This window comes from Bombina bombina, chromosome 1 (assembly GCF_027579735.1).
Source record: "Bombina bombina isolate aBomBom1 chromosome 1, aBomBom1.pri, whole genome shotgun sequence".
In the NCBI taxonomy this organism is placed as follows: Eukaryota; Metazoa; Chordata; class Amphibia; order Anura; family Bombinatoridae; genus Bombina; species Bombina bombina.
Window position 1 is genome coordinate 929123409 of NC_069499.1, and position 72089 is coordinate 929195497.

Here is a 72089-nt window from a genome sequence, read left to right on the forward strand (position 1 = left end):
TTTTTTTAAACACCTGTGTGAACCTTGAATGCACTTATCTTGCACATGTTACACATAATGTTGTCTACCCAAGGCAACCAGTGGACAGCCTGGAATCAAAATAGCCTGCCAGGAAGATCTACAACAAACCCCAGTTCTGAAAGCCTCTTGCCTCGGCCAGGTATAAAAGAGGGACTTCATTCTGTCACAGTATAGACACAACTAAAGAATGAGGGGTAAGACCCTAGAAAGCAGGGGTTCTCACTAGTGAGAATTAGCTTGGTGAGCCAAGATAAAATTAATTTGGTACCTTGTACGAAACAGACATGGCTTGCATGCTTGTTTTGTTGTTTCGGTAAGGCAACATTTTAATAAATTGTTTCAGATTAGCAAGATGTTCTGGTCAGTATTTACAGTTCAATATAATAAGCTAGTTTCTCTTAAGAGAACAGAGGTAAAGGGGCAATGAAAAAGGGCAAATTAAAACCAAAAAGAAAGCATTCACATCCAGTACACAGTTGAAATACAGAATTTTTTTTATTTAGAAATGGCTTAAAGTAGAAAAAAAGTTGAGAACATGAAAAACAAGTCTAAGTAAAATTGAAGATTTAAAGGGAAAAATGAAAAGTTTTAAAAAGGCCACAAGAGAATTAGGAAATGTGCCAATGTAACTTCGATTGTAGCTGGGTTTTTTAAGAAACTGGCAGACACATACTGAATGTTCTCTGTATTTCACACATTCATGCATTACATAGTTCTTAAACCAGCTATTGTGTTTGGGACTGAATAACCCAAAATTCTAGGAGTACAGAGCACAAAAACCTTATATAAAATAAAAAATAATAAATTCTTAAATAATACATGTTGGCAAAATGACTAAAAGGATGTAGATGGGAATATGCTGAACATCCAGGTGTTTGTCACTATGCCTCAGTAATTTCATCTCATTTTAGTATGGCCAAATGAATCTGCCAGGAGTAGCTGCAGGGACCTGAGCGGATTAGATCTGCATACAAAAGTAACAGCTTGCAGACAGCAGAGGTAGGAGGCAGCAGAAACCAACATTTCCTGACATAGATCCTCAACTTCAATATAGAAGTTAAAAAACTTGCAAGTACCAAAATATCACTTACTAGAATACTCCTCTTGACCCAAGTTACAAGCTTCGATATGAAAGCATATTTAAACTCCTTAAGGCATCTGTATAATCTGTACATTTTTTTCCATTTGATGTTACATTCTAACAATTTAAGTCCTATATCCTTTTACAAATTTCATTTTGTAACATCTCATTTATGGTTTCTTGCACACCAATAACTAGCCGTTATCCAGAATTCATATTCAGACAGGTGTTTAAAATAGTTCTCTGCTACAAAATGATTAACATTTCCATTGTTAAACCATTGTAAAATGAGTGAAACTTTGGCAAAGTATACTTTCATAGGAGGGGTACTATGCCCTCTGTGCAGACACAGCCCTCTAAGAATAACAGGGAATATTTTACACTTAAGCACATGATTTGGGCAAAAATTCTTGATTGTTTGGCCAGTGCCATTAATATTCTTCTTGGTCTTCTGGGGGAGCTCCTTCATCAGGTATGACAAACCCTTCCTAAAAAACAAACATGAAAGAACAATTAATCCTCAGCAACAGAATATATTACCTAAGCACTATATAATATTTTTTAAATAAAAATGCAAGAACAAAAAAAAAAAAAAAAAAAAAAAAAAAAAAGCCTTAAAGCAGGACGTAATAGAGATCAGCAATTGTATTACACACGATCCATTTACCTGCTGGAGTATCACTTTTTTTACAAAACTTTTTTACCCTCATCCTTTGAAAAGCTGATTTTGCTTATTAAACTACCACCTATACTGAAAATATGAATACTTTAGTATCTTCTGAAGAAAAGCTATGCAAACAAGAATCTGCAGCAGCAACTGAAAATTATCAGCTTTTCTTTACAGGCAAAAGGTGTAAGGAGGCATGTGTATTTTACTATATATTTTATACTCTGCAGCGGTTATAACAAGTCATTGGAAACAGACACTAAATACATTTGTTTCCCCTTAAAGGGCCTTTGTAAAAATCAAAATGCCCCTCCTAATTGGTGCTGTCATTTTTAAACTTAAATGACACTTCAGGTATATGTAGGAGAGTTGCTGCACGTTTGCAAAACAGGTCAGCTCTGGAATGCAGTAAACGTTGGATTTCATCATGTTGCAGCCATGAGATGTGGGAGGCAGGGGATAACTTGAACTATTCTTATAAAATGTATTTAAGACTTTAATGTCCCTTTAACAGGTTACTAGACAGAATCACTAGCTGCAGTGGCCCTAATGTTAAAATCCAGTTTGTAATGTGCCAAGTAGTTCAGTAACTATACTGGGAATTCTAAAAAAACATTAAACGTTTAAAATTGTATCATTTGTAAAAGTAAATCTTAAATCACCAAGTCACTTTCTTGTTAAAAGCAATAATAATAAAAAAATAATAATAAGTCTTACATCTGTGGCATACAGAATTTCCACAATCCTTTGCAAAACTGGGTCGGTATCCCCTTCATTTTCCTGGCAGATCAGCTCAATATTTCTTAGCTTACCGAAGTAAAAGTCTCTTTCTTTCTCTAAATCTTCAACTGTGATCTTCAGCACATTTATCTAAAAACATAAAACTGTTAAAACCAAATAGATTGATGCATATAACCTGCAAGTTTTAAAATATTTGTTGAATTATAAAATATCAGGGCGTTTAAAATACAGGGTCAACAAGATTACAAGAAAGCATTAAGTTAAAAATTTTGGCTTATGATATATACTCTCCTTGGCAATACACAAATCACAAGTCTGATATGTTTCAGAACTTAAAGGGACAGTCAAGTCCAAAAACAAAACAAAAAAACTCATGATTCAAATAGGGCATGTAATTTTAAAAAAACTTTCCAATTTACTTTTATCACCAATTTGCTTTGATCTCTTGGTATTCTAAGTTGAAAGGTAAAACCTAGAAAGTTCATATGTTAATTTCTTAGACCTTGAAGACTGCCTCTAATCTGAATGCATTTTGATAGTTTTTCACCACTAGAGGGCATTAGTTTGAATTTACCATGGAGACAGCTCTGACTGGCTAAAATGCAAGTCTGTCAAAAGAACTGAAATAAGGGGGCAGTCTGCCGAGGCTTAGATACAAGGTAATCACAGAGGTAAAATGTGTATAATTATAACTGTTTATGCAAAAACTGGGGAATTGGTAATTAAAGTGTCAGTAAACCATAAAAATAATGTTATATAATTCTGCACATATTGCAGAATTATTTAACATTATATTAGCGCAAACGTTTTAAAACAAAATTTCCCCTTTGAATTTTAAAAAAACCCTGCTGTTTTACAGACCCGCTCTGATCTTCTGAGCGGGTCTGTTTTTTTCAAACAGCGCATCGGGCTAGCTGTATAGTCACAGCCTCGGCCCGACCGCGCCATAGCACTAAGTGCAGCTCGCTCCTGCTCTGTCAGAAAGCAGGAGCGAGCTGCACTTAGTGCTATGGCGCGGTCGGGCCGGGCTGTGACTATACAGCTGGCCCGATGCGCTGTTTGTTTTTTTTTTTTTTTCAGACACGCTCAGAAGATCAGAGAGCGGGTCTGTAAAACAGCAGGTTTTTTTATAACGTTTGCGCCAATATAATGCTGCACTATGTGCAGAATTATATAACATTATTTTTAAGGTTTACTGTCCCTTTAAGGGTTAAAAAACAAAAATTCTGGTGTTGACTGTCCCTTTAATGAAGATTAGAAGGACAGTATATGCAAGTAGGAAAAATTGTCATGATTGAGGGTTGATATTTTTCACACATTTGACTCTTTTCACATATCCCTTGACATCAAACTCAAAATCCACTTTAAAACAACCACCAAAACAATAGTGTAAGGATCGTTAAGTTACTTTTCAACATTCAACTGAGTGGTCAGAAAATACATTAACACCTTAATGACAACCGACACTCCCTGTATGTCGGCGGTCGTACAGATGCACACATGTGCCGGATATAGCGCAGGTCTTGCCAATGTCGAAGCTGTGCTAGAACTGCATGCCTCACTTCCAGAGGCATACAGTTGTAGCACAGCTTCACCACTGTTACCAAAGCTGCACTAGTTAAACCTTTAATGACCACAGACGTACATCAATTGTTATGGGGTTAAAAAAAAATAAGTTTTAAAAAAAAAATTTTTTTAAAAAAATCTGTGCTTGAATGGTCTAATTTTTTTCATCACTCTGATCAACTTTCTCACAAGTATTTACAAATATATAAGTCCCCCTTGGTTTCAGACATGGATTACCAGTAAATCTTCTTGTTTCTGCCCTTCAGTTTTGCATTGAACTTTTCACAAAGTAGTATAAGCACCCGTTTTGGTGGAAAATGTTCTTGCTAGTAGGTATTTAGCACTATTTGTCATGAAGTAAAATAGCTTTAGGCAAGGTTTAGATTTAATTTAAGAAGGGTTGTTTAGTAGCCATACCAAAGGGTCTAATGAGAGTTAAGTACTTAAAAAAGGGACAGTAAACACCACTATCTAATGTAAAAATCCATAACCATTCAATCATTATTCAAATACCCTCAATAGTGAACAACAGCAGCAGCAATATTCCTAATGTAATCATTAATTTCTATGTCTCCAAAATGGCCCCCAAACTTCTCCCTCTACCATCCTTCAATATTTTTTTCAATGCCTCGGCTCGTTCCAGAGGCTTTCAACTAGGTCACCATGCAGTGCAGATGACATAGTAACGCTACTCGCACAGCAATATGTTTCCCTGTCTTCATTACCACTAGACATGGCGCATGCGCAAATTCGGTGAGTCACATGACAGACTATCCGATCACGCAAGCTGACAGAATAACCTATTTGCGAGTCGCTTACTAGAGGGGAATATTGAATCGATGTAAAAACGTATATCCCTAGGGGCTGAGTTTAGGGGCCATTTTTAACGGTCTGGATGTACTGTTTAAAGATATAATGCAACATAATGCAATGTGCAGTAGAATATTTGGCAGGTTGCAGATGCATCAGGACTAAATCTTGATTGAGGTAAGTAAATGAGCGTTTACTGTCCCTTTAATATTGATTCTATTTCTGTGTTATTTCTCCAGAAGTTTTGAATTTTATTGCACCACATGTGCCATGTTGCCACATCTCCAATAGTGGTTATATTTGCTATGTAAAAGGCGATGGAGCTTGGTTGGGGGAAATACCATCTGTGTAGGAGTTCAAAATTAACTTCTTGTAATAAAGTGGTGAATGCGGTTGTATGTGAACCAGTTATGAAAGCATTCATATCCCTCATCAATTAAGTCCGATTGTATTAAGGTTTCATTGGTCACTGAGTGGATTGGGATGTCACGATAAAAAGTGACACGAGCATCAGTTGTCACAAATGACCCTATCATGAACTGTTAGTTTTCTATTAGCAAAGTTAAGGGAGATGGTTTAGACGAGATATTAGGGTGTGTACGTAGGATGTTTTCCCACGTTTCAAAAGTTTCTTCTATTAAAAAGGGATTTATGTACCGATGGGTTATTTAGTTTCTCAATGTTCCAACATAGCCTCCCTAGATAAGGTGTGTGAGATCAAGTGTTCTAATTGCTGCCACCGTTTTAAAGAATTGTTGATTGGTGCATAAAATAATCTCAAAGAAAATAGCGTGACGTTATGTTAGGTATCCCTAGTCCTCAGTGTTTAGGAGTTTTCATGTTTTTTTTCTGGGTGTTTTTTTTTTATTCCAGGCAAAATCACTGAAAGCATTTTTTATACTTGGGATATAGTTCTTTGATAGTGGTATCGGTAAGGATTGGAGTACATATAAAAGCCTGGAGAATATGTTCATCTTAAGCATGTTTATTTTGCCTAGCCATGATTGTTTTTTGGACAGCCATGAAGACAAATTTATGTATTTTTTAAATAGGGATATAGTTTGCTGTGTAGGTATTTTCTATTGTGGTCCTTAGTTCAATTCATAGGAGTGTAATGTATGGGAGCACCATGTAAATGGGGTTATTTTTTTTTAAACTTTATTTAAAGCGTGGTCGTCTAGTTTAATATTTAGGACTTCGGACTTAGATTTATAGCAAAATTGGAGAGTATTTTAAAAGTTTGGAATTCTTGCAGTGACTATTGACAATTCTGGGTCTGTGATGGAGAATAGAATATCATCTGCAAATAGGGACATATTGTAGGTTTGAGAGACAATTTTTATTCCTTTGATAAGTGGGTTTTGTCTCTTTTTTGCTAGAGTTTCTATGAAACCGGCAAATAAGAGGCGAGAGGGGACACCCTTGGCGTGTGCCGTTGGAGATGGTAAAAGGTTTTGAAAGGCTTCCATTTATTATTAATTTAGCGTTAAGATGGGAGTATAATGAAATAATGCTAGTCAATATCTTAGGACCGAACCCATGTGAATTAAGAGTGGAATGCAAAAAAATCCCAGTCAAAGGCCTTTTCTGCATCAATAGAAAGAATGATTTCTGGGACAACATCTTGAGCAAATTGAATTAGGTTTTACGGCCCTGACCGTGTGGTCTTTAGCCCCTCTTTTTGGGACAAAGCCCACCTGATCTAGATGGATAAGATCTGGGAGCATGAGATTTATTCTGTTTGCCAAAATTTACGCATAAAGTTTCATGTCTGAATTTACAGTTGTGCTCATAAGTGTACATACCCTGGCAGAATTTATGATTTCTTGGCCATTTTTCAGAGAATATGAATAACACAAAAACTTTTTTCACTCAGTGTGTGGCTGAAGCAATTTATTATAAAATCGACTGAAACCACCCAAAATGACCCTGATCAAAAGTTCACATACCCCAGTTCTTAATACCATGTATTGCCCCCTTTAACATCAATGACAGCTTGAAGTCTTTTGTGGTATTTGTGGATGAGCCTCTATCTTCTCAGATGGTAAAGCTGCACATTCTTCCTTGCAAAAAGCCTCCAGATCCTGTAAATTCTTGGGCTGTCTTGCATGAACTGCACATTTGAGATCTCCCCAGAGTGGCTCAATGATATTGAGGTCAGGAGACTGAGATGGCCACTTCAGTACCTTCACTTTATTCTGTTGTAGCCAATGACAGGTCGACTTGGACATTCCAACATGACAATGATCCTAAACACAAGGCCAAGAACGTCCCATGCACAGCTTCCGGGCTGATGAATGCAAATTTTTCTCCAGTACTTTTTTGATAACATACTACGTTCATCTTGCCATCAATTCAGACAAAAATTTCCTGTGTCTTTGTAAATCACACATCAACAAAACATCAGCAATCCACCTCAGTGTTTCACAGTAGAAATGGTGTACCTTTCATCATAGGCCTTGTTGACTCCTCTCCAAAAGTAGCGTTTATGGTTGTGGCTAAAAAGCTCAATTTCAGCTTTATCACTCCAAATGACTTTGTGCCAGAACGTTTGAGGCTTGTCTCTGTGCTGTTTGGTGTATTGTAAGCAGGATACTTTGTGGCATTTGCGTAGTAATGGCTTTCTTCTGTCGACTCGACCATGCAGCCCATCTTTCTTCAAGTGCCTCCTTATTGTGCATCTTGAAACAGCCACACCATATGTTTTCAGAGAGTCCTGTATTTCACCTGAAGTTATTTGTGGGTTTTTCTTTGCATCCCGAACAATTTTCCTGGCAGTTGTTGCTGAAATTTTAGTTGGTCTACCCAACCATGGTTTGGTTTCAACAGAACCCCTCATTTTCCACTTCATGATTTGAGTTTGAACACTGCTGATTGGCAGTCTCAATTCCTTGGATATCTTTCTATATCCCTTTCCTGTTTTATACAGTTCAACTACCTTTTCCCGCAGATCCTTTGACAATTCTTTTGCTTTCTCCATGACTCAGAATCCAGAAATGTCAGTGCAGCACTGGATGAAAGATGCAAGGGTCTGTCAGGCGTCCAAAAACTCATTGACCTTTAATACACACACCAATTACAAGCAAACAGATCACAGGTGAGGATGGTTACCTTTAATAGCCATTCAAACCCCTGTGCGTCAACTTGTGTGCATGTTATCAGGCCAAAATTACCAGTGTATGCAACCTTTTGATCAGGGTCATATGGATAGTTTTTGTTGTCATTATGATTTAAAAAGAGTAAACACTGTTGATTGATAATAAATGGCATCAGCCAAACACTAACCATGAGTGAAAGAAAAGTTTGTGCGTTATTCATATTCTCTGAAAAATGTCTGCAGACCCTTGAAGTTCTACAAGCATGTAAACATATTCACAAGCATAAAAAAAGCCTGTTGACTATAACAAATGCTAAGGAACAGTGCAAATGGGGGGGAAAATGTAAGCATCAGTGGTGCAAAACAGCCATGGTCAGAAGAGTTTCCATTTTTTTTTTTATTATATATAATAAACAAACCGCTTATTAAATTACAAAATTCACATAAAATTTTGTAAAGTCTTCAATACCAAAAGCTGTGTGGTATTGATGTCTAGGTTTTTGTTTTTAATTTATTTGATACAGTATTTTTTTCTATGTTATATGTGTGCATTTGCTACTCAATGTGTAAACCAGAGCATTCTAGCAATATTATTTGTAACCATATTTTTGGCATAAAAAAAAAAAAAAAAAAAAAAAAAAAAAAAAAAAGAAAAAAAAAAAAGACCCGAAACACAAAATACAGATCATGCTCCTCCCTCTAACCATAGACTATGAGGGAGGCAGGGAATAACCCCAATACAATGTATATAAAATGTATTTAGCATTTAAAGGGATAGTCTAGTCAAAATTAAACTCATGATTCAGATAGAGCATGCAATTTTAAGCAACTTTCTAATTTACTCCTAATAATTTATTTGTTCTCTTGCTATCTTTGTTTGAATGTAAGCTTAGGAGCCAGCCCATTTTTGGTTCAGATCCTGGATAGCGTTTGGTGGCAAGATTTAGACGTCATGCAAGCGCTACCCAGGTTCAGAACCAAAAATGGGCCGGCTCCTATGCTTGCATTCATGCTTTTTTCAAATAAAGATAGCAAGAGAACGAAGACCAAAAAAAAGGGAGTAAATTATAAAGTTGCATACTCTCTGAATCATGAAAGGTTAATTTTGACTAGACTATTCTTTAATGTTCCTTTAAACTATATGAAACCCACATTTTTTGCTTTCAAGATTCAGATAGGGCAAACTATTTTAAGCTTTCCAATTTACTTCTATTGTCAACTTTGCTTTGTTCTCTTCATATCCTTTGTTTAAGGAGAAACAACCTTGGGGGGGGGGGGGGGGAAATTTCACACACATTTAGTACACAACACAGCTATGTCCGCATGAAAAATTAAATAAGGCGGGTCACAAAGAAGAGCAGATATCCTCTGCTCGTAGAGTTAGAAAAAAAACAAAAAACCAACAAAAAAAAAAAAAAAAAAAAAAACTTTCCAAGATAAAACGTCAACAGAATGCATAGGCTCAAAGCGAGCCTGATTAACTCTAACAACAAGATTAAAGGGACAGTCTATACCAGAATTGTTATTGTTTTATAAGATAGATCATCCTTTTATTACCCATTCCCCAGTTTTGCATAACCAACAGTTATATTTATATACTTTTTACCTCTGTGATTATCTTGTATCTAAGCCTCTGCAAACTGCCCCTTTATTTCAGTTCTTTTGACAGACTTGCAGTTTAGCCAATCAGTGTCTGCTCCCAGATAACTTCACGAGCATGAGCACAGTGTTATCTATATAAATACATGAACACCCTCTAGTGGTGAAAAACTGTTAAAATGCATTCTGAAAAGGAGGTGGCCTTCAAGGTCTAAGAAATTAGCATATGAACCTCCTAGGTTAAGCTTTCAACTAAGAATACCAAAAGAACAAAGCAAAATTGGTGATAAAAGTAAATTGGAAAATTGTTTAAAATTACATGCTCTATCTGAATCATGAAAGTTTATTTTGGCCTAGACTGTCCCTTTAAGGCTCCAAGGAGCAACAAGTTTGAAAACAGGACTAATTCGGGGCAAAAGCCTAAACAAAAGCCTAAACATCTGTCAACTGAGCTAACTTATTGCTAAAGAACCGAAATCTGACATTTAAAGTGGTCAATTTTTACTAGATGCACACCACCTATGTAAACAGTATAATCTAACTAGAAGGGGTCTGCGTACCCCGAAACGTCACCTTAATAAAAAATTTTATTTTATATACCAAATCCAGTGAGTGCAGTCCTCTTCTATAATGGATTATTGATATACCTGACTTGGCACCCTGGTTGATGTCCCTATTGCATTGTGAGTGCAGACACACATGGAAGAATATATATATATATATATATATATATATATATATATATATATATATATATATATATATACATATATATACATATATATACACACATACACACATACACCCTTCATTTGGTCTTTTTACTCCTCCCCCGATCCACTTTTTTTGTCACTAGTGACGTAGCAAGCGTTTCAACAAGCCCGCCGCGCCACTTCCAAGCTCGTGCACAAGACTGGTTTCAAAATGCGCATGCGTATTGTAACAGCATTCGCGCATGCGTGGCAATTTTCAAGAACATTGATATGATATTTACCCCTTTCGATGATTACAAACGGCAAAAGTTATTTCAGTTCCTTTCTTCTCTTGTGCGCAATAAGACTGATTGAGTCAATGTATTGAAGGCAAGCATACAGCGTAATACCCATGCGCATATCATGCACGAGCATAAAGTAGATGACAAGAGCCGCATTTACACGCATGCGCAATTGTTACAGATGACGTGGGTAGAAAGGGGCAGGACGCCACGGGGGAAGTAAAGGAATTGGATATAACTACAAAAAAAAAAAAAATGTTAATCAAACGAGGGAAGATGTTGGGCGGACATTTGCGGTGAAACGGAGGGTAATTGTAAAATAAAAATGACAAATATTTTTGAAGTTTTTGATCAATGAACATGATGCTTATTTTAAATGTAAATTATAATACTAGAATCGAGTGAGGCAGACTTGACCTTCACTTTAAGAGAGCTAGTCGACAAGCCCTGCATTCACAAAAAAGTTTTAAAGAAAATGGCAGAATCTGCGGGATCCTCACCTTGTGCCAAGGAAAATCCCTTTCTGCACACCAAGATAAGATAAGTTATCCAGACCTTGTGATAGATGCGCCTAGTGACAGGGTTTCTGGCCTGTACCAAAAACTCTCTGCCTTGCTCCATGATGTGAGGCAAAAGAACCACAGAGGGTAAGGGATAATTGCTTGTTTGGGGTGTCTGCCTCCTGGTGGCCAGGTGAAGCATTTCCTATAAGTAATGAATGAATCATGGACTCTGACTGCCATTAGAAAGAAACTGTGGGTTTCACGCCCCTTTAAGCTTTAATATTCTCTCTCTATGGTATGAAATTGGAAAAAAAAATAAAAAAAAATTAGGAAGATGTTTATACCGCTAAATATTTGTAGTTTTAGTAATAGAGGGCTTAGCTACCAGGGGGTGATTAAATGCACCTTTCTGAAAACATTTTAATGACAACCTATATAATCAGAAACTGTAAATGGTATAAAAAAATAAACTGACTTACAAGTATAACATTATTATTTCTAATAAAGGATAAAGGAAAAATGCAAGCTTCTGTTCTGAGACTAGAATATATATATAAAAAAAAAACAAAACTAAAATTTATGCTTACCGGATTAATTTCTTTCCGGATATGGAGAGTTCACAACATCATTCAATTACTAGTGGGAATAGCACTCCTGGCCAGCAGGAGGCAAAGAGCACCACAGCAAAGCTGTTAAGTGCCACTCCGCTAGCCATAATCCCCTGTCATTCGACAGAAGGGAAATGGAAAAAGAATAACACAAAGGTGTAGGGGTGTCTGAGGTTAAGTTAAAAAAAAAAAAAAAAAAAAATTGTCTTAATAAAAGGGTGGGGTCGTGGACTCTCCATATCTTAAGAAAACAATTCATGTTTACCTGATAAAATTACTTTATATCTGGATATGGAGAGTCCACGACATCATTCAATTACTAGCGGGAATTAATACCCAAGTTGAGGACACAGAATGAACAGGGAGGGAGAACAAGACAGGCAAACCTAAACAGAAGGCACAACCGCTTGAAGAACCTTTCTCCCAAAAAAAGCCTCAGCTGAGGCAAAAAGTATCAAATTTGTAAAATTTTGAAAACGTTTGCAGAGAGGACCAAGTTGCAGCCTTGCAAATCTGTTGCACAGAAAATACATTTTTAAAAGCCAAAGAAGGAGACAGCCCTAGTGGAAAGAGCTGTAATTCTCTCAGGTGGCTGCTGTCCAGCAGTCTCATAAGCAAAACGAATCATACTTCTTAACCAGAGGGAAAGAGAAGTAGCGGTAGCCTTCTGACCCTTACGCTTCCCTAAGACACAAACAGGGTAGAAGACTGGTTAAAATCCTTAGTCGCCTGTGGGTACAATTTTATAGCACGCACAACATCCAAGTTGTGCAACAGACAACAAATTTCCTGATTAATATTTCTATCCAAAACCCCTTAAAGGGACACTCAATCAAAATTAAACTTCCATTATTCAGATAGAGCATGCCATTTTAACCAACTTTCCAATTTACTTCCATTAAAAAAAAAGTGCACAGTATTTTTATATTTAAAATTTGAGTCACCAGGTCCTACTGAGCATGTGCAAGAATGTGTGTATGCATTTGTGAATGGCTGATGGCTGTCACATGGTACAGGGGGAGTGGAAAGAGACATAACTTAAATTTGTCAGAAAAAAAAAAATAATAAAAAAAAAAATCTACTCCTCATTTGAAGTTCAGACTAAGTGCTATTGTATTGTCTTGCATTTGTTGATTATGCAACTTTGTGTTGACTGGTCCTTTAAGAAAGAAACCCCAATTTAGTATGAAGAACAGCTTTATCCGCATGAAATATGAGGAAAGTCGAATCACACTGCAAAGCCGAGAGTTCCAAAACTCTCCGAGCAGAAGGAGAGATAGCAATAAGAAACAAAACCTTCCAAGATAGCAACTTAATATCTATGGAATGCATTGCTCAAAACTGAGCCTGCTGAAAAAAAAAAACTTTAAGAACAAGGTTAAAGTGAATGTAAATTTTGATGCTAAAGTGCCCGGTTTTTAAAAATGTGATTAAAAACAGGGGCACTTTAATTCATCAAAAAAATTACATTTCACTCCTGTTGTGAAGAAAAAATAAAAATAAACTTACCTTTTAAGCTTGACAGCAGCTCCAGCTTCCTCTGGTCGTCACAAGCCATTTCTGATGTCAGAAGTGATGGATAGGTCATCTTCCAATCAAAGCTTTCCCCCAGGGGGGAATCGGTATCTGATTCAAAGCCGTGATTGGAGGAAGCCTGTTCCTCATTTTAGACCCAGGAAGAGGCTTTGCGACGACCAGAGGAAGCTGGAGCTGCTGTCAAGTTTAAAAAAAAAAGGTAACTTTTTTCACAACAGGAGTGAAATGTAAATTGATTAATTAAAGTGCCCCTGTTATTTATTGAATTTTTAAAAACCGGGCACTTTAGCATCAAAATTTACATTCCCTTTAAGGCTCCAAGGAGGAGCAACAGGTTTAAAAACACAGGCCTGACAAAAAGATTGAACATCTGGCACATCCGCCAGACGCTTGTGTAACAAAATAGATAATGCAGAAATCCAACCTTTCAGAGAACTGACTGACAACCCTTTCGCCAGAACTTCCTGAAGAAGAGACAAAAATTATAGGAATCCTGACCCTACTCCAAGAGTAGCCCTTAGATTCACACCTGGATCATTGTCTCAATGACTGACTCAGAAAATCCACGATTAAACAGAACTAAGCATTCAATCTCCAAGCAGTCAGCTTCAGAGAAACGAGATTTGGATGGAGAAAGGGACCCTGAATTAGAAGGTCCTTCCTCAGAGGAAACCTCCAAGGCGGCAGTGAAGACATCTTCACTAGATCTGCATACCAGATCCTGCAAGACCTATTAGAATTACTGATGCTCTCCCATGTTTGATACGAGCAATAACTCTTGGAAGGAGCACAAACGGAGGAACCGGTATGCTAGACCAAAATCCCAAGAAACCGCCAGAACATCTATCAGAGTGGCCTGAGGATCTCAACCTTGAACCGTACCTTGGCGTTCTGCCAAGACACCATCCGATCCAACTCCGGCACTCTCCATTTGAGGTTTAACCTTGAAAAACACCTACGGATGGAGAGCCCACTCCCCGGGATGAAATGTCTGTCTGCTCAGGAAATCCGCTTCACAGTTGTCCACTCCAGGAGTGTTGATGGCAGATAAACAATTGTGAACTTCCGCCCACTGCATAATACGTGCCACCTCCTTCATGGCTAAGGAACGAGTTCCTCCCTGGTGGTTGATGTAAGCCACTGAGGTGATGTCCATATCCCGATTTATTAGGTTTCAGTCGGACAATTGAGGCCAAGCCATCAGAGCATTGTAAAAATAACAGCAGTCCCAGACTTCTCCCCAGTCTAGCAGGCTGGTGTCCGTGGGTACATTCACCCAGGGAAAAAAAAAAATTAAAAATTAGATGTATGAGAATTTGCTTGTTGAAATGATGGCGCCTGAAAGAATGACGTCCAGGTATGGCGCCACTGCAATTCCGAGACCTGGTCACTGCCAAGAGAGCCCCCAGAACTTGAGGAAAATCTGGGAGCTGTGGCAAGACCAAAAACGTAAGAGCCACAAACAAAGGGTTTGTCTAGAAAGGCGAATCTCAGGAATTTGTGATGATCCCTGTGGATGGGAACATGAAGATATGCGTCCTTCAGGTCTATGGGCGTCATGAACTGACCCTCTTGGACCAAAGGAAGAATGGAACGAATGGTTTCCATTTTGAAGGACGGTACACTGAGAAACTTGTAGAGACACTTTAAAATGGGTCAAAAAGTTCCCTCTTTTTTGGGAACCATGAACAGATTTGAATAGAATCCTAGACCCTATTCTCTTACAGAAACAATCACTCCCAGGGAGGAAAGGTATTGTCTGCAGATAATCTTGAGAGGTGGAATCTGTCCCTGGGAGGGAAAGTTTTGAATTCTATTTTGTAACCCTGAGATACTATGTCCACAGCCCAAGGATCTGGGACATCTCGTCTCCACGCTTGACAAAACAGGCAAAGTCTGCCCCCCACTTGATCCGGACCGACCCTTCATGCTGACTTAAGACTCTGAATAAGGGGAAGCAATCAAAGAAACCCTCAGCTAAGACTGATTGGGCTTCCAAGAAGACTTGGATTGCTCCTGCTTGGAAGAGGAAGACTTTTGAAGTTACGAAAGGAATGAAAATTACTTTGTCTGTTCTTGTCTTGCGGTAGAAGACAGCCTTTTCAACCCGTAATATCAGAAATTATTTCTGCCAGACCAGGTGCAAACATGGTCTTCCCCTTGTAAGGAAGCGCCAGAAGCTTGGATTTAGAGGTAACATCAGCTGACCAAGATTTTAGCCACAATGCCCTGCGAGCTAGGACAGTGAAGCCAGACATCTTGGCTCCCAGTCTAATAACTTGCATGTTAGCATGAGAAATAAAGGAATTGGTTGGTTTGAGAGCCTTAATCCTATCTTGCATCTCTTCCAACATAGTCTCTACTAAAATTGATTCAGACAAGGCGTTGCACCAATAAGATGCCACACTTTATAGCTTTTTGTCCATGGGATCCTTAAAGGAGCAGCTATCCTCTATAGGGATCGTAGTTCTCTTAGCCAGAGTAGAAATAGCCCCTTCTACTTTAGGCACCATGCGCCAAGAATAATGGAGTCAGCAACAGGAAACATCTTTTTAAATACAGGAGACAGGAATCCCTGGATTCTCCCATTCCTGTGAAATAATCTGTCACACAGTTTGGGACAGGAAAAACTTCCACAGAGGAACAAACATAGTATTTATTAAGTTTACTAGACTTAATAGGGTTGACAATGACAGAAGTATCAGTCTCGTCCTAAGTAGCCAATACCTCCTTTAACAGTACACAAAAAGGTGTTCAAGCTTAAATCTGAAGTTAACGTCTTCAGTATTAGATGAAGGAATAATACTGTCCGAATCTGAGATTTCACCCTAGCAGGCTACCGGTGTATCCTTCTGAGACTTATGAGGGAGGGCAACCTGCGTAGCAGTAGGTGGAACAGAAACCTTACTAACTAAATGTCTAATTTTCCTCTTGCGTTTTCCCAGCATAGGAAAAGCGGATAATGCCACAGAAGATACCTGTGCAGCAAAATCTGCAGGCAAATAAACTCCTTCAGGAGGCTGAGAGGAACTGCAGGGCACTGTGACACCAAAGAGACTTGGGACGTTTGAGGAGAAAGCTGTGTAATTGCCTTAACAGCATCATCCTGAGAGACATTGGGCTCAGAGTCCAACAATTTATCTTTAAAATTGAAGTGTTCTAGCTAAACATGTAGCACAGAATTGCATAGGCAAAACCATTTGCGCCTCAAAGCATAACAAGCATTTGTTAAAAAACACAGAGTCTTGGTCCATGTCCATAATACTAAATTAAAAAATTCCCCAAATTGTAAAAACTTGACACTTTAAGAATTTTTAAACACACAATTTGGCTGCCAGAAGTCTCAAATGATCATATAGTAGATCGACACAGAAGAGACTGAAATTCAATGACGCTGCTCCATGAATATATCCGGAAAGCAGATAGAAGTCACATGACCGGCAGAGAGGAAACTATACAGCAAGTATAAGGCACACGTTTCCCTCTGCCTACAACATAAGATGCAAGCAGCTGGTTTCAAACTCAAGTAGTTTGTCAGTTAGCCTGTTCTAGCTAAGCAAGAAAAGAAAACCAACTGCCAAATTTTAAGTTTATACATAAATCCCTGTATAAAATATAAGCCACACACTTACTATAAAGTATTTCAACAAAATTAGCCCAAAGAGGAAAAATGTCCCAATAAAGTGAAGATTAACCCCTAGTCTCAACGTACATAATGTGCTTGGCCACTGCCAAAGAAAAGCCTGTATAAAGGATATTAAAAATGTCCCCATCTACTGCATATGACATTCTTCTGAAGTGCAAGTCTCCAAGACCTAGAAGACAAAAGCACTTACCTGCAGTTTAGCAGGAAGACCGCTCACAAGGCGTGAAAGGACACATACTCCTTACAAAGACCTGTAGAAAATAAAAAAAAATACCCAACAGAGTAGCCACCACTAGACTACTTAAGAGATTGACGTGGACTCAGCTAAACCCAAATCCTTGCTTGCAGGGAAAATTACCCGAAAAAGGAATTCATTTCTTCAGACACCAAACTTCACCTCCTCCATTGACAGAGGCAAAGAGAATGACTGGATATTATTAGGTAGGGGAGTGACACTTAAAGGGACATTAAACCCAAGATTTTTCTTTCATGATTCAGATAGAGAAAAAAAATTTAAGCTACATTCCAATTTACTTCTATTATCTAATTTGCTTTATTCTTTAGATATCCGTTGTTGACGAAATAGCAAAGCACATGGGTGAGCCAATCATACAAGGCTTCTCTGTGCAGCCAATCAGCAGCTACTGAGCATATCTAGATATGCTTTTCAGCAAAGGATAAAGAGAATGAAGCAAATTAAATAGAAGTAAATTAGAAAGTTGTTTGAAAGAAAAAAAATACGGGTTTCATTTACCTTTAAGAGCTTTGCTGTGGTGTTCTTTGCCTCCTCCTGCTGGCCAGGAGTGATATTCCCACTGGTAACTGAATGACGTCGTGGACTCTCCATATCTTAGGAAAGAAAACCTCATTGCTTGAGGTAGAAGGAATTTCTTACAGCCTCGATAGCATGTGCCAATATGAATAAATCAATGTACATGGCTCATAAAAAGCACCAAAAAAAAAAATTAAAATAAATATATATATGTTCGAGCATTTTATGGTTACACTTTTGACAGTATATAAATTTTGTTTAACCCCTGCAAACAGTAGCAATGCACTACTGGGAGTAAATGAACATGTATGGTGAGTTAACGGCAAGAGATAAAATGGCTACCAAAAACCAGCTAACTCCCAGTAATTTAGGCTATGTACATAGTCTTTCAACAAAGATAACCAAAAGAACCACACAAATTTGATATAAGTGAATTTAGAAGTTTTAAAATATGCAAGTTTAGTCTTCATTTTCCTATCCACATTAACATTCAGATAACAATATTCTCAGGATCACAATATGGATTTTTATAGAGACAGGCTGAGCATGGTGCAAATTTATGCCAAACAAGATTTCAATTCAAGAGCTGAAGAAACCTCTCTCTCGCCAAGTTTTATTAGATAATGAGCATTTTGGCAAAGAAACAATTTTGCGAGAGAGCGAGAGCGCGAGCGCGAGACAAAAAGCCTTTTGAAGTACCCCTAAGCCAAGTAAGGGGAAGTCATATAGATAAGATATTCAAAAATATTAGGTTTTAATAGTTAAATTATTCAACATCTCTATTTAAATCCATAAAAATGAAGAAAATCTGCTTACAGAACAGTGTGTGTGTATGACAAAAAAACACCAATACTTAGTCTTATGTTTGTGCACCACTTAGAAAATTAATTTCTGAATAAAATCTTGCCAGGAGCAACAGGGTCAAGAGACCAGACTACCCCATTCCCACTTTAGTTATGGGTATATGATTATAGTCTGTGAAAGGGACACGATACACAAATGTTAAAGCACATTAAAGTGAAGGTAAACTCAACCTAATTTCGATCTAGTATAACATTCTTTTTTTAAAATAAGTAGGAGTTTCATTCATCAATTGTTATATATGTGTGTGTATATATTAAGTTCTCGCCGTTATAAAACTATGCCAAAACTATCCACTAATTCAGCAGTCTTTTTTTTCTGTGTATGTCACGTTTTTTCCCCAACCAATTGAAACGCTGGCCGTTAGGCGGCCGTCACTCGATATCATCCGCCCCTTGTTTAATATGCGCATGCGTAATTTATTTATATTCAGAATTAATGCCAAGAGCGCACCCGTTTGATTTTGCGCATGCGCAGTAGAAAATATTGCCCGGCGATTATGCGCATTGAAAAGCAGTATCGCGATTTGCGCATGCACATTGCAATCTGAGATTGTGAACGCGCCTTTGTGATATATAGAGAGCGGGTGGGACCGCTGACAACGTCACACAACGAAGAAGGAGGAAGTAGGGATGGGGAGGAGTCGGGTTCCAAACGGTAGGGAATTAGTAATGTATTTTTTATTAAAACTATGGCAGCAATATTTAAACAAAGTTAGCGACTACATGCATGAGAAAATGATAAATGGGAGGTTGTATTCAAGAAAGAAAAAAACTTAATCTTCACTTTAACCTTTTAACTCAGTTATGTCACTCTATTCCGACATAATTACTCTGGGCTTTAAAGCTGTTATGACGGAATAGAACATCATAGCCAACGGCTGTCCTGAAGCCTACTGTGCTTCTCAGATTTGATTGCGGTCTGGAGGACGTTCCTAGGGTTATAGGGACGCCCCCCCCAGACCTGATCCAATAATTGAAATCTCACGACCGTGTGCACGATCGCGTGATTTCAATTTGTCTACATCGGAACAGTTGTTCCGATGTAGACACTTTAACCCTGTCAGGAAAGGGTTAAAGTGATGCAGCATAACAAAAAAAAACACAACACTAGAATTTATCACCTGAATATCTCTATTGTACCTCAAAATTTCCCAAGTACACCACACTGTAAAGAGACTTTAAGCAGCCACTCCGTATGCTTGTCCCAGGACAAGCTATGGGAGTGTGCATCTGTCATGTGCAGGAACAGTTATGTTATTTTCATATTCAGTTTAAAGGGACATGAAACCCAAAATTTTTCTTCCATGATTAAGATAGAGAATACAATTTTAAACAACTTTTCAATTTACTTCTATTATTTAATTTCCTTCTCTTGTTATCCTTTGCTGAAAGGTTTATCTAGGAAAGTTGAGCAAAAAAGAACCTAGGTTCTAACTGCTGATTGGTGGCTGCATATATACACTGATTTTCATTGGCTCACCTATGTGTTCATTCAGCAACCAGTAGTGAATTACTGCTCATTCAACAAAGCATACCAAAAGAACGAAGAAAATTGATAATAGGAGTAAATTAGTTGCTTCAAATTGATGCTCTATATGAAAAATGAAAGAAAAAAAAATATTGGGTTTCATATCCCTTTAAGTTCTATTAATATCTCATGCACTGCAGTTACCTTGGCACTGCTGATTGGCTATTTTTTCCAGCTGGACAGCAGCTCAAGTATAAAGGTTTACAAAGTACTTGCTCTGATGAGCTTTTGAAATTGAGGTAAAATCCTTTACATAGAGATGCTCAGGTGATATTTTACTTTCAAATGATTTAGGAGTCTTATGTCCCTTTAAGTATTATTAAAAGCTTTAAACAGTATGTACAATTGTGTGCTTTTTTAAATTTTTTGCTTGAAGACTTTTTACTGGTAGCACTTTTGTTCCTATAATTATTTAATTAGAAACCTGACATTATCCTATTTTGAATGAGATGTAAAACACATTTTGATCTTAGGAATAGACTTCTCAAGAAGGTTAGTGACCGGTTAAGATTATGCAGTTGATAGAGGTTTAATACTGAGGATTGTTCAGAGGACTTAAGACATAAACCAAAATCTATACTTATTTGCATCACATGTATTAGAACACGTACCTGTTGGATTAGCTCTGCTGATTCATCGTCTCCGTTCCCTACAGCCACTTTCTTGCCCATGCTTGGGGCAGGTCTTGAAGGTACCACAGTCCTTTGCGCTGGCACAGTCCTTTGTGGAGCTATGAAATTCAAGTAAGAGTTATGCCAAGATAAAAAAAAAAAATTCACACACACACCGTGGCCACCAAATGTGTTTAAAGGGACAGTCAAGTCCAAAAAAAACCAAAACAAAAAAAAAACAAAAAAAAAAAACTTCACAATTTAAATAGGAAATGTAATTTTAAAACAACTTTCTAATTTACTTTTATCACCAATTTTGCTTTGTTCCCTTAGTATTCTTAGTTGAAAGATAAACCTAGGAGGTTCATATGCTAGTTTCTTAGACCTTGAAGGCTGCCTCTAATCTGAATGCATTTGACAGTTTTTCACCACTAGAGGGCATTAGGTCACATGTGTCATATAGAGCTCATGCATGTGAAGTTACCCTGCAGTGAGCACTGATTGGCTAAAATGCAAGTCTGCCAAAATAACTGAAATAAGGGGGCAGTCTGCAGAGGCTTAGATACAAGGTAATTTGAGGTAAAAGGTGTAATTCTATAACAGTGTTGGTTACACAAAGCTGGGGAATGGGTAATAAAGGGATTATCTTTCTTTTTAAAAAACAAATTCTGGTGTTGACTGTCCCTTTATGTCTGAGAAAAGTGAAATTCACAGAAACCCAGATTCCTTTGTGGCACCATACCCAAAACAAGACAACTCCTTTATAGTACCAATTTTTGCCATTTTCTTTAAACCTGTAGCTGGGTCTGCTCGATGATTCTTTGATTCAGTTACTCCACTAATACTGTCATCTGGAAGAGGCACATTATTTCCCAACGTTACACAGAACAGGCAAATGAAAGGAGCAGAAACACAGGCACGCATGTATGCCTGCCTAAGTGTCCTATTACATAAAAATATGTAAAATTCTTAAAGGGACATAAAGCTGCAACAACAAGCAATACTACTGTCAAGTCAGAGCAGCAAATGTGCATAAATGCCAAATACCGACCATGTTTATATCAGGACTGAAAGTGCATGACTGCTCTGCAGTTTAAGTCAACCAAGTGTTTAATCCTTTTGCACTATTACTTGTGTATAATTTTGTTTGCTTCCAGCAAAAGGAATTAAATACAGAGTTAAAGTCAGCTCCAGAGCAGTAATCTACTACTGGGAGCTAGCTGGGCACCTCTGGTGAGCCAATGACAAGAGAATGTGTGTAGCCAGCAGTCACCAGCTAGCTCCCAGTAGTGCATTGCTGCTACTGAGGATCTGTGCGTATGCTTTTAAACAAAAGGATACCAACAGAACAAGGACATTTTTATAAACAAGTGCATTTAAAATGCTCTTTGAATCATAAACGGTATAATTTTAAACTTTCATGACACTAAGGCTTTCACTAGTAAGCATTTCAGGTTCCGATACAGGACCCGCACGCACTATGAAGTAATTTATTACAAAATCATTCAGATTATCAAGGTTTTACAAAAAAAGGGACAGTAAATGCAAACTTTCACAATTGAGACAAAGCATGCAAATTTAATAATATTCATTGCGACTGCCATGCCATGTACACAGTATGCCCATATCACTTTGGGGGCTGTAAGAAGATGGGTCTCACCAACAGTGGCAAGACTGCTATTTTAGCACACTTCAGCAGCGGTATGGCAGCCATCACAAAGAGTTAGCAAATTTGATAATAGAAGTAAATTGGAAAGTTGTTTTTGTTCTCTTGACGTTCTTTATGGAAGAATATACCTAGGTAGGCTCATAGGAGCTCAAGAGTGTGAGTACAGAACGGTTTGAAACCCATAGTGTGCACACTCCTGAGCTCTTAGGGCCTACCTAGGTTTATTCTTTCTTAGCAGCAAAATGGTAAATAGTTAAAAACATGCTCTATCTAAACAAAAAATATAAGTATTCTTAACCGATACATTCCTTTCTTTCTAGGTGGTTATAGTCCACAAACATCTTTCCTTGTGGGAATTCATCTTGTGGCAACCAGGAGGCAGACACACCCCACAACAAAGTTTTAAAGTGTCAGTAAACCTCAAAAATAATGTTATATAATTCTGCACATAGTGCAGAATTATATAACATTATATTAGTGCAAATTTTATAAAACATAATATTCCCTTTCAATTTTTTTAAACGGCTGTTTTAGACCCGCTCTCTGTGCTCTTCTGAGCGGGTCTGTTTTTTTTCACACAGCGCATCGGGCCAGCTGTATAGTCACAGCCCAGCCCGACCGCGCCATAACACTAAGTGCAGCTCGCTCCTGCTCTGACAGCAGGAGCGAGCTGCACTGTGTATAATGGCGCAGTCGGGCCGGGCTGTGACTATACAGCTGGCCCGATGCGCTGTGTGAAAAAAAACAGACCCGCTCAGAAGAGCAGAGAGCGGGTCTGTAAAACAGCCGTTTTAAAAAATTGAAAGGGAATATTATGTTTTATAAAGTTTGCGCTAATATAATTCTGCACATAATGCAGAATTATATAACATTATTTTTGAGGTTTACTGTCCCTTTAAGTATCCCTCCTACTTTATTCTCTCCCTTTAGTAGTCATAGCCAATAAAAGGAATAAGAAAGATAGTAGGGTAAAGGAGTTGCAAACTAGAACAGTCGACAACTAGTAAAATAAATGGGCGAGGTTGTGGACTATCACTACTAAGAAAGAAAGGAATTTATCAGGTAAGAATAAAATTATGGTTTTCTTTCTAAGGTGACTATTATTACTTTTGGGACCGTCTACAAAAGTTGTGAAGTCTACAAAAGGAAAACAGGAGGGATAAAAGGAACGGCAGGAACCTATTTACCAGGAACCACAGCCTGAAGGACCTTCCTTCCAAAAGCTAGCTCTGCCAAGGCTCACACATCAAGATTATATGGAAAGCATGCAAATAACACCAATCTGAAACCTTGCAATTGTGCTCTACCAATAGCTCAAGCTTGAAAACCAAAGAAAGACAATGATCGAGTTCAAAGAACTTAATACGCGTTTCGCCTTCAATAAAAGCTACAAGAATCAAACAGATACTAAACCCAATTTTTTTTAATTTTATGATTCGGAAAGAGCAACTTTCTAATTTACTCCTATTATGAATTTCTTTATTCTCTTGGTATCTTTATTTGAAAAAGAGGAATGAACGCTTAAGAGCCGGCCCATTTTCGGTTTAGCACCTGGGTAGTGCTTGCTGATTGGTGGCTATCATATCTATCAAACTCCCAGTTAAGGATTTTGGGATAGGACGCAAGGACAGACCCTCACTTTTCTAGATAATTTACAATTAGAAAACACTTTAGGTAGGAAATCAGAAAATGTTTGAAAACTGTATTGTGTCAATGAAACACCAGACACTGGAGAATGCAGGAGAGAGTCAAAAGGTTCAAAAAAAAAAAAAAAAAAAAAAAAAAAACCCAACGAAAATTGCTAACAAGGCAAACCTTCAGAGACAGACTGAATAATTAATGAGCGTATAGCATTAAAAAGGAAGACACTGTAAGCCTCTTAGAAACAGATTCAAACTCCATGGTTGAGAGATAGGTATCGCAGGTCTGAGACATACCAGAGCCTGAATAAACACCTGGCCATCAGGAAGACTAGCAAGCAAACTTCCTGCATGACAAAACAGAACGCTGGATTAGACCCTTTAGATGGCTTTAAAAAAAAAAAAAAAAAAATCCTAGCATGCTTCTATGAGCAAAATACTAGGAAAGATGAAGATGGGGGGAGGGGCGGAACCTTTTAAAAAAAAAAAACACACACTACTAAATGTTCATCCCTAAGCGCATGCAGCAAATCTGCAAACCACCACCTGCAGCCAGGCAGGATTAATTAGATTGAAACATGCAAATACCCTAAGTAAAAACAAAACAAAACTGAAAACAAACCACCAACCTCAAGAGACTGCAGTCACGTCTAACTTCCGCCTGTGGATCAAATCGATCTTATAAACTTGCTTCCCAGATAAACCTAGGAACGAGATTTTCTGAGAAGTAACTCTGAAGAATCTCTGCCCAACTTAGAATACAAGTAAACCCATCCATCGCCAGATCACTGCGGGTACCAGCGTGATTAAAGGGACACTGAACCCAAATTTTTTCTTTCGTGATTCAGATAGAGCATGCAATTTTAAGCAACTTTCTAATTTACTCATTAAAAAAATTTTCTTCATTCTCTTGCTATCTTTATTTAAAAAAGGCATCTAAGCTTTTTTGGGTTCAGAAGACTGGACAGCACTTTTTTTATTGGTGGATGAATGTATCCACCAATCAGCAAGAACAACCCAGGTTGTTCACTCAAAATGGGCCGGCATCTAAAATTGCATTTCAAATAAAGATACCAAGAGAATGAAGAAACTTTGATAATAGGAGTAAATTAGAAAGTTGCTTAAAATGTCATGCTCTATCTGAATCACGAAATAAAATGTGGGTTCAGTGCCCCTTTAATTAAAAAATAAAAGTAACTGCAAATAAGGTCTGACTAAAAGAGAAAAAAATAAAGATTTGAGAAGAGGCCAAGCCTGAAGGGAACTGTACACCCAAATAAAGATTTTTAAATTTTTAGAAAACCTTATCCTCAGCAGAATTGCTAAGGTCAACAAACTTCCTTAAGAATGGAACCTGCTCACTCCAACCAAAGTAAGATAAATCCCCCTCAGAAGGTGAAGAATTGATAGAACCAGATATCTGAACTGGGTTAATAGCTGCAGAAAGTAGGAACCTCATCAGGAACTGAAGAGCATGTCTACGTGTACACTTACATGAAGGCAGCATAACCACCAGAGACTCAAAATAATTTAGAAAATCTAAAGTGAAAGCCTTAGTGCCATCTGAGTAGTATACAATGGTTAGACAAAATAGTCGAAAATTTAGCAGAATGACATTAACCAGTATGCAAATTGTATTACTACGTTTAACAGCAACAGGAAGAATACTGTAGTAATGTCTCCCAAGTAAACATACCAATGCGCAGCAATGTATAACAGGAGTACAAAATATGGGATACTGTAGAATTATTTCACAAGGAAAAAAAATACCATTGCACAGAAATAAACAGTAGTACAAGATTTAGAAAATACTGTAGTATCCTCACAAATAAAAGGTGTACAATTGCACAGCAAAAAATAGCAGTACAAGATATGTAAAATACTGACGCATTCACTCACAAGTAGACTTTTGCACAGAAACAAATAACAGCGCTACCATATAAGGAAATACTGTAGTATCCTTTCACAGTAAGGAAATACCGCAACATATAATAGCAGTACAGAATATGGAATACACTGTAGTATCCTCTCACAGTAAGAGTATAATCGTCCAAATCTGAGAAATATACACTGATTGGTAACAAACTGGTAAAACAGAGGTAGTCACAGACCTTTGATACTGTAAAACAGAGCTTAGACAAAGACTACCAAGTTGAGAGGAAGGACATTAAACAAAATATACAATTATTTGTTGGAAAAAAAAAAATCTGTTTATCCATGCGCTAAAAGATCTGTCGGTATGGACAGTCCAAGTCTGCTCCATAATAAGAATGTCTGATACAGTTCAAATATGGAACACAAAGATTATCCAGCTATTAAAAAAAAAAAAAAAAAATAAGTATTACAGGAGGTGTGAATACACTTGTAATGCCCTGCAGTAATATACTATAAAGAATACATTAAGCAAATGCATTTATTTTATGTTGCACAACATGACATAGAACACTGAACACAGAGCAGTGAAGTCATTTAGACAAACAGAAATTAATCTAGCTAAACTGCCTCATACTGTATAGTATCAGTGTGGTCTCAAAAGAGTTAATAAGATGCAGTTATACGACGCAAAGCATCACAATGCAGGAGACAGATATGAACACAGCATTATTGGTGGTCACCGACGCTGGGGATTATTCATTACCCAATACCGAGGGTCACCATGCAGAGGGCAGATAATTCTCTGTGGGAAAAAAAAAGCCAAGCCATTATAGGGGTCTAAACATTTGATAAATACACAGTAGACAGCACATGTCCTGTGTAGCCGTATAGAAACAGGTTTTACAGCAATAAACATTCTTAATAAAAAGATTCCAAAATGGTCTGAAGAAAAATTAAATAAATGCCTAACACAAACCCCCTCTGCTCCGGGTATAGGGGGAAATCACAATGAAATATAAGCATACCCCCTCCGGCAAAAATAAAATTGCATAGAAGAAATCCTTAGCAAGATGGCCGCCGACAAAAAAGGGGAAGGGGATGAGGAAAGCTCGAGCAAATGCTAGCAAATTGCTGAAGTAGTTATTTACCCCCGTAAGCAATGCACTGTGATTAAATTAGAGTGCTCCATCTGACTCCCAGCTAAGTGAAAACAGTGACCGTGCCATGACCCACACAAATAACTGGTACTAGTAAGAAAATTAAATGGTCTCACTCCGGCTCCCAGCTATGTGAGGCACTCGCCACGCTTACAACTGACCAATTAACTGTGACTGGGTAAGAATTAAAGCAAAATGTGCTCCCTCCGGTTCCTACAACTCACTGCTAAGTGAGATACCCTTAAGAGGGAAGTATTTTAAGTGGCAGATTGGAAACAAATATTGCCCATAAAACATTAAAATAAATGGAAATGGCTTAACATTATTAACAGGCTCTTATCTGAAATCTGCAGCTGTAAGCCCAAGATATGACACGGATTTGACTGGTGTTAGCTATGCTGTACACTACTTAGTAGCCTAATAACAGCTTATGGGATATGTAAGGTAGCTGCCCACTCCACTGATATTAGCATGTTGCAGAATGAGCATTCAGTAGAAAGTCTATCCATTACTGTAACTAACAGTAGAAAGATACTGAGGGAGTACATCTAGCTAGTCAAGCAGGAGGAGGTTAAAGGAACTATCCCAGCAACACGTGTAACCAAAACTCCATAGGAGAGTACTAACTGCAGTGTAAATCTTCTCTATGTCCCTCTCATCCAGAAACTATCCATTGAGGGAAATTTGGGATTAATGTTCCTGGGAGAGTGAGTGAAGGAGGAGGGATACTTAAAGCTTAGCTGTGGGGTGTCTTTACCTCCTCCTGTTGGCCAGGAGATTAATACCAACAAGTAAGGATTTTCTTGGACGATCACCACCTTAGAAAGTTTAATTTTAAAATGTACTGTCCCTTTAAAAAGTGTTGAACTTAGTGGCTTAAAGTGATGGTAAATTTTACAAACTACTATATTTTATATACATACCTTTAGCGCATCTGAAAATAAGCTATAATATAAACTTTCATTAGTCTAATAGGATTGTAGTTTGTTCAATTTACCATAACCTTAAAGTGAATGTGATGATAAAGTGCCCGGTTAAAAAAAAAAAAACCCAGGGACACTTTCATTCATGAAAGTTTACATTGCACCAGATTTTACAAATACTTAACTTCTCCTGAAACACCGGATCGCCAATCCCACGCCTGCAGCTCCTCTGTAATTAGTCAGCAATGACGAAACCAGCTCTTCAATCACGGTTTCCCCCCCGAGGAGCGTTCATCTGGTGAGGCCACGCCTTCATTGGAGGAAGCCGGTGTTATCATTGCTGTGTTAGTACAGAAGGAAAAAGCAGGCGGGCCGATCTGGCTTTGCAGGTGGAGGCATTTGTAAAATCCGGTGCAATGTAAACTTTCATGAATGAAAGTGCCCCCTGTTTTAATCTGTTTTAAAAAAAAAAAAAAAAAAAAATATGGCACTTTAAAGTGAATGTCAACTTTCATGATAAAGATAAAAATTGGTTTCCTGTAAAAAAAAAAAAAAAAAAAAAAAAACACGACATTACAGAAAAAGCACAGAACTCCCTCCACTGGCTGTTGAAATACATTAAAAGAATATCAATGAGAGTGGTATATTTATACACAAGTTAACTAGTTAAAAACTACATTGCAAAAAGGACTACTTGCAAAATATAGGGTTTTAAAACTCTTAACCCTTTAAATGTTGAGCCATTTCTACCCTTGTGGTAAGCGGTTTGGCAGTTTTCAAATGCGTTTAGGCCCTACTTTAGGCTATTAGACATTTATTTATTGGACACCTACACCTAGCAGATTCAGACTATACCATTTATGTATATAATGACGTGAGAAAATGCATTTTTAATCAAAATTTCAATAAACACGGGGTGTTTCCCCCCCCCCTAACCTCTAGAGTAAAAAGGAGTTATCCTCATATGGAGGGTTTTGCGGTATAGTTATGCAACTTTGATCTGCACATATGGGCTCCCATAAGATGCTACTCAAATAAATGGACATTTATTTATTCACACCCGTGATCACCTAGATAGGGGCTTTATTTTAAACATGGATTTAAACATGGATTTCTAGACTTTAAATCAAGGGGTCTTGGGGGTTTCATACACACTTATAACAGGCCATTAAAAAGGCTTTATGTTTAGTGTATTTCAAAGTGTTTATTTTTATTAAAAAATTGTGCATAAAATGTATACTCCAAAGACAGACACCACGTGAGAGAGCAGGTGACTAAACTCAAACCGTGGGTCGTGAAGGTTATACAGCTCCCTTAAGCTCTGTGTGTCTGCCAGCACTTCTGAATTTCTGTTGCCAGATTAGACCACCAGGTATGCGGGGGTAAGACAAGGTGGTCGCCCACACCTAAATACATTGTGCGGATGATGATCATGTGCTGTCATTTGCTCTAAAGGGGTAAAAAAGACTTTTTTTTTTTTATTACAATTAGACATGAGCACTGAGGCCAGTTAGAGTCAGATATAAAATGAGCTACTACAATGATCATATAATTGCTGAATAGCAGAGTTAGGACTGAAACTAAACGTTGAAATTTTAAGATTACTGGTTAATAACAGAAAGCATATTTCAGCGTTTCATGTCCCTTAAAACAAGTTTCTACAGGTTTTTTTTGTTGTAAAAATGGAAATTATACAATGTACAGCAAATAAATTAAGTCAGGCGAACATTTTCTAAATGAATGGCAGCAGTTGCTGCTAAGAAAATCAGTCAGATCAGTTGTCAACAGCGCTACAGAAGCAGGGACACAGAAGAGCACTCTGCTCTATCAATAGGGTTAATCATACAGCATCTGATTGGCTGTACCAACTGATGATATTGCTAAGGGGGGGGGGTTCTCTGGCTGGGAACTGTCAACTGGCTAAGTACCCACAGGGTATCTGAATAGGGAGCCACAGAGACACACACACACTACGCATGTACTCCAAGTGCTGACCTCATGGTTGCACTCAAAACAAATACACACAAGTAATTTAAACTCACCTGAGTTAGTGGAGCCCAGAGCTTTCTTAGGCTTGTTCATCACTGGAGCAGCGAGCATTGGTGTGGGTGCTGACTCTTGACCTTGTCGAGCTGCAACAGGATCATATTCCTTCCCATCATAATTTGCATCAAAAAACTTTTTAAACCACTGCACAAATTCAAAGTTGTCCTGGAATTTTCCTTTTACCAATTTATCCACTGGAATGATCTACAAAAGGAGAAAAATTGAATCACTATTGAGACATATTCAAAAGCGTAATTCACCACAAATTAAATAATGTAATTAAAAGACAATTAAACATTATAATATACATTCATTTCACCTGATCTATGGAGGTTAGAAGTCAAATTATGTAACCGGTGTATGCTTAAACTGCCTGAAGCAGCTAAATAAAAACAGTGATTGCTTACAGTTGTGCACACTTATTTACAGTTTGTTTTACTTTAAAATAAAGGGCAAGATATTTTCTACATAATAAATTACTAAAAAAAAAAAAAAAAAAAAAAAAAAATTGTAAAAATAATTATGTTAAAAAGTTGGTTTTAATTATGTAATATAAAAAAAGCACTAAGCAGTGGCTTATACCTATTAGAAACCATTCATTTGTTAAATGGTTGTTATCTTTTTTTACACTAAATTTGTGCAGTGTCCATAGTACTTCCTGGCACAGCCTTACAATGAGGCTGTGGCCTCTGCAGGAATGTTTATCTAGTCTGATGTAAAAACTTCTAGAACACCACGAGCTGGTTTACTATAAAGTTAATAGACTATATAAGAAGTCAGATTTTTCCATGCTCAAAGTCAGACTTTAAACTAAGTTACCAAGATATTAGCTCTCGTCACACTGAGGGGCAGGGGCTACACTGAGAACTGCTCATTTTGCAAGAAAAACAGAAAGTTAGCCGTTGGGGTAAAAAAAAAAAAAAAAAAAAAAAAAAAAAAAACGCACCAACACACGAGGTCACTGTTTACTATCCCGTTAAAGAGACATAAAACCAGAGTTAAAACACAATTTGCCACTATTAAAACAAAGTGGGGGAGCAAGTAACAGTTTTAAACAATTAGGTAAGAGTTTACTTTCCAACAAGAGAAAAAGGATTTGATTTATTGCGGCTAAACTTCTCTCATTTCTTGTACATGAGGCACTGGCCTTACGCTATTGTTTGTTCCTCGGTTAAGTGATTCTATATTTGTGGATGCATTCTGAAGTACCCTCTTCTCAGTGATTGTCCCAACTATCGTCACATACATGCCTTTGATGTGGTTAGCGGTAAAATGTTAAATAAGACCAGGTAAACATGTGCTTGAGCTTTCAAATTGCGTGTCTGAACTGCAGGATTATAAGCAAAATGGACTTTTTTTTTTTACTACAAAAAGGGGGATATGAATCCCAAATTTTTTTCTTTCACGATTCAGATAGAGCATGCAATTTTAAGCAACTTTCTAATTTACTCCTATTAAAAGATACCAAGAGAACAAATAAAAAAAAAATCCTATCCCTTTAAGCCTATTCTAAAGGTTATTTCAAGAGTACACATTTACTACAAGCTTTAGAGTTTTGCTTTTTATTTATATCAAAATACACACAGCAGACATTGATTATGACTCACTTTATCGACACCCATTTTTTTGAACCCAGCTTGCAAGACTTTAAAGTTTTGTATGTATTCATGTTCCAGCTTTGCTTGAAATTTCACTTTTTTTAACGTGACAGAGCCAGGAAACAGCATGTCCATGAACTGACAATAAGCACTACCTGTCAAATAAGAAGGGAAAACAAATAAATAGAAATTATTAACTTGCATACAAAATCTACAACAAAAAGGAACACTTAAGTCAAAATTAAACTCCTGAATCAGCTAGAGCATGCAATTTTAAAACAATTTCCAATTACCTTCCACAGTGTTTTCCCTGGGACCTTTTTAGCGGGTGCACCACCCAGCTAAAATGTTAGCCATTATTAAGCTACAATTAGCCAATATTAAAAATTTTCATTTTTTTATTTCACAAATCATGATTAAATACATTTGTTAAATGATGCAATCAATTTGTGCTTTGCATAGTAGAAAATATTACACTGCTCCCACTAGGGTTGCACCGATACTAGTATCGGTATCTGTGCCGATACCAAGTATTTGCATGAGTACTTGTACTCATGCAAAAGCACCGATACTTAAACCGATACCTCCAATTCCTACCCATATTCCTGTTCTGCCAATACAATTTGCTGTTATTTGTATTTTTGTACGTCAGAGCAGTGTTTTAAAAGCTGCTACTATACAGCTGGAAGCCTACCTGGGAGAGACCACTGTACCTCATTCAGACAAACCCCTGAAGTACTGGGCAGTTAATAAACTAAGATTTAATGGCCCAAAAATATCTTTCTGACCCATGAAGTAGTGTGAAAAGTGAAAGACTGTTCAGCTTAGCGTCAAACGTCCTTACTGATAGCAGAAACAGACTTATAGCTGAACATGCAGAGATGCTTCTGTTCCTTAATAAGCACTTGCCACTAACTTTTGAAAAATTATTCTAATTTCTAGATTGCCTGTTATATACTGCTAGTTCTTATCTTGCGCAATTATGCTCAAAACATACTGTACTCTGAGGAACATCCTTAGCCAGGGCTGGACTGGGAATAAAAAGCAGCCCTAGCAAAATATGAAGACCAGCCCTATTTTCTGTTGAGTCAGTAATGGGGCATTTTGCATTCAGCAGAATGCCAATGCCCCATTTTTCTAAAAAGGGATTACTGGGATGCTCATTCCCCAATATTATTTTCAGAATTAAATTATATTACTTTGTATTAAGTACAAATGTCAGATTAATGAGTTATATAGGCACTCTACAACCCAATTGCATCCAGTAATCACTCCTTTAAATTGTAGCTTTCCAGCCCCAGCTGTTATTTATTGTTGTTATTAATATATTTGATTGTAATATTTTTTATTTATAAACATGTTCTGTAAACCTTGTGACCACAAGCACATAAAACTGTTTTATTATTTCAAAATGTCTTTTGAGATACAGTTCATAATTCTAAAGAAGTGATCTTAAATCAATAGTCTGTATTGTGCTTGGTAAACTGTCATGACATTAAAAAAAAAGTATCAGTAATTGGTATCGGTGAGTATTTGAAAAAAAAAAAAGTATTGGTACTTGTACTTGGTCTTAAAAAAAATGGTATCGGTGCAACCCTAGCTCCCACCTGACTTCTTCATAATGCCACCCGGCAGGCGCAACTTTCTATGGAGAACACCAACTTATCAAAATGTGCACAATCTTTTTAAATGCACACTTTGAGGCACCAGATCCTACGGAGGATGTGCAAGAATTCACAGTGTATACGTATATGCCTTTTGTGATTAGCTGATGGCTGTAACATTGTGCAGGGGGGGGGGTGAAAAAAAAAATTGCTTAAAATTTTCAGAAATAAAATAAAATAAAAAACACAACTTAGTGCAATAACACGGTCTGGAATTCTACTGTATTTAAATGGTCCTTAAAAGACAACAATTGCAAGACTACAGTCTTCAGTTAATAGAAGTGTGTATAAGTGAATATGCATAATGACATTTAATTACAAAACAGTCAGTACAAGTGCATCATTTAGTAGCTCAGTAATCGGATAATGTACCCAAGTGATTGCTCTTGCCATGTGAATGTGTTAAACGTCTATCACATGTACGTAGTGCCACTGGAGGGGGTGGAACAGAGGAATAGAATTAAAAGAATGCACACTTATAAGATGCAGTCAGTGCCACATTAGTACTATGTAACTTATGCAAAGTATTCGCCTACTTCTGTAACTCGCCTTTTTTCAGTTTCATAATACATGCCAGGGACTGGATAATGCACAAAACGTTTGAGTATGCAAATCAAATTATGATGGGAAAGAATAAATACCTCTGCCTTATTACTATTAAATGCTATACTATGTGCCATCTGAATAAGCTGACCATACAGTGTGACTATTCCTGACAATGGCCTTGTACTACAAATAAGTGCTCTTAACATTTCATTCTGATCATTACTACCTAACATAACTGCTTGTCCTGTTGGTTATTTTAACATGCACCACGCTAGAGTATAGCACTGCCCAGGAACATTAAATAAAAGGCAGTGTTCCCATTTAAAGGCTGTGACACACTGCAAGCGGAGCGGTGCGCAGCGTGTACATGCAGCTGTGTGCGCTCAGTGTGTCCTGCCTTTTCATCTCTGAGCACTCTGCTGCGTCAGGGCGCGTAGCTGAGCGCTCAGAGATGAAATATTTGAGCTTCAGAAGCGATGCGAAGCGGCTGCTTCGCCTCGCGCCGCAACGCTTGCAGTGTGTCACGGGCTTAAGTGTGTCAGGCCAACTACTGCACAATGTGTATGATGTTCAGAGATTACGATCAGGGGTGTGTGTATGTATGGGTGTCAAGATCACTGTTAAAAAGACCTTTTTAAAACCCAATGCTCTTTGTATTAAAAAAAAAAAAAAAAACCTGTTCTGCCCTTTTTCCTGCCAATCAGACCCTCTGAAAGTTTCCTACATCCTCAAGAACATAATTCATAGTTTTGTCATGTCACTGGACACTGAAAGAATAAATATAGTGCTCATAAAAGAACAGGGATTATACATCTAAAAACAGTTTAGAATGAACAAGGTTAAATCTGAAACCTGAACAAGCCACCACAAGTAGATCACCTTAACACTACGCCTTTTTATAAGCTCTGCTGTCATCTCCAAATACACCCACAATTCCCCTATTCACATAGTTCACTAGCTACTACTTATTACATTCTCCCACAGGACTTCAGTGCGGTTTAAAAAAATAAATACATCTCAAATTCCTATCTTTCTTAGGCTTCTTTAAAAAAAACAAAAAAAAAAAAAAACACACAAACGAGCCTATTTACACCCTTAACATTGTGCATACCTGGCCTCACATATCAAATTAAATATTAAAAGTAACATTAAACAATGAATACATTTCATAAGCATAATATTGAGGTTATTCCTTAAAGGGACATTAAACCCAAATTTTTTCTTTCATGATTCAGATAGAGAATACCATTTTAAACAACTTTTTAATTTACTTATATAATCTAATTTGCTTCATTCTCTTGATATTCTTTCCTGAAAAGCATATCTAGATATGCTCAGTAGCTTCTGATTGGTGGCTGCACGTACGTGCATTACTATTTCTTTAACAAAAGATATCTAAAGAATGAAGCAAATTAGATAATAGAAGTAAATTGAGATGTTTAAAATTGTATTCTCTGTCTGACTCATAAAAGAAAAATTTTGGGTTTAATGTCCCTTTAAACCCTCTAGTCTGGCTGTCTCTGTGTTGAAATCTAGCTTTCACAGCATTCCAGTACCGATATGTTTTTTCACATCTGCAGCAAGTCTATTTTAGATACATGCAGTGAAACCTAGGCTGAAAAATGGAAGCATCTTAATTAGAGGGAGGTGCAGGAAACGTATTTAGTATTCCTTTAACAACTAAAGGAAATATTTGCATAAAACTATATGCTATAAAGGATATTAGGTTTACGGTCTAAGTGTACTGCAGTACTGTCCAAAGTTATGACCCAAAACGAGTGGTTTCAGATTGCTTATTAAAAAAGGACACTGCCACATGTCAGCAAAGCACCCGATTGCTTTTGATGTGGAGCCTTCTAATTAATCTAAAAAAATTAAAGTATTTTCTATTAAATGTGCTGTATGTTCCCATAAGCTGCAGATCACTGTAAATTGATCACCTGGAAGATCTATTTGAAAGATTTGGTCAGAGGGTACAGAGCACAGCCGGTGAGCAAATCAGCTGTGGCAGTCACGCTACAATGGCCCTTTAAGTACCAGTATATACACAAGACCTTTATTCTAATGGATTAATATTATTGTTCAGCACGTATAACACAAGACTGTAAACTGGTGAAATATGTTGATAATGTTAGTGTTTTTGTTGTGCTATCTGAAACACGTTCACCATGTATGCTACAAAAAAAGATATATAAAAAATAAAAAAAAGGGATATGGCCTGAGAGAGAAGGGAGTGGGTAAAAAGAGATGGAAAGGGGAGGAAGTGGAGAAAGATAGAGGAGAGATAATTATTAAAAAAAAAAAAAAAAAAGTTTTCCCAGGTCTGCTATGACCTCACATTAATGTCAACACTCTCTGCTTTCTCTCAGTTGAACAACATTTTTCTGTCCACAGAACCACTAGTTGATGTTGCTGCTATGCACTTATTTTTGTTAATTTATTAGTGTATGTAGCATTTAATTTATGGTAAAAAACAAACCAATATTAAAAAATTACTTCCCAATAATGTGTCTCACATTGGCTAAACATATGCAAAGATGGGGAGTGGGTGCGGTATTGGTGTAATCAAAAATTGTGAGTAACATTTTGGGCTGGCTAGTAGCTATGAGCTTGAAAGTTTGAGCCCAGAGATAGAGAGATATAGCTAGATATAGAAAGAGATATCTCTCATGAAGCCTGAGGTGGTAAAAAGAGCCATGAATGCTTTCACAGCAAATAAACATTTCATGTGATAACCCCACCCCCCAAAGCTATGCATGGCAGCTGATTCGAAGTATGAGTGGCTGAAAGAAACCTTACAGGTAAACACATCACTAATAGGTTTCTACTTTGCACAGGAAAGAGCATACATGTTAACAAATTTTTACTTGGCGGGGAGATTTAAAAAAAAAAAAAAAAAAAAAAAAGGAGAAAGACCTGAAACCCAAAATTATTTCATGATTCAGATTGATGTTTAAACAACTTCCCAATGTGCTTCTGTTATCAAATTTCCCTAAATTCTTTGTATCCTTTGTTGGAGTAGCAATGCACTACTGGCAGCTAACTGAACACATTGGTAAGCCAATGACAACAGGCAAATTTGTGCAGCCACCAATCAACAGCTAGCTCCCAGTTCCTGAGCCTACCTAGGCATGATTTTTAACAAAGGATAGCAAAAGAACTGAGCAAGTCAGATCATAGAAGCAAACTGGAAAGTTGTTTAAAATTGCACGTTCTATCTGAATCATGAAAGGAAAAAAAAAAAAAAAAAAATGGGTTTCATGTCCCTTTAAGTATAGAGACATATTGGAAGAGGGTAACTATCATCTGGATGAATGACAAGAAGAGGTCAGTTTATAAACCCTTTGAGTGCCAACGACAGCTCTGAGCCATCACAGATTTTCCCAGTCAGGTGCCGACGATGGCTCATAGTTGTCGCTAGCACTCACCAACCTTGAGGGCAATCTGGGGGCTCCCACCCAGGCGATCGGACCTGTATAGTGACAGGCATCGCCAGGATTCACGTTTTGCGCAGTGATGTCACCGCACAACTTTATTGAAAAATTACAATGGACAGTATAGGGAAATGGGGGCATGCTGCTTAGAAGCCTGTATCTCAGGCATCTAAGCAGCTACAGACCCCCAAGACCCACAGTTGGAAAGGTAATCGTCTAACCTTTCCAACTGTATAAGTCTTGTGGATCTGAAAAAACCCTCAAATCCAGCTTAGCACCCAGGTGGGAAATTGCTTAGCACTCGAAGGGTTTAGCATATATTTTTTTAATTAGACTGTACATTTTTAGTACAATGTACCTTTATTTTATTAGTTAAAGTGAAGGTAAAGTTTTTAAGATTTGAACACCTTGATGCATTCAGTAATATCAGAATAAGTTGATCGCTAAGTTTATTTGAATATAATTTACCTTTTTCTATATTTTTTTATGAAAGTAATATCCATAACGTTTTCATGTAAACTCCTCCCCACCTCTATTTCCGGATTTTAAAGGCTCTTACGTATAGAGCGGTCTTACCCGCTGTATACGCATCTTCAAAGCGTGTGCATGTCGACTACCGTAAGTATTGCGCATGCGCAAATCGCCGGTGTCTATTACTGATGCGCATGCGATACTCTACGATCTGTCAAACCAATGTGCATGCGTTATTTGCGGTTTGCAACATAGTATTGAAGGAATAACTAGACTTTATTCTTTCAGTGCTATGTTGCGCGGTCGAGTGAGCGGCATCATTTTTTTGTGTGACCAGATCCCAGCTGCAAATAATGTCAATAAAAAACAATGTGATGTAATGTGGGTGGTACAACATATCTATTACGCCTGCGCGAAACGGGGGCGCGCTTAGAGATCAAGATCGTCTATTACACACTAGCGCATGCGCAGTCTAAATAGGAGGCGGGTGACGTAGGGAGATGGCCGCCTAACGGCCAGAATTTCAATAGGTTTTTGGGAGAACGTGATCATAAAATGCAAAGAAAAAAAAAAAACGGGATGATTTTGAAAAGCAAAAAATATATATTTCAGACGGCGATAACTTTATTTCAAGCAGCATTCAGAGAAAATGATGAATGAAACTTATGTTATTTTGAGAGAGAGAATTGAATAAAAGTTAGACATACAGGTAACTTTACCTTCACTTTAATTACAAAGGCAGAGATTTTATACCTAGATAGCAGGGTGATAACATTTTTCTCTAAATGCCTCTACTTTATTATTTTATTCCCAGAATGAGTAGCTAGTGCTGACATTAGCCCCTTAAAAAGGGGCACTGAACACAAATTTTTTCTTTCGTGATTCAGATAGAGCATGCAATTTTAAGCAACTTTCTAATTTACTCCCATTATCAAATTTTCTATAAGTTTAGATGCCGGCCCATTTTTGGTGAACAAACTGGGTTGTCCTTGCTGATTGGACAGCACCAATAAACAAGTGCTGTCCATGGTTCTGAAACAAAAATGTGCTGGCTCCTTAGCTTAGATGCCTTCTTTTTCCCTTTAAGGGCCAGCGAGCTCTGTTTGGGTAAACAAAAGGGAGGACGCGGGACCCACGCTATTGTTAACAAGTAAACTTAACAACCGACGACATACATAGTAAGTTGTGGTAATTAATGAGTTAAAAAAGGGACAATAAGGCACTAAACACATTTTAATTAACATAGTATTGAGGCTATTTTCTGTCTCCCTCTAGTAACTGATGGGACCATATTGAAATCTAGCTTTTATTGCATTACAGTGCCAACATGTGTTTGCATATATCCAGCTACCTTCCTTCAGATAGGTGCAGTGAAGCCTAGGTTAAAATAGAGACAACCGTATTAAAGAGGGACGGGCATGAAATGTATTTAGTGTTTAATATTCCTTTACCTGTCCAGACCAAAATATGCTACTAAAAGTTTTAGTTGTTCAAATAGGGAGATCTCAAAAGCAAAGGGACAGAGAGGTTACCTGAACACAGATGCTCTATCTTGGTTATATTGACCTGCAGAGACTCGTTGATCCAGGCCAGCATATCATGACGACTCAGGTTATCGCTGGTCACAGAAGTGGAATAAACATTAACAGCCATTTTCTGTATATAAAAAAAAAAAAAAAAAAAAAGAAGAAGAAAAGGAACACGTATTTATCTCCTCAGTCTCAAACTCCTACTTTATTTCTTAATTCCAATACCACTTAACTAAAGGGCAGTATACTGTAAAAATGTGTATCCCCTTTAATGAGTTACCAATGATCTATTTTGCCTGCTGGAGTGTATTAACGTGTTTACTTTATCATTTGAAATAGTGGAATAGCTGATTTTGGCTGTTGTATCCAACCTATACTGAAAATATCATTACTTAAAAAGGAACATTATACACTAGATTTTTCTTTGCATAAATGTTTTGTAGATCCATCTAAAAACCCATACAGGTTTTTTTTTTTTTTAATGTATTTTTATGTACTGGATTTTTAGATCAGTATCTGTACATATTCTTTATAGCAGTGTCTATTATATGCAGTTATATGAAAATTGATGTATACTGTCCCTTTAAGGGACCATTCAACAAAAGCATAATAAAAGACAATAAAAGCATTGTCTGAATTCCAAATGGGACACTAAAGTCTAAATTAAACCTTCATGAATAAAAGCATGCAGTTAAGAGACTTTCTACTTTACTACTATTAACAAATGTTGCATTCTTTTTATAAACACTTTGAGGCACCAGCTCCTACTGAGCATCTGCACAAGTTCACAGGTTATATGGATACTAGTCTGTGATTGGCTGATTGTTGTCACATGCAAACCAGCAAATTGGGGGGGGGGGATAAATTTGTCAGAGAAAAAAAAAACTGCTTATTTGAAATACAGAGTAAGTGCTATTGCATTGTATTTTTATTATGCACTTGTCAATTATGTAATTCTACTTTATTTAGTTGTCCTTTAAGTCAGGGCTCGACAAACCCAGGAGCCTGGTAGCCACTGTCTCTTAGAATTTTACCCCTGGCTCCTAACTTTTTGGGTTATTCTCCATATATCTATATACAAATCCAACGGTCTGGCTCCTAAAAATATGCCTGGCTCCTAAATATTCTTACTGGCTCCTAATTTTTAAACACATTTGTCAAGCACTGCTTTAAGTAATGCTCATAGAAAAACTATATGTTTTAAAACTATAGGTTTAGATGAAATCATGCTTCCAGTGGGGACTGTGACAAACACATTGTACAAATATAACATTTTATTATGAGTAAAAATAAGATAAGGACTTAATGTAAATAATTAGACATAAGATAAGGAGATGCGTTATCACTACAAGCTCAGCATTAATTGGGCTGTGGTTTCAATTAGCAGAAACAACCTTTTCATATATGAAAATAAACCTAAATGGAACAATTCCCCATACATTTTAAACTCATTTGGTGTAAAAATCCATTGGAAACAAATCCAATCTTGCAGTACACTGTCCCTTCACTACACATCACTCTCCCTTCCAAACCTTTTTCCTTTATTATTTTCAGGTCCTGACAAGTACCCTTGTGATTATCTCAAAATTTCATAACTAGTTATGCACACACATTATCTGCCCATAAAAACATACTGCTGACACTTCCAATTCAAACATCTTAAGGGTTTCAAAATGTATTGTGTAGTACATGTATAATTAGTTATTGTTACAGGACCTTGCTGGACTGTCCTTTACAGCAAAGCAGCCAGCAACAAACAGAAAACCAGGAGTTAAGTTACCATAGAAACTATGGTAACCTGCCACCTTTAAAAAAAAAAAAAAAAAAAAAACACACACGAGTGCACCTGCTCAATTTTAGTCAAAGTCTGAAACTACTGTAAGAGAAGCTTCACCATTTTGCAGAATAATCTCCATTGCTGTTATACAATTTGAAAAGATTGAAGCAATAAAAAGGACAGAGAGAAGCACTACATGCAGAAAGGCAGCACAAATCTAAGTTTGCTTACAGTGGCACTGGCTGGCAAGTATGTGCTGTGCATGGAGCAGAGCTACCAATTCAAGTCTGCAAACCCAATTAAGTGTTACCATACTATCTCATTTAAACTAAGCTATTAGAAAATCACCCAGTAGGTTATATTTTGTAATTCACTATACTTCCACTATTATGCTCTGAAATGTTCTGAAGTTTCATAAAAGCCAAGAGTGCTTAACAAATATATTTACTTATTTTTTAGAGTCACATATTTTTGCCTATACTGTGTTTGCAGGAATAAAATAAAGCCATCAGACTAAATGAAGCAAAGCAACATCACACATTGATCTCTTGCTTTCCACTTCATTGTTTTTCTCCTCCATTTTGCCAGGCTTGCAGTAGCTTGACCCAGATTACTATACTGTACAAAATAACAAGCATCCATACGTACGTATGCAAACGCATATTTTTGCTGCACCCCTTATAATACAGGCAACGCCAGCTGAAAATATAACCTACATCTATAACCGTTATTTTAACCAACATTTCTTGTACTGATATAAACTGGTTTATATATATTTATCTCCTTTCGAGTACTGTCTTCTTGTACTACGTAGACCCCCTCTTTCCCTTCCCTGGCCTCTCAACGTACGTCATGAATTTAGCTTCTGTTCCTGAACCCATCATTACTCCCTCTGTTCCCCTTGGAATTAGTTAATTATGATATATCTTCCAATCCCATGATCCAGCAAGGGTTTATCAATTTCTGACCCCATCTCAATTACGTGTCTTGGCTACCTTGTACTATACGGCACTTATCAATCACACTGTTACTGGACCTATGATGTCTCCTGACTTGGACCTGCTGTGCCTCGCTTCCCCCCCTGACGTCTGGCTCTCTTCCTTGTCCTCTCTAGGTGCCAAGCCCCTCTTCCAATTGTATTCCCCATTCATTAACTTCCCCCGGCCTAGTACTATGTTACCCTAAACGTCTCCAACCCTCTTCCGATCTAGAATGATTCTACCTTTCCCGGGACAGAACCCGATCTCGCACATTACCTCTTTCCGTCTCAACCCGGCCTCACCCCGTGCTGATGTCACGCGCTCTAAATGTGCGTGCTTGCGCCTAAACGTCACTTCCCCCAAACGGTTCTGCAGCACTGTGCAGTTGCTAAGTGACTCTCCTCCAACCCACACCTAGTAACCAGGACCGGAAGTGCGGCCCTAATTTCGGTTGTTGCTGCAGTTAGGGCGGGGCGAGACAAGGCTGTTGTCCGCATAAGTAGTTGATTTTTTTTTCATTATAGTACGAACATCTGTATGTATTTATTTGCTAAAATAATATAACATTTAATAAAGCAATGTACAGTGGTCCTATTGGTCACAATGAATATCACAAATTGTCTTGTATAAAAAAAAGTGATCTGCAGCATACGTTACCGTTTGAATATAATTAAAGGGACATTATACACTCATTTTTTCTTTGCATAAATGTTTTGTAGCTGATCTATTTATAAAGCCCATAAAGTGTTTTTTTTTTTGTTTTTGTTTTTTTAAATGTATAGTTTTGCTTATTTTTAAATAACATTGCTTTGTTGCCTTGGGTGAGAGAGTTTCTGTGTATGTGCTCCATCATGGAAACCAACAATTGCAAATACTGGTAATAATGCTTGAGGCTCTAGGGCATGGGTATCAATCTCATTGTATCCAGAGGCCACTAGCCAAGTGTTCTTCTCCCATGAGGGCCATTTGAACAGAGTCAGTGCTCTGGAACTGGATATACTAGACACTGGAAGGGACATTTACCCAAGTAGTAGTGCATGATGGGAGTTGTAGCCCTCACTAGACATACACAGTTGTGTATATCTCATGAGTGCCAAGTGAAGTAATCATTCTGGAACTGAATAAAAAGTGACATTTATCCAAAAAGTGCCTAAAGGAATAGTCTACTATTATCAATTGTACTCCTATTATCAATTGTTCTTCGTTCTCTTAGTATCTTTATTTGAAAAAGTAAGAATGTACGCATAGGAGCCGGCCCATTTTTGGTTCAGCACCTGGGTAGTACTTTCTGATTGGTGCTAAATGTAGCCACCAATCAGCAAGCGCTACCCAGGTGCTGAACTAAAAATGGGTTGGCTCCTAAGCTTACATTCAAATAAAGATACCAAGAGAACAAAGAAAAAATGATAATAGGAGTAAATTAGAAACTTGCTTAAAATTGCATGCTCTATCTGAATCATGAAAGTTTCATTTTGACTAGAATATCCCTTTAAGTGTTCCTAACTTTGGAGTGCAGATCATTGAGTTCGTTAAAAGGCATCCCAGGGGTGGTGATAGACATAGATTGCTAACAAAAAGAGAGCTATTTTGGATACTAATGTTGGATACAAGTCATCCAAAGGGTATTAACCTGAAGTAGGATGTCTCGTATTTTTTAGATTAAACCCCCCCCTCCCCTCTTTCTAGATAACTTGTCACAAAAAATAATAGGTCTCCTGAGAACATTAAATTAATCACATTAGTATTTTTTCACATGTTCCCCAACTACATACATTCATTATCTCCAGAATTCCACTTATTTCAAATAATGAATTTATACGTCATAGGTAGGCCCAAAAGATAATTGTTCAAGTGAACATAAATTGTTGTCCCTACTATGGATTAATTCTATATTCACGATTATTGGTACAGAGACTGTATAACTATAAGTACCTGTTAGCTACTCACAATGATACCCAATTGTTGTTTAATTAATTACTATTGTTTTTAATATTTCTTTTAGTTGAAATAATTTTTATTAACTCCTCTCCACCTCCTCCATGTACAGGGATCATATAGACATTTCATGTTTTTGGGTACATCAGATAACACAGTGCGATGGTTGCTTAACATAGATATGCTCATCTCTGAAAGTGTCCCATTCTGTGAGATTTTTAACAGTTCATATGTCTCATCCCTTATTAGCATATATGAAGAGTTCAGTACTTAAATGCAGTTTTAATGTCTCAATACTATGTTCTTCATAGTTTTCTGTGGAGTTATTTTTCTTAATACATTCTCCCCCTGTTGAGGCTCTTCTTTATTCTCCTTTAGAATATTATTCTTTGTAGGGAGTAGAATAGTATGGGAGGTGTGCTTTCATAGTAGTTTCAATCTAACTTATTAAACTCTTGAACTTAAACAGACTAAACTAACAAATCAACAATATAAAAACATTCATAGAGTTGTATTCTACCACTGCATATTTTACATTCTCCTTATCTAAAGATTGCTTGCTCATCTAGGAGTGCTTCTGTCAAGGATCTAAGTATCCCCTTCAACCAATCACTTCCCTTCTCTTTCTGTTTAGATACAGGGTATATCTCCTTCCCCTCCCAGTTTCAAGCCTCTTTTACTGTTTATTGTTCTCCATTATCCAGTAGAACCAGACTTTTTGGAACCAAGGTTCCATGTCTAGCACATTTGCTGCTGATTCATACAATGAATATGTTACCCGGATTCTAGCTAGGACCTCAGCCCATGATGGTATTTCCGTCTTCCAATATTTTGCTATAGTAATTCTCGTTATAGTGCACAAAATCCTGATAAACACATTTATATGCGTATTAAATCTAGTTATGATCTCGTGCAGTAATGCCTGCGCTGGGGTGAGAAAAATCTGTTCATTCAGTATCTTGCTCAGTAATTCAGATAATTTTTGCCATATGTTGCTTACTTTAGTGCATTCCCACCACATATGGAAATAGGTACCTGCTGTTTGACAGCCTCTGTAACAGTGATTATTGCTCCCCTTAACCATGTGGGCTGTTTTTGTTGGTGTCAGATACCATCTAAAAGACGTTTTCAATATGTTTTCCCTAAGATCTGCACTTATAAGTCCTTTACTAGCCTGAGAAAACATTTCGTCCCATTTATCTATCTCAATCTCTCTACCTAAATCTCGTTCCCATTGCAGCATCACTGAGGATTTTGTTCGTCTCTTACTCTCCTGAATAGAAATATATAGCCTAGAAATTGCCTTTTTAGGCCTATTGAGGGATGTGCACAGGTTTTCTAAAGTCGACTGTCGAGTTTGTGTCCCCTCTGTCCCTAGGTAATCCCGTATGGATGACATTGTTTGGAGATATAGGTACCAATGTAACTGGATGGGCTCAAGTTTTTGCTGGAGTTGATTATATGTCAGCAGCTTACCCTGTTGTTGTAAATCTGCAACTCTGTATAACCCCTTATTTTCCCATTTCATAACTCTACGTTTGAAATCGTCGTTTACTAAGTATTTCAGTGGTATCGTCAGTGAGTTCACAGGTACCAACCCTCCCATCTGTTTGGTAGTCATCCACTGTTGTCTGGTAAGCAGTGTGGTTTTATTTTGAAACATAGCACGAGATTCCCTAAGATCTCTGTCCCATAGGATTCCATCTGGTGTCTCTTGATTCAACATTTCTGCTTCTAGAGCAGGCCATAATATGTTTGTCTGTCGCCTCCCTAATATCGAGTTCTGGGCTAAGCGAGCTGCTGTATGATAGTCGTGTAAATTGGGGACTCCCATCCCTCCCAGTTGTCTATGTCTGTCTAAAATATGACGAGAGATCCTCGGGTGTCTATTATCCCTCAAAAATCTATGTATGTCTTTCTGGAGATTGTCAAGGTCTGGGATATTGATTTTTATGGGAAGTACTCGAAACAAGTATAAAATTCTAGGCAGGATTGTCATCTTCACTGCAGATAGTCTGCCATACCATGAGAACCCCATCTTCCTCCATTTCCCTAAGTCAGATCGAATTGCCTTAAACAGGGGAACATAATTTGTAGTATACAGTTTAGAGGAGTGTGTAGTTAATTTGATCCCCAAATATTTTAACCCTCCCAGCGCCCATTGAAAATCGAAATTAGCTTCTATCAGCTTTATTGTGTGGTTTGGAATAGATAGAGGGAGTGCCTCACACTTATCAGCGTTTATTTTATAGCCCGAAATCTGGGAAAACAAATCTAGTGCCTGGTATAAAAAGGGCAAAGATTTCAATGGGTTCGTAATCGTAAGTAACACATCGTCAGCAAATAGGGCAATTTTATGACTTATCTTCCCTATCTCCACCCCTGATATGTTTGGGCAATTTCGTATGTATGCTGCTAGTGGTTCCATGCACAATGCAAAGATTAAAGGTGAAAGCGGGCATCCTTGTCGTGTGCCACTGAGTATGTGTATTTCTTTAGATTGGTGTCCTATCGCTCTAACCTGGGCTGTTGGTGTAGAGTATAACCCTCTAATAGCTTGCAAGAATCTCCCATTAAAACCCATTGCTTTGAGCACCGCCATCATGTATTTCCAATCTACTCTGTCGAATGCCTTCTCCGCATCCAATGACAGGATCAGAGAAGGCATTCCTTTCTCTTGCAGATAATCTATTACCGACACCATTTTGCGAATATTATCCGGGGCTTCCCTATCTTTGATAAATCCAACCTGGTCTGCATGTATAATGGAGGGCAAAATATGTTTTAATCTATTGGCCAATATTTTTGTAACTATTTTGAGATCTTGATTGATAAGGGAGATCGGCCTATAACTAGCACAAAATTTGGGATCTTTCCCTTGTTTCGGTATGACTACTATCCTAGCACGAAGCAGGTCCTTAGGTATATCTCCTCCCTCCATAATATGATTTGCGAATACCACTAGGTGGGGCACCAGAATCTCCTTAAATGCTTTATAGTATTCCCCTGGGAAACCATCAGGACCTGGGGCTTTACCTGGCTTAAGTTCCTTAATGGCTGCCAGCACCTCCACCGTTGTGATTTTGGCATTTAGAACATCCCTATCGTCTTCCGTTATTGGGGTTAGTTTTGCCTTTGTGATAAAGGAATCGAATATCTCTCGTATGGAGGAATTATGTTGCACTTTTAAACCATCATAAAGTTCGCTATAAAACCTGGCAAATGTATCCACAATCTCCTGAGGGTGGGAGGTTATCTGTCCATTGGACCTCTGTATCTGTGGTATAGCCAGAGCCTTGTAGTTATCTCTAATTTTCTTCGCTAAGTACTTGTCTGGTTTATTAGAAAAAATGTAATAGTTTGTTTTTAATTTATGTGCAGCTCTTAGAGATTGCTCATTTAATAGTGAGTATAATTTCTGTTTTACATTATTAAGTTGCGTCAGTGTGGCCCTCGATTGAGTCTGTTTATGTAATGTTTCTAGAGATTTAATCTCTGCCTCAATTTGCTTTATGTAAGCCTCCCTTTGTTTCTTGTACTGGGCCTTCTCCTTAATAAGAATCCCTCTCAGCACCGCTTTATGTGCCGCCCAAGGTGTGATTGGATTAACTGTGGAATCTGTGTTGATCCTCCAATATTCTTCTAAGTGTCTATGTTATTTTTTACTAGCTGGTTTTTCGTGCAGGATGGGTCATATGTCCATGTCTTTATTCTATGTGGGTCTGAAAGATGTCCTAATTTTAATTGCGTAATGGAGTGGTCAGACCATACGCACGGATGTATGTCTATGGTTTGTATTACCGGCTGCAGAATCTGACTTGTAAACACATAGTCTATTTTACTGTAGCTATTATGGGCTGATGAGTAGAAGGTCGTTTCTCTAGATCCCCCATTCAATGCCATCCAAGTGTTGTGTAGAGTGTGTTGCTCAAGTATACCTAGTATATTTTTAGCAATCTTTTGTTGCCTATGTTTTTTATTTGATGACAGGGTAATACCTTTTTTTATTAATGCCTGGAGATCAATGTTGAAATCTCCCGCCAACAGTATTCGCATTCTCGACCAGCTGGTCAACAAATGTGAAACATTTTCAAAGAATTTATCTTGCTGTTCATTGGGAGCGTATACATTGCACAAGAGCACGTCTATGTCCTCTATCTTACCCAGCACTAAAAGATATCTGCCTTCCCCATCTGATATAGTCTCTTTGTGTAAGAATGGTATGGATGCGTGTATCAGAATAGAAACTCCTCTCTTTTTGGAGTCTAAGGTGGAGTGAAATTGTTGTGGATATTCTCTTGCCCAATATTTAGGTATGGTTTTTTTAAGAAAGTGGGTTTCCTGTAAGTATATGATAGTTGCCCTTAACCTTCTATAGTTAGTCATAGCCGTCCTTCTTTTGATGTCTGTGTTAAGACCTCTCGCATTATGCGAGATTAACACTATCCTAGGGAGCGCTATTGTCTCTAATATGTGTAAGTGTCTGTCTCTTACCCTTTACCGTCCACACCATTGTGGTATGTAATAGTCTGTTGTCATAAGGGTTACCCTCACTTCTCTCCCTGTGTTCTAGGAATTTTTGGTTCTCCTGCCATCTCCATTGTTTCCCTGAAGCTACCTCCTCTGATGAGTGAATATGCAATGTACAATGTCTTACAACTCTATATAACATATATATGAACAAACATATAATAAACAATAACTGATACTGACATATTTTTAAAATAAACATTTGTCAAAACAAACATAAATAGTGGTAGGCCGGTGGTCCCACCAGAAACCATAGCATATAATCCCTTTTTTGAGTGGAATAATAATATCATTCTTTTAAAGAGGGTCCAAACAATAAACCTCATTGCTGGATCAGAGATTAACCAGTTCGGGTAAACCCCAAATTTGTCATAAAAAAACCCATAAATACTCTTTTCCATCTCATGTGCGGTTCATCCGATAGTTTCAGGTTTTCGTTTTCTTCTTAGTGACTTTCTTCCACTTTGATCTTTGAGGTTTTGGACGGACTTGAGATGAGTCAAGCAGATGCGTTGTTGTTCCTCCAGTTGTAGTGTCTGGGGGTTCTAGGTCAAGAGATCTACATATATTAGGGATCTCTTCTACTGTCTTGATAGACAGCAGTCTTCCATTCCGCACCACTTGTAGTGCAAAAGGAAAGCCCCACCTGTATGGAATCTGATTTTTCCTCAGAAGTAGAGTAAGAGGTCGTAGTGTATTTCTTCGTTGTAGCGTTTTAACGCAGAGGTCTTGAAAAAATTGGATGATATTCCCCTGAAATTTGAAGGTGGGGTTTTGTCTGGCTGCTAGAAGTATTTTTTCTCTGTCTGGGAACCGTAGCAATTTGATGATAACATCTCTTGGTGGCTGATCCGATTTGGGTTTGGGTCTAAGAGCCCTATGTGCTCTTTCTATTGGGTAGTCCGAGTCATTGGGTGTTCCCAGAATAGCATGGAACATTTGTTGGAGATAAGTGTGAAGCTCTTCAGCCGTTATAGTTTCGGGTATCCCTTTAAGCCTGATATTGGATCTTCTGCTTCTGTTTTCCATGTCTTCTATTTTATCTTCTAATTCCGTTATTGTTTGTTGTTGTGTGACTAATGTTTCCGAGATTGCTGCAACTTCCTCTCCCATCTCCTCTGTGGTTGTTTCTAGGGAGTCTACCCGATTTCCCAATTCCGAGATCTCGTTTTTAATCTCAGTGAGACTGCCAGTAATTGTTGCTTGGAAGCTGTCCATTTTCTCCCACAGTTTTTCAAAATTGGATGAGATGTCCTGTTTAGAGACTAGGGACCGGAGATCTGCTCTGGTTACAGGTATCATATCATTAGAGTCTACGTCATCTTCAGACTCCAGGTCTTCTTCTATTTCAGCTGTGGGGTGGTCTTGACTTTTAGTTGTTTTAGTCGTTTTGAAGAAGGTGTCCATTGATATGGATTTCGCCCCTTTATCACTTTTGGGGCCTTTTCTGGTAGACATGGTCAATTTCGAAACTAAGGAAGATATATTGCTGTATGGGTAAATATAGTAATCAGCTATATAAAAGTATAGAGTCAGACTCCCTCTTCTGTTCTTCTCAGGTGTGGGCAAAAAGCAGAATATCTTCAGCTACTGTACTATAGTAAGGCTTTTTATTAATCTCCTCTGAAGTATATATATATATCCCCACTCTCTCAGTGTAAATGGGGAATAGGTAATCACATTCCAAACCTCTGCTTCTTATCTTGTTATACACCTATAAATTCAAATCCCAACATTCATCTGCTTTTCTATCAAGATCATCACCCACTTTGTCGCTATCTCCCTCATTTGTAATTGAGAAACATATTAATCAGTTTCTGTGGCACTCAGCAGAGTATGAGGGGCTTGCTGTGCTAATGGTAGGGAAAAAAAAGAGAAATCTTTAGTCCTTCATATCATCAGATTTCTGGTAGGCCATCCAGTTGTATCAGCCTGCCATTTAGCTACTCATTTCCATTCATTTTTACCATTGAGCTGGATCAAAGCATATAATGACACTTCAAATCAAACTGTTTGAGTCTCTTCTACTGTCTCTTGTCCCCAGGGCATGTGTCCACACTGGACAAAGTCGGAGAGGGAAAGTGGGATATGACCTGCTGAGCAAAGTCAGCAGGAAATGAAGGGGACAGAGGCCAGCAAAGTTTTGTTTCCTAGCTTTGTATTAGGATATCCCAGCAAATGTTGAATCCTGCCACCAGTTAGTCTCTTATGCAGTCAGCCCAGTGTTTTACAACTAAGCCTGTCAGTACTGCAGTTCTAGCATGTAGCATTCAGTTACACCTCTGTCCAGTGGCTAAAGGGCACTGCTTATGGTTTTAATGAATAGTGTCAATATAGATAATTATTACACTCCCCCAGCGTGATTTTCTTTTTACCTGCTTAGGGTAGCTGTATGGATTCTCCGGAAGCTCTCTGTCTTAAGTTGCTCCCTTTTGTTGTGCTTCCAGCACCCGGTCCGCAATCAAGATGGCGCTTTTTCGCGCCAGTAATCTCTTCTGTTATGCAGCGTTAATCTGCCGGTCGCTCTCTGCTTCAAACAGCACCGGGTGTAAGTATCAGTAACAGCCGGTTGCGCGATCTGTTTCAGGGTCAGTCCTCCTGCTCGCCTTGTATGTTATGCGGTCTCTATCTCCGGCCGTAAAAGGCACCACCGGAGCTGCCTTTAAGTCCTGTTGCCCTTAAGTAGATTGAGACGGCTCCGGAGCGGAGCCCCGACCCTCCGGAGTCGTATATCTTTTTCTGGCTTGTGAGTCCCTGACAGGCAGTTAGGTTGTCATCAAGGATCCGATGAGGGATTAAACTGCCCGGGGCCTCAGGGCCTCAATGCCTCAGACACAGCGTCTCTCTTTATAGTTGCCGTTATCTGCTATCAGTGCTGTCGGTCAGAGCACCCCAGTATCTCTCTTCAATCAGTATCTCCCCAGTATCTCTCTTCAATAATCTCTTAGGATATCCAGTCAATTTAGATAAAAATATGTTTAATTTATATAACTTGCACAGGAGCCTCTGCAAGATGCTGTTACTCCGTTCAGTAGCTAGCTCCTCCTCCTTCTTAATATTTCTTTTAAAGGGTTACTAACCCCACATTTTTTTCTTTCATGATTCAGATAGACCATGGAATTTTAAGCAACTTTCTAATTTACTCCTATTATCAATTTTTCTTTGTTCTCATGTTATCTTGATTTGAAAAAGCAGTAATGAAAGGTTAGGAGCTGTCCCATTTTTAGTTCAGCACCGCAGTAGCGCTTGATGATTGGTTTGCTACATTTAGCCACAAATCAGCAAGTGCTACCCAGGTGCTGAACAAAAAATGGTCCGGCTCTAAAGCTTACAGTACTGCTTTTTCAAATCAAGATAACACGAGAACGAAGAAAAATTGATAATAGGAGTATATTAGAAAGGTGCTTAAAATCTCATGCTCTATCTGAATCATGACAGGAAAAAAATTGGGTTTAGTGTCCCTTTAATTCCACCTTATGCTTGTAGGGGGGCGTTTCCATGTGTGGCCCAGTGGAGGTTGCTGATTGGTTGGGTCACCCTTAAGTATGATATGGATTTCCAAAGCTCATATCATATGACTAAGCATCACTAGGGGTGCAAAACGCGTCATGACAGCCTTCCTTGTATCCTTGCATACCCATGCATCTTTTTAACCTTTGTTAAATAATGTCTATTTTTTTATTCCCCCCTCCAAGTGCTCAGATCATTGCTTTTTTGTTTATCCCTTTAACCCCTACAGGGTATGTCGCTGGTCTTTCTATGGGGGTGCGTTTATTAATAGCGCAGTATTTTATCAAGAATGCTGGAGGGAGGGTCTAATAGGTGAATACACGCCCTATTACAGGCAAACATCCCTTACTTAAAGGAATACAAAACCCAATTTTTTTTCTTTCATGATTCAAGTAGAGCATTCAATTTTAAGCAACATTTTTATTTTACTCCTATTATAATTTTTTCTTCGTCCTCTTGCTATCTTGGTGGATACATTTAGCTACCAATCAGCAGGCTCTTCCCAGGTGCTGAACCAAAATGGTCTGGCTCCTAAGCTTACATTTTCTCAAATAAAGATAGCAGGAGAACAAATAAAAATTTATAATAGGAGTAAGTTAGAAAGTTGCTTAAAATGTATTGCTCTATCTGAATCATGAATGAAAAATTTGGGTTTTGTGTCCGTTTAACGACCAGCGACATACAGGGTATGTTGTGGTCATTAAGGGGTTAAAGACTCTAGTGTTCAAGGATGCATGCAATATATGCTAATGCAGTGGTTCCCAAACTTTTTCGGTTCACAGCGCACTTAATGTTTCAAGATTTTTCCAAGGCACCCCAAGTCAAACCATAGATCTATATTACATACCTGACAGTTGCAGTGCACAGTTGGTGGCTTGGTGCAATTAGCATTAAACGCAAATGATCACACATTTACACTTTAAAATAATAAAATCATAAGGAACCAGCAAAAATAATCTTTTATTTGAAAAGATTCGACAATAAACATTACATAAATCACAAACAATTTATTGATGGGAATAATTAGTGAGATGGATGAGTCTGTTGTTCACTACACATCTTTTGAAATCTCGGAATCAAACTGGATACAGCAACCCTCATTTCCTGTTTCACGTTGATTTTCGCACGGTATTTGCTTTTTATCACAGCGACTGCCGAAAACCCAGCTTCACATAAATATGATGTTGCAAAAAGAATTAAGATTCTCTGAGCTTTACCACTTAGCAGTGGATATTCATCTTTTAATGATAGCCAAAAGTCAGTAAGTTCCATGCTTGAAAATTTTACCTTGAGCGTATTGTCACAAGAAAGCTCAATAAGATTTTCATCTTCTGCAGAAGTAAATTCAAATGGAGCTTTGGCTCTGAATGGGTCTTAAATCCATGCAAATTTGTCAATATTATCTTCTTGAAAGTATTTTTCAAACCACTTTATAATCTGTGATTGGTGATCTTCAAAAACAGATTTTATATTGCGAGATAAATCAACTTCATTTGAGACCACAAACTGCTGCAACAAGGAGAAACTATCTTTGCCACCATCTTCATTCATTTTTCTTCTCCTTAGTTGTAATTTTTTTCTGAACGCTGAAATCTTCTTGGGCAATTTCAAAATGTTCATGTTGTTTCCCTGCAGGGAGAGATTCAATGCATTTAACTTTTCAAAAATATCACACAAGTATGCTAGTTTCACTACAAACATCTGTTTCCATAAAGTGTTTGGCATACTCGTCTTTTTCTTCTTCAAGAAAAATGTAGATTTCTTGCCATTATTGAAATGTACGGGACAATATATTGCCACGAGAGAGCCATCGTGAGTGGCAGTAGTACAACAAAGACAGGTATTCGGCTCCCATATCCTCAAACAATTTTTTGAAAAATCTTGCTTTCACTGGCCTAGTTTTTATAAAGTTTACCACATTCACCACACATTCTAAAATCAGATTCAATGGAGGGCTCAAATACTTTGATGCAAGTGCTTCTCTATCAATGAAGCAATGGGTCCACAGTGCATCCGGAGCTTTGTTTCTGATAAGCACCTGCAATCCTCCATAACGGCCGGACATCGAACAACCACCATCAGTACAGACGCCAACGCACTTTGTCCATTCCAAGTTATTTTCCATCATAAATGTTTTCAGGATCTCAAACAAGTCTTGAGCCTTTGAACTTGCAGTGATACTTCTACAAAAGAGAAGGTTCTTCACAATGTCATTACCATTTACGAACCGTACATAGCAAATAAAATGTGCATCCTTGTTATTGTCCGTGGCCTCATCCAGCTGCAAGCCAAATTCCTTTCTTTTGAGTTTCTCAATTAATTGATCATTGAGATCCTTTGCCATATGCTGAATTCTGCAACTGATAATATTGATAGACAAAGGCACAGTTGAAAGCAGTTTCCCCGCAGATTTGCAGATCATAATGTTCACCAAATCTAAAGCAAAAATAAATATAATAGTCATCATATTTACGATATTTACGCTTCTTTACACACCCGCCACCAGTTTGTGGTGTATCCTCTTCATTTTCAGACCTAGGGTGCTTATTAAATAAAAATGTGTCCATATTTTTAGGAATATAAATAAAATGCACTTTAGTACAGTAATATAATTAACGTGATAACTGTAACAGTAACTTGTTTAAATATCAAAGAAGTAAAGGAGTCTCTTTTTTCAAGAAACACTTGTATCTGTAGGTAAGTAAGTAAATGGTCTGGCCTCACTTAAAATGAAAGTGTGGGAATGTAGGTAAACATGGGTAAGTACCAGACTGTCTCAAAAACTCCCAGTGATAGGTTCAATAATGCAAAAAAATGAAAAACCACGCCGTATTATCACTGCACTGCCACACAATATTAGGGATAAACCGCTATGTGTGTGTGTATATATATATATATATACATACTAGTCCTAAAGCCCGTTCACACGGGTCATTTTTTGCAGGGTACAGTGGTCCCACCCCTTGCGCTCTCTCACTCCCCCTCTCTTTTGCTCTCTCTCTCTCCCCCCCTCTCTTTTGCGCTCTCTCTCTCCCCCCTCTCTTTTGCGCTTTCTCTCCCCCTCTCTTTTGAGCTCTCTCTCTCCCCCCTCTCTTTTGCGCTCTCTCTCCCCCTCATTTGTGCTCTCTCTCTCCCCCTCTCTTTTGCTCTCTCTCTCTCCCCCTCTCTTTTGCTCTCTCTCTCTCTCCCCCTCTCTTTTGAGCGCTCTCTCCCTCTCTCTTTTGAGCGCTCTCTCCCCCTCTCTTTTGAGCTCTCTCCCCCTCTCTTTTGAGCTCTCTCCCCCCTCTTTTGCGCTCTCTCTCTGCCCCCCTCTTTTGCGCTCTCTTTGCCCCCCTCTTTTGCGCTCTCTCTATCCCCCCCTCTTTTGCGCTCTCTCTCCCCCCCTCTTTTGTGCTCTCTCTCTCACCCCTCTCTTTTGTGCTCTCTCTCTCACCCCTCTCTTTTGCGCTCTCTCTCACCCCTCTCTTTTGCGCTCTCTCTCTCCCCCCTCTTTTGCGCTCTCTCTCTCCCCTGTCTCTCTCCCCCCTCTCTCTTTCTCTCCCCTTTCTCTTTCTTTCCCCTCTCTCTCTCCCCCCTCTCTCTCCCCCTCCTCTCTCCCCTCTCTCTCTCTCTCTCTCCCCTCTCTCGCTCTCCCCTCTATCTCTCTCCCCTCTATCTCTCTCCCCTCTATCTCTCTCCCCTCTCTCTCTCTCTCCCCTCTATCTCTCTCCCTTCTCTCTCTCTCTCCCCTCTATATCTCCCTCTCTCCCCTCTATCTCTCTCTCTCCTCTATCTCCCTCTTTCTCTCCCCCTCTCTCTCACTCCCTCTCCCCTCTCTCTCTCTCTCTCTCTCTCTCCCCCCTCTCTCTCTCTCTCCCCCCTCTCTCTCTCTCCCCCTCCCTCTCTCCCCCCCTCTCTCTCTCAGCCCCTCTTGCCTCCACTTCTCTCTCGCACCCTCCCTCTCTCTCTATCTCTCCCCCTCCCCTCTCTCTCTCACTCCCCCTCTCTCACTCCCCCTCCCCTCTCTCTCTCCTCCCCTCTCTCTCTCTCTCCCTCCCCTCTCTCTCTTTCTCTCCCTCCCTCCCTCCCCCTCTTTCTCTCCCCTTCCCCCCCTCTCTCTCCCTCCCCTCTCTCTCTCCCTCCCCTCTCTCTCCCCCCCTCTCTCTCCCTCTCCCTCTCTCTATCTCTCCTCCCCTCTCTTTTTTGATCTCTCTCTCCCCTTTCTTTTGCTCTCCCTCCCCCTCTCTTTTGCTGTCTCTCTCCCTCTATTTTGCTCCCTCTCTTGTGCTCTCTTTATCTCCCCTCTTGATCTCTCTTTCCCCTCTTGATCTCTCTCTCACCTTTCTTATCTTTTCCCTACCCCCTCTCTCCCCTCTTTTGAGCTGTTTTGAGCTCTCAGACTGCACAGCCTTTCACGGCCCTGCCTGGCCCCGCCCCCTTCACACTCGGCCATGCCCCCTTCACGACCCTCGTGCTCGGCCACGCCCCCGGCCACGCTCGGCCACGCCCACTTCTGCTCGCACTGCAGAGACTTAGGGACTGTGAGGCCAGGTGTGTTTGTCCTCGTGCTGTCTCTACTGCGCATGACAGCTTCGGACAAACACACTTGGCCTTTTATAATATAGGATATATATATATACATCCTGAACTCTATAACTTGTATAACTTGAATAGTACCTCTTGCGTAGTACGCATCAACCCATGTCGCATCTGGGTGAGTTCATTCTCCGGCGCATCATTTATGAACAAATGGGTTTGTTGAATATATTTATATATATTTTGGGAACCACTGTGCTAATCTTTTCTTACATCAGTTCTTCACCTCTTTTGTCATCCCCTTGAACATGTAAGCCTACAAACCAAGCTGTTTTGGTTATCACCTTCATGTAAGGTGCAACTCTTGGCAGGGTTCTCTGCCCATTTACTTCTTATAAAAGCTACCGCTGCATATTATGTTTATAGTACTGTGGAATCTGTTGGTGCTCTACAAATAACTGATAACAATAATAGCGCTATGAGATACTATCTTGTATTATGACCAATTAACATATGTTTATCAAACACAGTGCAGGGAAAATGCTACCTCACTGCTCGTTTAACATACTGTTCACAGTCTTTTATAAAAATAAAAATCTGGCGCTGACATTTGGTGGCTCTGTTGATGTCAATTGCTGTATGTGCAGAGAGAGAGAAAGGGGGGGTTGCAGCTGCAGGTATCCAAATGAAACAAACAGGGAAACCTGCCAGATTTGTTATCAGAGTTGCTTCCAAGCAGAAAAAAGAATTGAACAAGCAGTTGTTGAGAAGAGACGGATGAAACGAGGTTCCTCCTGTATTTGATTACAATGATCTGTCTTCCTGCCTGTGCCCAGAGCCAGAACTTTTTTTCACTTTCAGCGATGAGAATTTTTTTGTGAAAACATTTTTGTAGATCATTTTGAAATAAAATTCAATTTTAAAGTGGGTGGTTACAATAAAGCACCAGCTCAACTGCAATTTTTTGATTAACTGGAGAATAAAGCAATTTTTTAACTTTTATAATATATTGCAGCAGTTGAAAATTTCATTGCAAATTAGTTGCACAGAGAATTAATGAAATGTTGATAAGTTTTTAAAATGTCTCTTTAATAAATGTTTCTTTTGCTCTTGATCTAATATCACACAATTGTAAGGAAAAAAGGTAGTAATTAAAAGGTGCATTGATCACAAGAAGGTCTTACATTCAGGAATCACCACTTTGCAGACCGGGAAAGACTAACGGCGAGATTACGAGTTTGGCGTTAGCCTTAAAAAGCAGCGTTGAGAGGTCCCAACGCTGCTTTTTTCCTAACGCTGGTATTATGAGTCTGACAGGTACAGGCTCACCGCTCACTTTTCTCCCGCGACTCGAGGCTACTGCAAATCCCCTTACGTCAATTGTGTATCCTATCTTTTTAATGGGATTTGCCTAACGCTGGTATTACAAGTCTTGGAAAAAGTGAGCGGTAGACCCTCTCCTGTCAAGACTTCTACCGCATTAAAAAGTCAGTAGTTAAGAGTTTTATGGGCTAACGCCGGAACATAAAGCTCTTAACTAAAGTGCTAAAAAGTACACTAACACCCATAAACTACCTATTAACCCCTAAACCGAGCCCCCCCCCACAACGGAAACACTTATAATAAATATATTAACCCCTAATCTGCCGACCGGACATCGTCGCCACTGTAATAAATATATTAACCCCTAAACCGCCTCACTCCCGCCTCGCAAACACTAGTTAAATTTTATTAACCCCTAATCTGCCGTCCCTAACATTGCCGACACCTACTTACATTTATTAACCCCTAATCTGCCACCCCAATGTCGCTGCTACTATATTAAAGGTATTAACCCCTAAACCTAAGTCTAAACCTAACCCTAACCCCCCCAACTTAAATATAATTTAAATTAAACAAAATAAATTTAACATAATTAAATAAATTAATCCTATTTAAAACTAAATACTTACCGATAAAATAAACCCTAAGCTAGCTACAATATAACTAATAGTTACATTGTAGGTAGCTTAGGATTTATATTTATTTTACAGGCAACTTTGTATTTATTTTAACTAGGTACAATAGTTATTAAATAGTTATTAACTATTCAATAACTACCTAACTAAAATAAGTACAAAATTACCTGTAAAATAAACCCTAACCTAAGTTACAATTACACCTAACACTACACTATCATTAAATAAACTACCTACAATTAAATACAATTAAATTAAATAAACTAAATTACGGAACCCCCCCCCCCCCAATAAATTACAGAAAATAAAAAAAGAATTACAAGAATTTTAAACTAATTGCACTTTATCTAATCCCCTAATAAAATAAAAAATCCCCCCAAAATAATAAAATTCCCTACCCTATACTAAATTACAAATAGCCCTTAAAAGGGCCTTTTGCGGGGCATTGCCCCAAAGTTATCAGCTCTTTCACCTGTAAAAAAAATACAATACCCCCCCCCAACATTAAAACCCACCACCCACACACCCAACCCTACTCTAAAACCCACCCAATCCCCCCTTAAAAAAACCTAACACTACCCCCCTGAAGATCTCCCTACCTTGAGCTATCTTCACCCAGCCGGGCATAAGTGGTCCTCCAGAGGGGCAGAAGTCTTCATCCGATCCGGGCAGAAGAGGACATCCAGACCGGCAGAAGGCTTCATCCAGGCGGCATCTTCTATCTTCATCCATCCGGAGCGGAGCAGGTCCATCTTCAATCCAGCCGATGCAGATCCATCCTCTTCATACGACGTCCTAACACTGAATGAAGGTTCCTTTAAATGACGTCATCCAAGATGGCGTCCCTTGAATTCCGATTGGCTAATAGGATTCTATCAGGTAGGAAAAATCCTATTCGAAAGAGAGAGAACAGCACTCCATGAGATAGAACAGAAGCTGGAATAACTTCCATGCATGTTCATTTTTATTGAATTCCTCAGGGTGCCAGATCTTTTTGCACAGCCCCTTCACAGAGAAAAAATATCCTGAAGCATATCAGTCTGACCCTGCCCAATGACAGTCCAGCGCCGAAATACCAGGCAATTCTTCTCTGAACAAGGGAAGCAACAACCCCAGACGATCGTTTCGGCCTCCTATGGGCCTCGTCAGTGAGGTGCAGTTGTATCTCTCTAAGGGCAAGAGTGCATGGAGTCCACGTCTGGTTTCCCCATTACTCTTAGGGTGACCCAAGAGCAATTTGCATAAAAATCGAAAGAGAGAGAACAACACTCCATGAGATAGAACAGAAGCTGGAATAACTTCCATGCATGTTCATTTTTATTGAATTCCTCAGGGTGCCAGTTCTTTTTGCACACTATGCCCCTTAACAGAGAAAAAATATCCTGAAGCATATCAGTCTGACCCTGCCCAATCACAGTCCAGCGCCTGAAATACCAGGCAATTCTTCTCTGAACAAGGGAAGCAACAACCCCAGACGATCGTTTCGGCCTCCTATGGGCCTCGTCAGTGAGGTGCAGTTGTATCTCTCTAAGGGCAAGTGTGCGTGTAGTCCACGTCTGGTTTCCCCATTACTCTTAGGGTGACCCAAGAGCAATTTGCAATTTGACGTTCAATCCTATTGGCTGATTGGATCAGCCAATAGGATTGAGTTCGCATTCTATTGGCTGTTCCAATCAGCCAATAGAATGCAAGCTCAATCCTATTGGCTGATTGGATCAGCCAATAGGATTTTTCCTACCTTAATTCCGATTGGCTGATAGAATTCTATCAGCCAATCGGAATTCAAGGGACGCCATCTTGGATGACGTCATTTAAAGGAACCTTCATTCAGTGTTAGGACGTCGTTTGAAGAGGAAGGCTCCGCGTCGGCTGGATTGAAGATGGACCCGCTCCGCTCCGGATGGATGAAGATAGAAGATGCCGCTTGGATGAAGACTTCTGCCGCTTGGATAACCTCTTCTTCCCGGATCGGATGAAGACTTCTGCCCCTCTGGAGGACCACTTGTGCCCGGCTGGGTGAAGACGGCTCAAGGTAGGGAGATCTTCAGGGGGGTAGTGTTAGGTTTTTTTAAGGGGGGATTGGGTGGGTTTTAGAGTAGGGTTGGGTGGGTGGGCTTGTGGGTTTTTATGTTGGGGGGGGTATTGTATTTTTTTTACAGGTGAAAGAGCTGATTACTTTGGGGCAATGCCCGGCAAAAAGCCCTTTTAAGGGCTATTTGTAATTTAGTATAGGGTAGGGAATTTTATTATTTTGGGGGGATTTTTTATTTTATTAGGGGGATTAGATTAGGTGTAATTAGTTTAAAATTCTTGTAATTCTTTTTTTATTTTCTGTAATTTAGTTTTACTCCTATTGCCAGTTTTTCTTTGTTCTCTTGCTATCTTTATTTAAAATAAAAGCCATCTAAGCTTTTTTGGGTTAAGAACTCTGGACAGCACTTTTTCATTGGTGGATGGATTTTTTCCACCAATCAGCAAGGACAACCCAGGTTGTTCACCAAAATAGGCCGGCATCTAAACTTAGATTCTTGCATTTCAAATAAAGATACCAAGAGAATAAAGAAAATTTGATAATAGCAGTAAATTAGAAAGTTGCTTAAAAATTCATGCTCTATCTGAATCACAAAAGAAAAATTTGGGGTTCAGTGTTCCTTTAATAAATTTATAATAGTGGCGGCAACGTTGGCGGCGGCAGATTAGGGGTTAATAAATTTAATATAGTTGCGGTGACGTTGGGGGGGCAGATTAGGGGTTAATAACTATAATGTAGGTGGCGGCGATGTTGGGGGCAGTAGATTAGGGGTTCATAGGGATAATGTAGGTGGCGGCGGTGTCCGGAGCAGCAGATTAGGGTTTAATAATATAATGTAGGTGTCAGCGATAGCGGGGGCGGCAGATTAGGGGTTAATAAGTGTAAGATTAGGGGTGTTTAGACTCGGGGTTCATGTTAGGGTGTTAGGTGTAGACATAGATTTATTTTTCCCATAGGAAACAATGGGGCTGCGTTAGAAGCTGGACGCTGCTTTTTTGCAGGTGTTAGGTTTTTTTTTCAGCCAGCTCAGCCCCATTGTTTCCTATGGGGAAATCGTGCACAAGCACGTTTAGCCAGGTTACCGCTACCGTAAGCAACGCTGATATTGAGGTGAGATGTGGAGCTAAATTCTGCTCTACGCTCACCTTTTTGCGGCTAACGCCAGGTTTAAAACTGTAATACCAGCGTTGTCTTAAGGGAGCGGTGGGAACAAAAGGCTTGTTAGCAACGCACCCCTGTTACCGCAAAACTCGTAATCTCTGTGTAATTGTTCCTGTATGTGACCAGTTCTTTCTGCAGTCATGCTGCATTTTCTGCCATGACATCTCAGATCACTGCTTGGGGTGCCTGTTTATGCCATCTTTAGCTACTAATGAGCCATTAACAACCAAAGCTAAGTTTTGCCTAATCTATACTCATTGCTTTATTTTAGTATATGTTCTCAATAAAAAGTTATCTGATTTCACACAATTCCTGCATCCTCCCTTTTGTCAGTACTAACAGGCACCTTTGGCGCTCTACTCTAGGAAGCAGTCACAATATTTTCAGGAACATGCTTCTACCTTGTCAAATTCACCAAGCACGTAACAAGGTCATACAGAACATATCAATCCATCTCTTTTTTATAGTAAACATATTTAGCTTGCGTTTACATACAATTAAAACAATTTTATTAAAAGTGTGGCTGCCAACTGAATTTATTTGTCAAGATTAAAGTCATGTAATGCCTTTATTTTGTGATCTCATTGAACTCACACCCAATGAAATTAATGTTTTTTGGTCTTTTTTTAATAGTAGTAGTAGTAGTATATAATGACCATACCAGTTGGTAGTGACAGTAACTGTTCATAGTTTGTGATTTCAACTAGTTGTACAGGGAACATGTGAAAACTTGTCTATTATAAGTTTAAAGGGCCACTGTAAGTAAATATTTTCTATGCCTGTTACTAACTAACTACCCCAAATACGCTTTTTATCAATAGCATTTCATTAACATATCTCTACCGTATATCAGAAATCTTGTCTGCAAATTTAATTGTTTTCCAAACCCACTCCGTGGGTATCCTTTGCTCTGTACCAATCCGTTTACAATACCTAGGTTTCAAAATGGCGCTTTAAACACAAAGTTATTGGTTTAAGTATTTTGAACATGCAGTGCTGAAAATAGTGGGCAGGATAACGTGACATCATCAGCGAATAAGATATAACTTTTAGAACGTTATGAAACTTCGTTTTGGAGAAAATATAGGTCAGTAGGTTTTAATTAATGTTTATTTACTTTAATATGTTAGTTGTTTAGCTTAAAAATTATAACAGAAAGTAATCCTTTAAGGGGTTAATGCATATGTTAGAGTGAACTGTTTTATAAAGAGCTTTTTTTTAGTTTGTTTTTTCATTTTTGATTTGTTTGTTTTGTTAGTTACTGAATGCGTTTTTGTGATGTCATGTCCTTCACATGTTCTATGATTATATTGGAGCTGTACTAGCAACTAAGGGCTGTGGCAAGGGGAGGGAACAAATGTTTAAGAATTCCACAATTTTTTATTGAACTGACATTTTTTTAAAAAAAAATCTAAAAAAAAGGTCAGTTTTAAAATGTATTTCAGTTTTTGTTTTCTGAAAAAAGTATGTTCCTGAATTAACTATCTGTTTTTTATCACACTTTGGCCTAGATTTGGAGTTCGGCGGTAAAAGGGCTGTTAACGCTCCGCGGGCTTTTTTCTGGCCGCACCATAAAATTAACTCTGGTATCGAGAGTTCAAACAAATGCTGCGTTAGGCTCCAAAAAAGGAGCGTAGAGCATTTTTACCGCAAATACAACTCTCGATACCAGAGTTGCTTACGGACGCGGCCGGCCTCAAAAACGTGCTCGTGCACGATTCCCCCATAGGAAACAATGGGGCTGTTTGAGCTGAAAAAAAACCTAACACCTGCAAAAAAGCAGCGTTCAGCTCCTAACTCAGCCCCATTGTTTCCTATGGGGAAACACTTCCTACGTCTGCACCTAACACTCTAACATGTACCCCGAGTCTAAACACCCCTAGCCTTACACTTATTAACCCCTAATCTGCCGCCCCCGCTATCGCTGACCCCTGCATATTTTTTTAAACCCCTAATCTGCCGCTCCGTAAACCGCCGCCACCTACGTTATCCCTATGTACCCCTAATCTGCTGCCCCTAACACCGCCGACCCCTATATTATATTTATTAACCCCTAATCTGCCCCCCTCAACGTCGCCGACACCTGCCTACACTTATTAACCCCTAATCTGCCGAGCGGACCTGAGCGCTACTATAATAACGTTATTAACCCCTAATCCGCCTCACTAACCCTATCATAAATAGTATTAACCCCTAATCTGCCCTCCCTAACATCGCCGACACCTAACTTCAATTATTAACCCCTAATCTTCCGATCGGAGCTCACCGCTATTCTAATAAATGGATTAACCCCTAAAGCTAAGTCTAACCCTAACACTAACACCCCCCTAAGTTAAATATAATATTTATCTAACGAAATAAATTAACTCTTATTAAATAACTTATTCCTATTTAAAGCTAAATACTTACCTGTAAAATAAATCCTAATATAGCTACAATATAAATTATAATTATATTATAGCTATTTTAGGATTAATATTTATTTTACAGGCAACTTTGTAATTATTTTAACCAGGTACAATAGCTATTAAATAGTTAAGAACTATTTAATAGTTACCTAGTTAAAATAATAACAAATTTACCTGTAAAATAAATCCTAACCTAAGTTATAATTAAACCTAACACTACCCTATCAATAAAATAATTAAATAAACTACCTACAATTACCTACAATTAACCTAACACTACACTATCAATAAATTAATTAAACACAATTCCTACAAATAAATACAATTAAATAAACTAGCTAAAGTACAAAAAATAAAAAAGAACTAAGTTACAGAAAATAAAAAAATATTTACAAACATAAGAAAAATATTACAACAATTTTAAACTAATTACACCTACTCGGAACAGCCAATAGAATGCGAGCTCAATCTGATTGGCTGATTGGATCAGCCAATCGGATTGAACTTGATTCTGATTGGCTGATTCCATCAGCCAATCAGAAAATTCCTACCTTAATTCCGATTGGCTGATAGAATCCTATCAGCCAATCGGAATTCGAGGGACGCCATCTTGGATGACGTCCCTTAAAGGAACAGTCATTCGTCGTTCAGTCGTCGGTCCGGATGGATGTTCCGCGCTGGATGTCTTCAGGATCCTGCCGCTTCGCTCCGGATGGAAGAAGATCGAAGATGCCGCTTGGAGAAGATGTTTGCCGGTCCGGATGTCCTCTTCTTGCCGGATAGGAGGAAGACTTTGGAGCCTCTTCTGGACCGGATTATGGATCGCCAACCCCCGCTTGGGTTGGATGAAGATCTTGGAGCCAGGACGGATCGGTGATACCTGGATGGTCCAGACAAGGTAGGAAGATCTTCAGGGGCTTAGTGTTAGGTTTATTTAAGGGGGGTTTGGGTTAGATTAGGGGTATGTGGGTGGTGGGTTGTAATGTTGGGGGGGGGTATTGTATGTTTTTTTTTACAGGCAAAAGAGCTGAAATTCTTGGGGCATGCCCCGCAAAGGGCCCTGTTCAGGGCTGGTAAGGTAAAAGAGCTTGTAACTTTTTTAATTTAGAATAGGGTAGGGAATTTTTTATTTTGGGGGGCTTTGTTATTTTATTAGGGGGCTTAGAGTAGGTGTAATTAGTTTAAAATTGTTGTAATATTTTTCTTATGTTTGTAAATATTTTTTTATTTTCTGTAACTTAGTTCTTTTTTATTTTTTGTACTTTAGCTAGTTTATTTAATTGTATTTATTTGTAGGACTTGTGTTTAATTAATTTATTGATAGTGTAGTGTTAGGTTAATTGTAGGTAGTTTATTTAATTATTTTATTGATAGGGTAGTGTTAGGTTTAATTATATCTTAGGTTAGGATTTATTTTACAGGTAAATTTGTTATTATTTTAACTAGGTAACTATTAAATAGTTCTTAACTATTTAATAGCTATTGTACCTGGTTAAAATAATTACAAAGTTGCCTGTAAAATAAATATTAATCCTAAAATAGCTATAATATAATTATAATTTATATTGTAGCTATATTAGGATTTATTTTACAGGTAAGTATTTAGCTTTAAATAGGAATAAGTTATTTAATAAGAGTTAATTTATTTCGTTAGATAAAAATTATATTTAACTTAGGGGGGTGTTAGTGTTAGGGTTAGACTTAGCTTTAGGGGTTAATACATTTATTAGAATAGCGGTGAGCTCCGGTCGGCAGATTAGGGGTTAATAATTGAAGTTAGGTGTCGGCGATGTTAGGGAGGGCAGATTAGGGGTTAATACTATTTATGATAGGGTTAGTGAGGCGGATTAGGGGTTAATACATTTATTATAGTAGCGCTCAGGTCCGCTCGGCAGATTAGGGGTTAATAAGTGTAGGCAGGTGTCGGCGACGTTGAGGGGGGCAGATTAGGGGTTAATAAATATAATATAGGGGTCGGCGATGTTAGGGGCAGCAGATTAGGGGTACATAGGGATAACGTAGGTGGCGGCGATTTGCGGTCGGAAGATTAGGGGTTAATTATTTTAAGTAGCTGGCGGCGACGTTGTGGGGGGCAAGTTAGGGTTTAATAAATGTAATACAGGGGTCGGCGGGGTTAGGGGCAGCAGATTAGGGGTACATAAATATAACGTAGGTGGCGGTCGGCAGATTAGGGGTTAAAAATTTTAATCGAGTGGCGGCGGTGTGGGGGGACCTCGGTTTAGGGGTACATAGGTAGTTTATGGGTGTTAGTGTACTTTAGGGTACAGTAGTTAAGAGCTTTATGAACCGGCGTTAGCCAGAAAGCTCTTAACTCCTGCTATTTTCAGGCGGCTGGAATCTTGTCGTTAGAGCTCTAACGCTCACTTCAGAAACGACTCTAAATACCAGCGTTAGAAAGATCCCATTGAAAATATAGGCTACGCAAATGGCGTAGGGGGATCTGCGGTATGGAAAAGTCGCGGCTGTAAAGTGAGCGTTAGACCCTTTAATCACTGACTCCAAATACCAGCGGGCGGCCAAAACCAGCGTTAGGAGCCTCTAACGCTGGTTTTGACGGCTACCGCCGAACTCCAAATCTAGGCCTTTGAGAGGTGTGTCACACTTCAACAACAAGGCAGAGGCAGTTGTCTTTAACAATTAATGAGTTTTAGTAGGAAGTAAAAAGCCAGTACTGTAATTTATATTTCTCACATGTGTAAATGTTGCACCTTTATATGCATGATAGGACATTTTTTACTAAAATGTCAATTTAAGGATCTCTAAATTACAGCACATGTGAAATAATTAGCTGCTAAGTAACTATGGCAACTAAATTGCACCTGTCCTCAGGACTGGAATTGAAGAACCTTGATTTAGACAAGTGGATAAAGTCAATAAATTACTGCACAGATTAAGTAGTAAGATTCTAAGGGGAGATTAGATAAACTGTTTTAAGAGAAACAATCTGTGGATCTACTCAGCTAAGAAATATTACATACCAGTGTTTTGTTTATGTTAGATCAGGGGTGTCCAAACTTTGCTCTCCAGAGGTTTTGGAACTACATTTCCCATGATGCTCAGCTAGATAAAATGCTGGCTGAGCATCATCGGAAATGTATTTCCAAAAACTCTGGAGAGCAAAGTTTGGACATCCCTGTGTTAGATAATGAAGTGATAATACAGTCATTGAGACAGTAAGGGCTCGATTTATCAAGCCTTCTCCTCCCCTATGACTGCAGGTTCTCTATGAGAACCTGCAGTCAGTATTTATCAAGCAGCGGTCATAAGACCGCTGATTCCTACCCTCTTCTCCAGCTGTTAGGTGGAGAATTTCAATCTCCCCGGTCTCGTCCGACCTGGGAGAGTGACAGCTCCTGCCTGCGCATGATTGGCTGCGAGCGGGCAAGGGGCAGTGTTGCAACAGTGCTTGCGTGAAATGGTAAATTCCGGCAGTGGATTGCTGCCAGCCAGAGGCGAACTTGGGCAAAAATCTGTGAATATGTACGCCCCTTTTCCACCTTCGCTTGATAAATCGAGCCCTATGTATATATTAAATGCACCTGTGAGTAATACATTGCAATTAGTTTAAGGGAACATGAAACCATAAACTGTTCTTTCATGATTCAGATAGAGCATTACATTTTGAGCAACTTTCTTGTTTACTTCTATTATCAACTTTGTTCTCTTTGTATCTTTTGTTCAAAAGCAGGGAGGTAAGCTCAGGAGCGTGCATGTGTCTTCAGCACTATATGGCACTAGTTTTGCAAGAATGTTGCCCATTGGCAATAGCACTAGATGACAGAAATATTAACTGCCATTTTGTGCTCTAGCTAAAATGATGCACCATACAACATACTGGAATCATTCCAAATGATAAGAACCCCCTACGTTCTGCAGGGCTTGCACATTTTAAGCCATTTTGATCAATTTAAAAAACACAGCAATAACCCAATAATCATAAGCTTTTCAAATGCATTTGTGATGAAAAACACTCCCTATACTGGGATGTCAAAATGATGGCACAGATGACACTCGTAACCCGTGTGCTGGTACTTTACCTCAGGGCTAACATCAGACTCATGTCCTGCTCAGGACATTGTGCTGCCAAGAGTAAAATGACACCACCTACTCTCTGTCTACCACAATCTAAACTCAACCAGTCTCAAAGATTACAGTTCTGGAGATCGACGTTTCACACTAGAACTTGCTGATTCCGAGTTTATGGCCTTCTATTAACAGGAATATGTTCTCCTTCTTAAATGCCACCTGGGTTACGTGGTCCTACCTGGTCCCATTTTAGAGCTGGCTCTCTGGCTGTACTGTTTGGTAGGCATTGGCTGCCATTGTAGCACTAAAATGCACAGTAAAGTCAAGATGAAACGTTCATGATTGAGAAAGAGCATGTCATTATTATGTAATTACTGTTTTTCAGTGGTATACCCACATATCCTGTGAGGACTCATGCACCAGTATTCAAAGACTGCTGGCAGTGGTGTGTATTGTACATGTGAAGAGTTAAAGGGACAGTTTACCCTAATTTTTTCTCCCTTTTAATTTGTTCCCAATTGTCCATGTTACCTGCTGGGGTGTATTAAATTGTTTACTCCTTTGCCTTTATTTCAGTATCTGAAATAGTTGGTTTTGCCAGAGGTATCCCCATCTATACCGAAAGTTTCTATACTTAAAGGGACACTGAACCCAAATTTTTTCTTTCGTGATTCAGATAGAGCATGCAATTTTAAGCAACTTTCTAATTTAGTCCTATTATCAATTTTTCTTCGTTCTCTTGCAATCTTTAGTTGAAAAAGAAGGCATCTTAGCTTTTTTCTTGGTTCAGAACTCTGGAAGCACTTCTTTTATTGGTGGATGAATTTATCCACCAATCAGAAAGGACACCCCAGGTTGTTCACCAAAAATGGGCTGGCATATAAACTTACATTCTTGCATTTCAAATAAAGATACCAAGAGAATAAAGAAAATTTGATAATAGGAGTAAATTAGAAAGTTGCTTAAAATTTCATGCTCTATCTGAATCTCGAAAGAAAAAAATTTGGGTTCAGTGTCCCTTTAAGCTTTTTTTTTTTTTTTTTTTTAAGAACTGCTAAACAGTGCCATCTACAGACCAAATCATGTATGCTCCTAAGGTGCCCCCAAAAAAGCACCTAGGCCAGGTAATGATTTGTTGTAAAAGGTCACACTGCAGCTGTTGATTGGCTGATCCATTGGTATCCTTCTTCCGTACGCTAATTTACATTTTTATGACAAGCATGTGGCAGCTGAACAAACCCTGGACCATTCATCTGAAAGAGAATTACTGCTTTCAAATAAAGTGTCTAAAGAGGGCATACCACGCTATGATTTTGTGGACTTGAAGGGACATTTTCTGTCATGATTTAGATAGTAGGTATAATTTTAAACTACTTTCTGATTTTCTTCTATTATCTAATTTGCTTCCTTCTCTTGGTATCTTTATAAAGCATAGCTAGATATGCTCAAGAGCAGCAGTACACTACTGAGATCTAACTGCAGATTAATGGCTGCACATATATGCCTCTTGTCACTTGTTGATTTGTCCAGTTAGGTCCCAGTAATGCTTTGCTGCTCTTTTAAGAAAGGTTACCACTCCTTCCATAACCTCTTTGACACCTCTAAGGCGAATTTCAATCTCCCCGGTCTCTTCTGACCGGGGAGATTGACAGCTCCTGCCTGTGAGTGATTGGCTGTGTGCGGGCAGGGGGTGGCGTTGCACAAGAGCGCAAAATTGTGTTCTTGTGCAATGCTGATTTCCGGCAGTTCCCGCCAGAGGCGAGCAGCGGCAGACAGGGGAGAGTAAGTACGCCCTTGTCCGCTGCAGCTTGATAAATCGACCCCTTAACCTAATACAATGCATATTGTGGGGCACTAGGATCCCTTTTAGAGCCCAGAACATCCTAAAACGTATCTAGTACACAGCTGCCTTCAACTCAGTTGACCACCCCCTCCTACTACACTGGACTCTCAGCTCTTATTGTATCTGTGACAATGATCTCTCTTGGATCCACTCTTATCTTTCTAACATGTCCTTTTCTATGTCATTTGCTGGTAACCTCCTCTTCAATGTCTCTGTCATTTGGAGTACCTCAAGGCTCTATCCTGGGTCCTTTACTCTTCTCCATTTATACTTCTTCACTGGGTAAATGTAACGTATTTCTCCTTTAAGAGGCGTGAACTACCTTCCATCATGCACTATTTAAGGCCTGCATCCGATATATTCATTGCTTGGTATTGAAGTAATTGACTCTTTACTCAGCTCTGCATTGGATTGTGATCCAAGTCCTTTCGGATTGTCTAAAGATTGTGTCTGTTAAGCCATAATCAGCTGAACTGAACTCTCTTTCCTTCCTACCTGAAGTTGCAGCGTCATCAACCAGAGACCTAACCGGCAACACGCTGTGTTCACATCAACCAACCCACATACCTCGCCAGCTACTGGATCCTCAGCGTTGCACGCTTCCTGTGTGTCTCACTCCATGCAGCTGACAGGCTTCCTCCGCTTACTACCGTCATCACTCAGACCTCTGCAGGAGCCGGATCCTTAGTGCTGCACGCTTCCTGTGTGTCTCTCCATGCTACTGACAGGCTTCCTCCGCTTACTGCCATACTACTCGGAGCTACACCATACTCACCTCACATCTGCATCTTCCGAGATCAATATACCACTTGTGGTAAGCCCATCTAAAGCAAGATCCTCTTTCTTACTTGTCTTGACCTGTATTATTTTTATATGATATCATATGTGTAACAAGTAAATACTTAAACTGCAGTGTGTAAACTTTTAAGGGAATTCTTATTTACTTGCAATTTACCTAACATATTTCTACCATGCACAACGAAATGTACTTAAAATACAAATTCCTTAAAAGATATCAAACTCCACTCATTAATATATCAGTTTTAACTGTAAGATTGGCTAAAGCTTATATATAATTTATGAGACATATCTACTTTTACTCCTTCACTAAAAGAAAAATTCATACAAACATAATCTTATATTACAGTAAACTTATCAACAACTATCGCTTCAAATATCACCTGTATGCTGAAGGAACTCAGATCTACCTTTCTACCCCTGCTCTCTCTCCCTCTATCCTTTGTCATGCCAGTAACTGCTTATCTGGCATCTCTTCCTGGGTGGCCTCTCAGCACGTAAATTAACATGTCCAAGACTGAGCTCCTTCTAATCCCTTCCTCTAGCTCTACTCTGATTTTCTTTTCTTTCATGTTGATGGCATCACTATCTCCAAATCACACCAAGTCCGCTGCCTCATAGATTTGCACTCGACTCCAATCTGTCTTCATCCCCGCATGCAATCACTATCTTTAACCTGCCGCAACCACCTACGCAATATTTCCAAAATTCGTCCATTTCTGAGCGATGAGACCACTAACCAACTAATCCACTCCCTTATAATTTCCTGACTTGACTACAGCAATAGCATGCTAACTGACCTTCCTCTCTCCCCCCTTTAATCCATCCTAAATGTCTCTGCCAGGCAAATCCACCTTTCTAGTCGCTCTGTATCTGTTGCACCTCTCTGCAAGTCCCTTCACTGGCTCTCCATTGACAGCAGAATTAAATAAAACATTTTCACCTTGACCTACAAAGCCCTTACCAATTCCACTCCTCACTACACCAGAGGCAGAACGTTCTGTGAAAATGTTACTGCAGGTCATTTTGAAATGAAATTCAATTCGCTTCAGTGTTTCACTCTGGTTGAACTGTGTTAAGGAAATCTTACACAGTGCAGCCAGAGCACAATTCTGTTTGAAGAGAACAGCCTGATGCGGAGCAGCGCTGCAAAGCAAAAGAGCTAACAGTTCCTGTATGTGTCCCATTCTTTCTGCAGACATACTGTATTTTCTGCAATGACATCTCAGACCACAGATCTGCCTTGGGGCCTACTATCTGTCCTCACTAATCAACAAATATACTCCAACCCACCTCCTAAGATCCAATAATGACCTGCTCCTTGCATCTTCTATTATCACCTCTTCCCATGCTAGACTGCAGGACTACCTCTTGTGCGGCACCAACCCAATGGAACTCAC

At 38.7% G+C, this 72089-nt stretch overlaps 1 protein-coding gene across 1 annotated transcript; it reads right to left on the reverse strand.

The window, feature by feature from the left end:
• Positions 1 to 497: 497 nt before the first annotated feature.
• MAPRE1 (microtubule associated protein RP/EB family member 1) lies at positions 498 to 42345 on the reverse strand. Its single transcript, XM_053698594.1, has 7 exons — positions 42229 to 42345; positions 39199 to 39322; positions 31561 to 31706; positions 29950 to 30157; positions 20644 to 20762; positions 2487 to 2639; positions 498 to 1590 (listed from the first exon to the last, which is right to left on the reverse strand). The coding sequence occupies exons 2-7, from the start codon at positions 39317 to 39319 to the stop codon at positions 1534 to 1536; spliced, it is 804 nt and encodes a 267-aa protein (XP_053554569.1). The 5' UTR covers positions 39320 to 39322; positions 42229 to 42345; the 3' UTR covers positions 498 to 1533.
• Positions 42346 to 72089: the final 29744 nt, after the last annotated feature.

What these genes read in the sequence shown, in the direction of transcription:
- MAPRE1 (XM_053698594.1), bottom strand. Translation starts at nt 39,319, where the DNA reads ATGGCTGTTAATGTTTATTCCACTTCTGTGACCAGCGATAACCTGAGT. An exon ending in GATAGAGCATCTGTGTTCAG is followed by an intron (nt 31,707 to 39,198) that starts GTAACCTCTCTG and finishes CTTATTTGACAG; the next exon opens with GTAGTGCTTATTGTCAGTTC. An exon ending in CAGCAGAGCTAATCCAACAG is followed by an intron (nt 2,640 to 20,643) that starts GTACGTGTTCTA and finishes TTATGTTTTTAG; the next exon opens with ATAAATGTGCTGAAGATCAC.